The sequence below is a fragment of the Cryptomeria japonica genome, chromosome 5 (assembly GCF_030272615.1).
Source record: "Cryptomeria japonica chromosome 5, Sugi_1.0, whole genome shotgun sequence".
Taxonomy (NCBI): Eukaryota; Viridiplantae; Streptophyta; class Pinopsida; order Cupressales; family Cupressaceae; genus Cryptomeria; species Cryptomeria japonica.
Genome location: NC_081409.1, coordinates 351,927,686 through 351,999,774, shown reverse-complemented (window position 1 = coordinate 351,999,774; position 72,089 = coordinate 351,927,686). Strand labels below are relative to the sequence as shown.

General features: G+C 37.0%; 1 protein-coding gene across 1 annotated transcript; it reads right to left on the bottom strand.

The window, feature by feature from the left end:
* Positions 1-24,822: 24,822 nt before the first annotated feature.
* On the bottom strand, positions 24,823-31,183 carry LOC131034169 (ribonuclease 3). The gene is made up of 4 exons (XM_057965563.2): positions 30,985-31,183; positions 30,744-30,899; positions 25,259-25,454; positions 24,823-25,168 (listed from the first exon to the last, which is right to left on the bottom strand). The coding sequence occupies exons 1-4, from the start codon at positions 31,111-31,113 to the stop codon at positions 24,921-24,923; spliced, it is 729 nt and encodes a 242-aa protein (XP_057821546.1). The 5' UTR covers positions 31,114-31,183; the 3' UTR covers positions 24,823-24,920.
* Positions 31,184-72,089: the final 40,906 nt, after the last annotated feature.

The window sequence follows — 72,089 nt, the reverse complement described above, 5'->3', positions numbered from 1 at the left end:
CAACACAATTGGTTTTGACAAATCTAACTTGAAACTATTCTTTTTCATTTTCTTTTCTTTAGAGGAGGAGGCTTTCACTAGTTGAACTAATACAATGGCTTGGGAGGCTTGTTCACCCTCGGTAGGTTGCTCAGTAGAGGCAACACTTTTGTCAATTTCTTTAGCCTCAGATGTAGCCTTCGGTGAATCCTTGCTCGCGGTCTCAGTTGTAACATTGTCAGTACTTGAAGGGGCTTGAGAAGTCTGCTCCCCGGTGGCCTGAGAAGTAGCTTCTCCTTTTGTAGACTGGTGACCCTCTTTTCCTTGTTCAGTATCCTGAGGTGTCTTGGTTGAAACATGTTGACTTACCGGAGGATAGGACTTGACTTGTTCCAAAACTGACTCACTTGATACCAATTTGGCATAAGCATTCCCTTCTATCATTTCCTATTCCTGTACCGCGGTATCCATGGCATCCCCATCAGGTTGTATAGTTTCAACGGGATCTTGCTTGATGATATCAACTATTTCAACTTCACTTTGCTCATCAGCACTCTTGATTCAAAAAATTTCTTGCCATTTTTCTTTTGTCTCTTTCTCTACATCAAGATAAAGGCCATTCATCAGTTTCAAGGCTCTTTGCTTGACTAGGAAGTTTGTCTGGTAGTTTTTAAGATGTTCACTTATCTCATCTACCGACATGTCTGGAAAGAGATGTACCAAACTTCTTTCTCTCATCTTCTTTTCCGAGTCTATAGCATATTTCCACCTGTTATCAATGTGTAAGTACAATGCTTTTGGAAGAGAATTAGTTACTTCCAATGGGACTAATCGGAATTTAAGAAGTGTACATACAACTGGCTCTTCTATTTGCCTCTTTTCTTCTTCTGTTCGAGAGTCATATTTGACATACCTAAATGACCCAAATCCACCATATTGTTTCAAATTGGCACAAAAATTATCAACACTATGTACATCTTCCTTTTGCTTTTGACAATCTGAAATTTTTTTTGTCTTCAGATTCGGTGTCACTTGACTCTTTATTTAAAATGAGTCTCCGAGTAGACTTCTTATAAGTTTTTGTTACCTTAGGCATTGCAACATTTTTCTGCTTCTTACTCGGTGATACTGCAGATGATTTAGTATTGGGGCACTTCACTGGAGGAGTAGGTGATACCTGTGATGTATCCTGTTTCTTCCTTTTCAAAATTTTGCCTCTTGGCAACTTGGTTCTCAATGTAATTGCTGCTTCTTGGGCTTCAGATTCCTCCTCAGTGATGACTTGATCGCTCTTGATAGGAGTGGAGGAAGAACCTTCTCCAAATTTCTCCATTAATGCTTTAATCATTTTGGTTTCTTTCCTTGTAGCCTTTGGTACTACAATACTCATTTTGACTTTTTCTTTAACTTCTTCATATGTACCGTATCTGATCTCGGTAGCATGCCTTGGCAATGCAAGAAAGGCATCTATCTGCTGCTGTGTAATGTTAAAATCAATCTCATAACCCATAGGCAGCAAAGATTGAGTTCTCGGTTCTACTGCATTGACATAGTAGTAGTCAGTGTCCACTTCAAAACATATATTGTCCTTATATTTTTCCACTAACTGGGGTGGTATCCTGTACCTATTATGCATCTTTTCCTGAAACTTGCTAAAATAATCATCCATAATCTCATTGAAGTTATCACCTAGCTGTTTGATGAAGTCATTGATTTGATGGGTGATTGGTCGGTGTAGCTCCCACACTACATTACCGACTAATGGAAAGAATTTCTCAAAATAGAAAAACATGCATACCAAAAGTGATCCAAACTTCAGTGTGTTTGCCGAGTTGCTCTTCTTCGGCTTCCTTATGGTGTTGAGAATAATGCCTAAAGGACAAAGGAATGTGTTAGAAAGAATGTAATGGTTGGACATAATCAATAGTGGATGAGTAAGGGAATGAGCTCACTCATCAAAAAGGGAGTTTGTTTGGGAAGCTATACATGTGATGCTTAGCATTAAAACCTCAAATTGAATTGCAAACATATATGTCAGTGACAAACAAGTATTTTGGAAACCAAATGAACCATTAGACCTAATTCACCTTGTGGAGTACTTCTCTAGCAATCTCCCTATCAGATTTCCTTAAATAATTCATTATCAAGTGGTGGATCAAATTATGTGATATTTAATCAAGATTCAAGTGTAGTGCATTTTAGTCAAATTTCATTGACCCATATTTTGTGATGACTTATTCACAACTCATCTCTCATGAGTATTAATGGTCTACTTAGAACTTATTGCATCTAGCTAATCCTCTAGGGGGTGAAGTATTGCCAAGACTTCCTAGGAACTCTCCACAATCCTAGTACTATTTTGGTTCATGCACACTAAACCATGGAAATTTTCCCAAGTTGAATCCCTTTTTTCTTGCTACCCTATTTGTTGAAAACTAAGAAAGTATTATGTCTTATCAAGCAAGTGGTGTTTTTTTATAGTGTGTCAAATTATGTGATTTTTCAAGATTCAACTAAATGGTTTTTAGTCAATCTCATTGGATCACATTTCATAAGTATTGGTTCACAAGATCTCATCTCTAATAAGAATGAATGGTCCACTTATCACTTATTGCATCTAGGTGATGCTAACAAGGGTGACCAACAAGACATCCTAGTAGGTCACCCATCCAAGTGTTACTCCAACTCAACCATGCAACACAATGGAGTTTCCAATAAATCAAGCATACTTAGCTTGGTATCTCATTTATAGAACACTCAATAGGTGTTATGTATTATGAACAATTCATTATACTCTCCTTAGCTCATTAACTATAAAGTATGTGATGTTTTCATAGTTTTTCACAGCATATAATATTTTAGGATAAAACTATGTATTTTTTTAAATCTATCTCATTAAACCATGTTTTGTGAGTAGTAGTTCACAAGAAACCATCTCTCATGAGAATTAATGGTCTACCTAGTACTTATTACATCTAATTGATGTTGATAGGAGTGAAGCAATAAAACTTACTTGGATTTCAACCATCCTAATATAACTTTGACTCAAGTATACTTAACCATGGTGTTTCCCAAGAGATTAAGCATAATTAGTTTTCTATCTGATTCGCAAAACTTTCTTCAACAAACAATGTTTATTTCCATTCATTCATTATAGAACTCCTTAACACATTCATTATCAAATAGGTGGTGTTTTACCATAGTATGTCAAATTGTGTGACATATTATTAAGATTATTTTGGTTCAATCTTATTTCCCAATATTTCATGAATAGTGATTCAAAAAAACCAATATATCTCATGAGCATGAATGACCAATTAATGCTTATTTGATCTAGGTGATGCTCAAAAGGGTGAAATATCATATAATTCAAGGAGGCCACCCATCTAAATACTACAACACAAGTATGCTTAACCATAGAATTTCCTCCAAGATCAAGCCTACTTAGCTTGCTACCCAATTTGCAAAACCCTCAACAAGTGGTGTGCATTAACATGAACCAAACATTATAGATCTACCTATCTCACTCATTATCAAGTAGGAGATTTTTGATAGAAAAAACTAAGTTCTTGCAATGGAACTAAATGTTGATAGAAAAAAAACCTTGATAGGAGTCTAAGGTTTAATATTTTGTTATATGCAATTAACTTTGATATGATGCACTAAAAAGGGAGAACTTGTATTTCCAATAAGTATAAACCAGATAATTTAAAAAGGGTGGTTTATACTTATTTGAAATACAAGTTCTCCCTTTTTAGTGCATCATATCAAAGTTAACTGCATATAACAAAATATTAAACCTTACACTCCTATCAAGGTTTTTTTTCTATCAACATTTAGTTCCATTGCAAGAACTTAGTTTTTTCTATAAAAAAATCTCCTACTTGATAATGAATGAGGTAAGTAGATCTATAATATTTGGTTCATGTTAATGCACACTACTTGTTGAGGGTTTTGTAAATATATATTGTAATATCAAAAATCATACCTTGTATAATTTAGCGCAACAAATGGCACCTTCCTCCACATCATCGGAGGTCGTGTACCACTTCTTTTGTCTTTTTGCCCACCTAGATCACTTTGTCAAGTCCAGATTGGAATCTTACCAACTTTGTTGACTTGGTCATCCTCAGGACGCTAGTACGACGTAGAGACGTCCATGTGATGCGTTAGCATCCCGCAAATCTGACAGTTTGCAGGTAGTCATTTGAGTGTTACATTTGCACCTGGAAGAAATCATAACACCTCTACATGCATCCACCAATGTCAATTTTCCTTTTAGAGCCTATATCTCTCCAATTTGAAGGCATTTTGGAGGATTCTTGATCATTTTTCTTGCAGGTTGAAGCTTTTGGTAATCTTCTTGGGAAATATTCACAGGTTTTCACGAGACCACCATTGTTGCAGTCTCTCGAACATCTCATAGTGTTGTCTTCACAAGTCTTGGAAGGGGAGTTCACTTACTTTCCTTGATTTGTTTACATATTCATAATCTTTCATTTCAATCTATTATCATATTCCTTTCATCTTTATCATTTCATTTCATTTTTGCTATTATCTGGGTTGTCCATGGAGGTGGAAACACCAAAACGGGGGTCTGACTGAGGCAAACTCCAAAACACAACCCCCAACATTTTCCTTCTTGCTCGTGTGCAGGTTTATAGTCGTGGAAAGGCAATCATCTTGCAGGAGGCTTTAATCATGCCAGGCCAGTTGTAAGCTTTCCTCATCTTTTCTCACTTTATTTTAGTACTTTGTATTTTGTACTATTGATTTAGTTTATTATTGTATCACTCGTGTAGTAGTTTTATCATACTTGTCACTTTCGTACGACTTTTGTGTTTTGTTTGTATAGGAGGACAACACGTCGCACTGGTGTCCCAGTTCCCCATGCTCATCCTGAGGATAGACACTCAACAGAGTTGTCCGAGAGTCTCATTTGCAGTTTGTTAGCTTAGCTTTTCATTTTTATCCCCTGGCTCACCCTTAGCGCCAGTTAAGTGAGGTAGAGCAAAGCTAGGTTTGTTCCTTGAGGTCCATCACCTTGAGGGTAACAAATCTCATCCTCTACATTTTGGTGCACTTGAGTGAAGCCAAATTTCCTTTTTTGTATCGTGCATTTACCTTTTAGTTCATTTCATACATTTAATATCTAAAATCTAAAATCTAAATAATTTTTTTCTTAAAAACAACCAGCATAGTTTGCATTTCCATTTTAGCATTTGCATCTGTTGTTCTTTATCTTTCCATTTAGCAAGCTTTAGACCAAACCCTTCGCGTCCCTATAGTATGATCTCATCATCATGAGGCTTTTCTATGAGCTTTACGATCCAAACTGCAACAGGAGTTGTAGTCAGGAGGACTCTATACAGAGTTTCCCTCCTGATCATTATAATCCTCCTCTACCCAACACGGTAATAAAAAATCCTCTGCCTGACCCAAACAAGCCTTTCCCCTCTTATACTCTCCAAATACCTTTCATGGTAGGCTCGTCAACTACTAGTTCTCAAAATAACTCCCCAATGAACTCTCTGTCGCCTTCTCCTCTTATCGTTGACTACGACTCCACTATCACTATTGACTCTGATCGGATTCAGTCTCTAGAGGAGAACCTAAGAGATTTTGAAGGGTTTCTTAATCATGAAAATATCCTCCCTTAGGCTAGGAATGTAGTTAACACTCTAAGAGACATGCTCATCTCAGATAAGAAAGGTTTAGAGATGCTAAGGGCATTGTCCATGATTGTTAAAAACCATTTACCCTTGGTAGATGCACCCCCTCAAGATAACTAATTTGACGCCTCTAGTTCTTAGATCGACATTGACATACTAGGGTTGAGTGTGCATATGGTGGATTCTACTATTACTAGCATCAATGCATCATCCACTCCCTTAGGTTACACAATTATGTCTAGTAGCTCAGCCTTTGCCTCTATTGTAGCTCATATCTCTACGATTAGCACTAGTACTACATGTGTCGGTGGCACTGATTCTCTTAGAGGTGTTGGTGGAGGTGGCGGCCCATCTGGTGCACCTCTATCTCTTCCACCTTCTAATCTTGTCTTGAACACCATCTTACAAAACATGGGGCAGCTACATTTACAGCTTACAAACCTAGCCTCCACTTCTATTCAATCATCTTTGCTTGCATATTATAGGAAGAGTCCCCTTGACATGACTATCCTAAACACCATCCTTTCGACTACAGTTGAACCATTGAAGTTTGACAGGTTCAACGGTGATGGGTACCCTAATGTGCACATTGACTCTTTTTATGACTATGTGTAGTGATTACCACAACTTGGACTTTGTGTTTCTTAAACTATTCTCGCAGTCCCTTGATGGAACCATGTTAGAGTGGTACAACTCCTTGCCAAATCATTCCATTCGCACCTTTGATTAGCTTATGGACCCTTTCCTTAAATAGTTTCAAGCTAATATTGGCAGCAGGGTCACTATCGCTAACCTTGTTCATTGTAAGAAAAAACCCAACGAAAAGGTCACAGACTTTATCTCGAGATGTTAGTCAATCTCTATCAGGAACCCCTTTTCCCTATCGGATAGCGATTTGTAGAGGATGTTCATTAGCAACCTGCAGCCGACATTGAGGGACAAGTTGTCTCTTAATCGTTACCAAAACTTTGCCAATATGTGTTCCGCACTCACGAGCTACCAACACACCATGTCGTAGTTCAGAGACTCTATTTTGAACACTCGTGGTGGTTCTTTCACAGGCATGTCCACAGAAGGGTCTAGGAAGAAAAAAGTCATAGCTAATGTTGTGGTTGTTCCTCCAATGAATTCTATGCAAGGATCACGATAGGATAGAGTCTTCACTAAATTGAATGACTCTTAAGCATAATGTAGTGATTGATAAAAGATAATCCGATTACCCTTCTCGAGGTTAGACCATTGTCCGATAACAAACCTTGTCCATGTTGGTATGATGGGTCAAAAAAAATTCATTACCATTGTGTACCTAGTCATGGCACTGAGCGATGTTATCGTCTGAGTAAGAATATTGTCCAAGATCACATTGACAATGGTGTGATTAAGGTTAGTAAGTAGAAGCACAAGTCAAACAAATCTATTGATAAGAACAACACTGATTTGCAGATCTACACTGATCCATTTCTCCTGCATTCGACTAATTTTATTTCTACATCAAATCCTCCCTCGGATGATGGTCCATTTGTAAACATGGCCACCATCACTCCTATTTGCTCGCTCCTAACTAGAAGGGGAAGGTGTCTGACACGTCATTATCATTCACCCCTCTGGATTCCCTGTATTGTGGAGAGTCTGCTCCTCTATACATATTTGCTAAATTGAACGATCAAATTGTCATGGGTGTGATCATTGACCCATCATGCAGAGTCGATGTCATTATGGAGGAGACTCTATTCATGAACAGCTGTCATAGGCCTACATATGATGAATGTCAAGAAACACTGAGGATGCATGACGGTTTCTTTGTCCCTCCTTTGGGTAGCATTACCTTGATGGTCCTCGGACTCAAGGCTATGTCTTCTACATTTGTGAGCATTCCTGAATCGGAACTATTTTGGGTTAAACTAGGCATTCCCTGGTTGATTGCTATGGATGTGGTTCCTTCAGTGACTCATAAATGTTTGAAGTTCCCCCATAAGGGTTTGGTCCATGTCATCCAGGACACTGGATACCGACCCCTCATAGCTCGGGGATATTTTTCGTTAAATCATTTATGGCCGAATTTGTTGGGGCCCATTCTTCCATGTGGTGACTTGATGTACCACGCATATTATCAGTATAAGATAGGGTAGTTGGCCCCTAAATCATCTCAGCCTAGTTATTCATTGCCTCTTCTTGCATCAACTTCTCCTCCACCTATTCCTATGTTGGAGTGAGTAGTGCCTCATGTCCCCTCATCATCGGGGGCTAAGGCTAAGGCTGTTTCTTTGAATAGACCTCCCCATCTGGCTAGGGCTACACAGCCTCTGGTGGTGTCTTCTATTCATGTGACTACACCTAGTGCAGACAAGGGAAAGGCACCTACACTGTCAAAGTCTATGGCCCACCCTCCCTTCAAGCTCCCAATCATAGCCGACATCCCTTGGCCCTCTCGAAATGAGAAAGGGAAGCGATCCTCTCATGTTTGTTAGTCACTGCTTGCTCTTGTTTTACAGTCTATGTAAGCATCCTTTACTCCTCCCGCTGCTCCTCAAGAAAAGTGAGGTGGGGTTCCTATTGTTGTGAACGTAGTACCTATCTCGAATGCACCTCCTGTTCCATCAGCTAGGCCTTCTCCTATTCCTAACAAGGTTCTGGATGCCTCTCCTATGGAGCATGATGCTCCTGAGTCCTCTCAAGATTTAGTTGGCAGGGCCCTCATCTCCATCATAATCAATGTGTTCGTGAGCATAAGCACTATCGATGAGCCATGGCCCAAGAGCGTGATGCTTCTCTGCAATTTGTTGGTGCATCTACAACACCTAGTTTTGTTGCATCAGCTCTTGTTTTGTCGACTACTCCTATTTCTGTATCATCTTCAGTTTCACTCTCAATTGCTTTAGGGTCTATTGATGAACCTCCCCCTAAACGGGTGTAGGTTTTCATCGCTCCTTCTTCGTCTTCGAAGTAGCCCCTCCTTACCGGAATTAACTCTGTTTTCTCGATCTATTGATATGTTGCATACGCAAGTGGTGTCTCGCACAACTTTGTCTACTCCCCCTCTATCACAACCATTCCAACATCAAAGTTTTCCTCGGGTCCTTCAGCCTACTATGGTTGATAGGAGACTTGTTTCTCCTGTTTGACCCAAATGCAAACTCGACCAGAGCCTTGTTCTATAGTTTCAAAGGTGGAAATCCTCACAAGTATGTTCCTCGTCCCTTTCTCTGCCTCTTTTAGTGTATGTCGCTTTGCCTATTTCTATGTGTGTAGTTGATAAGGCTCCACCTTCTCATGATTTTTTCATTGCCCCTCTTCTGGAGGCTGACAATCCAATTCTTGTTTCATCACCTTCGACTAAGTCACCTAATCTTCCTCTACAGAGGCTTGCATGTTTGGCTCCTTAGAGGACATCTTGGTGTTGTCCATGATATTTTCACAATTGTTAACCCTTATCTCCACCAAGCTTGTGGATGCAGATGGTATCATTGCTTTGTCCCTCGCCCTCACTACTGGTGAGGTTCCCGGTGAAGCTCTTGCAGTAGTCCCTCTCCGATATTGTCCTCCTTCTCCCTATGATCTAGGTTGGGATGACTATTATCTCCTGAGGGATGACCTTTAGGATATTTATCTTTTATCTCCATCTTTTCACATTTGAGCTTGATTGTGTTCCCCCATGTTTTCTTTATATGTTTGTTCCCTTGTGGCAGACCTAGGTTACTCTGTAGGTTCTTGGATATGAGAGATTGATTGTCTTTATCTATTGTGCTCTCCCGGAGGACCCAAGTTGCTCCATAGGTTCTTGAATACGGGAGATTTTTCTATCGTACATCTTATATTTGTCTCTATGTTTCTTCTATCAGTCATATCTTGCTTTTTGATATTCAGGAATGATGCAGAGTGTTGGGGGCATCTTTGGCCTTCTTTCATGTTGATTCAATAAAAGATTCTTTGTCTTCATGTGCTCTTCTTTAGATCCGAGAACTTTGGCACTATGACGATAATACCCATTTCCCAATTGTATTGCATATTCTCACTGCTATGGGTTCTGATGCCAAACTATTGAATCCCCCTTGTCCTCTTCCATTCATCATTGATGTTCTAGACATTTATGTGTCACTAGCTAATGGTGGCATTTCATAGAAACATCTTTCTATATTGGCGTGCCACAACTACTCTTCGCTTTAGAATAACATGCCTTTCAGGTATATCATTCCAAGGAGGGGCATCATATTTGCATTTTTGCATAATCTGCATTTGTTATTTAACCTCTTTCATTTTTTATGTTTCTTGTCGATCACTTTTTCATGTTTGCCTAGGTGGGGGCCAAACCACTTGATCTTTTTCTTTATCATGTTTTCCTGGGTGGAGGCAAAACCACTTGATCTTTTTCTTTATCATGCTTTCCTCGATGGGGGCTAAACCACTTGATCTTGATCTTTATCATGTTTTGCCTTTGTAGGGGCCAATCTAATACCTATAATATCTATCTTTGATCACCCAATCACATGGCTACCTAGCGTATCGCTACCCATGCCAACAAAAATCTCGCCCTATCACATGGTTATCCATACTGGCATGATCTCACAAACATCATCACCCTATCTATGGCTATCTAGCATAACACACTTTGTTATCCATACTGGCGTATCTCGTATCACAGTTGTTGCTTATCTTGTATCTTTTTGTAACAAGGGGATTTCCTCCAAAGCGAGGTTCATTTCTATTATGATATCTTATCTATCATATATCTTAAATCTATCATCTAACATGTTAGTCTGTAGCTAGTATGTTTGCAATTTATCAGTTAGCATTATCTATTAAAAACTTTAGCTTCATCTCATTGGGGGCAACCTCGTTTGATCAACGAAATTATGCCTCCCCATCATGACTCTTTTCTTTATCTTCCTCTACTTTATCTTTTCATCTCTCAGCAAAGACATGCTTGCTAAAGTGGGGGAAAAATGTAATATCAAAAATCACACCTTGTACAATTCAGTGCAACAAATGGTGCCTTCCTCCACATCATTGGAGGTCGTGTACTGTCGCTTTTGTCATTTTTCCCACCTAGATCACTTGGTCAGCTCTAGACTAGAATATTACAAATTTTGTTGACTTGTCATCCTCGAGATGCTAGCGCAACGCAGAGACATTCGTGCGACGTACTAGTGTCTCACAAATTTGCCAGGTCACAGGTGGTCATTTGAGCATTATGCCTATGCCTAGAAGGAATCATAATGCCTTTGCATGTGGCCACTGATGTTGGTTTTCCATCCAGGACCTATATCTCTCCCGTTTGAAGGCATTTTGGAGGATTCTTGATCATTTTTCTTGCAGGTTGAAGATTTTGGTAATATTCTTGGGCAATATTCACAAGTTTTCATGAGACCACCATTGTTGCAGTCTCTCAAACAACTCATAGTGTTGTCTTCACAGGTCTTGGAAAGGGAGCTCACTTACGTTCCTTAATTTGTTTGCATATGGGCAAGTGCAAGGTAATGAGTCACAAATTCGTGGAAGTTCATGCATTGGAAAACGCGCTCTTATAAACGGGGGCCCGTTTATGCTTCGGGCTCCTGAGCCGAAAGGTAACGGGGGTCCGAAGCAAAAAAAAATGGGCCCCCATTTTGTTTAAAAGCAGGGCCTTCTTTTAAACAAAATGGGGGCCCTTTTTTAGAAACGGGGGCCCATTTTTTAAAAACGGGCCCCCGTTTCTAAATCGCATTTTTCCCTTTTTCTCCACAAGCCACCCTTGTTTGAAAATGGGGGCCCGTTTTGTGGAAGTTGATTCCACAACCCGCCACTTGGCTCGGGATTAGGGCCAGGATAGGCCTGGGATGGCCACACCTAAGACATGGACCTACAAATTCAAATCTCCATGAATGAAAGAACAAATATGAACTTCAGAAATAGTTTACGCGCCTCTAATCAGAGAATTTTTATATGAAATTAAAACCCATTTCAGGTTATACTGTCTAGATTCTAAATATGTAAATTTATTTAAAAATTGATTATTTTAACTATTTTTCATTTAATTTATACTAAATCGGGTCCATAAATTTGAAATATTAACTAATTTTGTTAATTTAATAACTTTTTTATTTTAAAAAATTTTAGAAAAAAAATTATATGTCATCAATCTACACAAAATTCTTTTGTATTTAAAAAATTAAAAAAAAAAAAAATGTTAAGTTTACATCAAATTATGTGGGTCGTACATGTCAAATTTTTAAAAAGATAATTACGGCCATTCAAAAATTAATAAAAAAAAAAATATTAGAAAAAAAAATACAGAAAAATATGCTCATCAATCTTCAGTGTGTTACAAACCATTTCCCAAAACGGTTTGAGAAAATAATTTTAATTGTGTCAAAAAGTGTGGGTCATACACATGCATGGTATGGTCCTGAAACAAGCATTTTTAAAACATAGTTTTCAGAACTCCATTCAAAAAGTTATTTTTTATTATGTGGGTATTAAAATAAATTACATATTTGGAAAGTACACTCAGAGGGCTATCTTTTATATTACTGACTTTTTCCAAGATTCAATCTCTAAGTGTTTAAAAATTTAAGCTCAGATGAGACAAAATCTGAAAATCAGGGAAAACACTTCCACTTTTTGGCCAAAAAGTGGACTCATCTTCTTGCACTGACCCATATTCATAATATTTCATTTCAATCTATTATCATATTTCTTTCATCTTTATCATTTCATTTTATCATTTCTATTATTTGGGTTATCCGTGGAGGTGGAAACACCAAAATGGGGGTTTGATTGAGGCAGAGTCCAAAACACAACCCCCAACATTTTCCTTCTTTCTTGTGTGCGATTTTATAGTTGTGGAAAGGTAATCATCTTCTGGGAGGCTTCAATCGTGGACCATTTGTAAGCTTCCCATCTTTTACCACTTTATTTTAGTACTTTGTAATCTTTACTGTTGATTTAGTTTGTTATTATATCACTCGTGTAGTAGTTTTATCATATATGTCGCTTTTGTATGGATTCTATGTTTCATCCATATAGGACTACAATGCATCGCACGAGTGTCCTACTTTTGCACGCTCGTCTCGAGGATAGAGACTCAACATAGTCGTTCAGGAGTCTCATTTGTAGTTTGTTAGCCTAGCCTTTCATTTTTATCCTCTGGCTCACCCTTAGTGCCAATTAAGTGAGGTAGAGAAAAGGTAGGTTTGTTCCTTGAGGCCTGATGTAGAGTGGGCAACTAGAAGGTAAGAAGACCCAAAACCACCCCTCTATGCCTTGACTAAGGCCTATCACAACCCCACAACTAGGGGTCTACACACACCAATGCAACTAGTCACCTACTGCACTTCCTAAGGAGGGTTTGGACTGTTCAACAACTAAGATCACTCACCCTAGCCTTCCAACCAAGTTTGGAAGTCTCCTTTTTGCACCCGGGTCAAGAAACCCCTATCTAGGCCTAATTCTAGTAGCCCTGCCAGACTGGTATTTCCCAAATCATTCAAAATTATCACAAAACAATCCAGGAACAAATTAAATATTTAAATACCCTTTTGGGCTTTACATCCAATTCCAAGAGATTGAGGTTTGACTCTGCTTTAGCACCCCTAAGCACCTACTGAGTTTGCAGACCGAATAGGCCTAATTAGGTTTGTTTTCGAAAAAAACTAGAAGATGGGGTTGCAGAACCAAACTCACCACTTGGACACATTCCCTAGGCCTCTAATAGACCAAATCCACAATTAGACCAGTCACCAAATACTCCCTAGGTGATTGTTTGTTCATTCCTCCTTGTAGGCTAGACTAAACACATTGTCTTGTTTAGCCTAGGTTTTTGTGGTAACCACACCAACCCTCACTCCCAGATTCCACCCTTTTGAAGTCTCAGTGTACACACCCCTAACTTTCATTTTCTGAGAGGTCGTTGAATTCCACAAAGGAATTTGCAAGTTAGGGCTACATCTTTGGTGAAACCCTGTGAACCGAGGTTTTGAATGACAGATTTTGGTAAACTGCTCACAACTCGCTCCAAACCCTATCAATTGGAGTCATACCAATTGCATTAGAACTTTCACTCACACCACAAACCAAACAATTCAAAATTCCATGCAAGTAAATCCTTTATCAGATCATACACTACGGAAAACAATGGAAATTGGGTAAAATTTGAGTTTTCTTTTATTCAAACCACCAAATCTTTACATGCTTCCTCCAACACCAACATGGATGATCTTAGAGGAACAAATAGGCCTTTCCCCAATGGCTACAACTGTTTTCCAAATGGTTATGGCCGTTGGAACCTTTTTTCCAAATCGATGGAAAATGTTGCTTAGCAACTTTTGCAACTTTTGACAATTTTGCATTTTTGACACTTTTGACATGCCAACGTCCCTAATGTAATTTTTAGACCTATCCTAGGCCTAAAACAACTCAAGACAACTTATCAACATGCCTCCTACACTACATGAACCCAATGGCCTAATTTGGTCTCTAGGTTTATAAACGACCTTAGAGCCAATTGGCCTTACAAATGGGTTCTTTATTACATCCAAAGGATCCAAACTGATCCAACACATCATCCTAGGGTCTAAGACCACCTATCCAACATTCAAACAACAAATGAAAACCAAAAACCAAGAGGGTTCCCTGCACCATACTCCCGGGGCTAGGAAAAAACTCAAGTCTCTTGAGTTGGCAAATCTAGAACCTTGCATCCAATCTTCTCCAAAGCATGCGTTGTCATCTAGGTTGCATCTTCTAAGGGTTTGTCCTTCCATTGGACCAAGTACTCATAGTAGGTATGCCTCCTTTTTTTCCTACTCACCCTCTTGTCAAGTACATGCTCAACTTCAATCTTAGGCTGCTTAGGGAGATCTTGCAACATATGTTCCTTGTTGGAGTCATCTTGACATGCATCACACACATTAGTAACAGGACCTTTATATGCATATATATCTGAAACATTGAAAGTGTTAGAGAGACCAATATCTGGTGGGAGATCAATCTTGTAGTCATTGTTGCCACACTTTTGAATGATTTTGAAAGGACTTGTCTTCTTCATCATAAACTTGGTGTATTTCTCCTTAGGGAGTCTCTCCTTCTTGAGATGAATCATCTCCATATCTCCAACCTTAAACTACAAATCTCTCCTTTTCCTATCTACTGCGTGTGTGTACTTGTCTAAGGTTTGTTCTAACCTATCCTTTACTTGTTGATGTATTTCTCTCATCACTTCTGCAAAGTCCTCTACTTGTGCACTTCTTTTGTCCAAATCCTTCACATCTCTCAACTCCAATTCACCTCTAGGGTGTGACCCATACACTATTTCAAAGGGACTATGACTAGTGCTCCTATTCATTGAGTCATTATAAGAAAATTCTACTTGAGGAAGTATTGAATCCCATGTGGCTCCTTGATCCTTAGTGAAACACCTCAATAGGTTTCCAAGTTACCTATTGATGACCTTGGTTTGTCCATCAGATTGGGGATGATAAGCTGAGGTAAATGACAAATTGGTACCTAGCCTCCTCCAAAGAGTTCACCAAAAATGCCCAATAAACTTAGAATCTCTGTCTGAGATGATTGATAGCAGAAAACGATCTAGCCTTACAACCTTCTTAAAGAATATATTTGTTATGTGAGATACATAATGTGTGGTTTTACAAGGTAGAAAGTGAGCCATTTTTGAAAACCTGTCAACAACTACATAGATGTTGTCATAACCTAGTTTAGTCTTGGGGAGTCCTAATACAAATTCCATGCTGATTGAATCCCATGGCTTGTTTGGTATGGATAAAGGAGTATACAAACCTACATTTGAATTGCTACCCTTGTCCATTTGACAAATCATACAACCTTCCACATACTTTATGATCTCAGTCTGCATCTTAGGCTAGAAGTAGAATCTTGTAACCAACTCAAGGGTCTTGTCAATCCTAAAATCACCTGCCAATCGCCCACAATGCTTCTCTTTCACAATGTTCTCTCTCATGGAGCCTTTAGGGATGCAAAGTTTACTTCCCTTGAAAAGTATACCTTCCTACAAAATAAAGTCTAAGAACTCCTTATGGTACTTGTCACCCATTTCCTTACATACTTGGTATGCTTCTTTGAAATCCTCATCTCCTTGGTACATGTCCTTCATGGAAGTGATTCCTATGCTCTCCAACTGAATCTCCTTCATTGTCAAGTTCCTCCTGCTAAGGGCATCAACTACCTTATTTGCTACTCCTTTCTTATGCTTGATGGTGAAAGTGAATGCTTGAAGGTATTCCATCCACTTCATATGCCAGTGATTCAACTTGTCCTACCTATTCAAGAAACTCAGAGCATGATTATCAATGTAGACTACAAACTCTTTTGGCAACAAATAATGCCTCCATTTCCTCAAAGATTGAACCATCGCATGCATCTCTAAGTCATAGGTTGAGTACTTTTGTTTGGCTTCATTCAATTTTTCACTAAAGAAGGCTATTGGTCTACCATCTTGACTCAAGACTCCTCCTATTGCCTTGTTACTTGCATCATATTATATGGTGAAAAACTTATGGAAATCAGGTAGAACTAATATAGGTTGATCTGCTACCCTTCTTTTCAAATACTCAAAGGACTTATCTGCTTCACTGGTCCATACAAACTAACATTTTCTACCTCCCTTTATAGTGTCAATCATAGGTGCACATACACCACTAAAATTCTTAATAAATTTCCTATAGAAGCTTGCAAGACCATGGAAACTCTTTACCTCAATTGCATTTCTAGGTGTAGGCCAATTGAGGATTGCTTCCACCTTGGATGGGTCCATCTTGAGGATGCCCTTGGAGATTACAAAACCAAGAAATACTAACTCCTCCTACAAGAAAACATATTTTTCTAAATTGATCTTCAACTACTCTTCATTCAAACTTTTCAACACCAAATCCAAATGTATTATATGCTCATCCCTATTCTTTCTAAAAATCAAGATATCATCTAAGTACACAATAGTAAAATGATTGATAAAGGATTTGAAGACTTCATTCATGAGTCTCATGAATGTACTAGGAGCATTTGAGAGGCCAAATGGCATAACCATCCATTCATAAAGTCCTTCATTTGTTTTGAAGGTTGTCTTCCACTCATCTCCCTCTCTTATCCTAATTTGATGATAGCCACTCTTCAAATCCACCTCAGAATAGTACTTGGCTCCTACTAGACAGTCCATCAAATCTTCTATTTGAGGCATAGGGAACCTATACTTGATTGTGATCTTCTTGATGGCTCTTGAATCTGTACATAATCTCCATGTCCCTTCCTTCTTTGGGGCCAATACTGCAGAGACAACACAAGGGCTAATACTCTTCCTTATGAATCCTTTCTCTAACAACTCATGTACTTGCCTTGCAAGTTCTTCATTCTCATCAAGGTCAATTTATATGCTGCTTTGTTGGGCAATGTAGAGCCTGGTATGAGGTCAGTACAATGACCTACATCTCTAAAAGGTGGCAGGGTCTCAAGTTTGCTTCCTACAACTATACCCTTGTATCTTTCCAACAACTCTTTCACCTCTCTAGGACTTGCAGTCCTCTCTTGCACCTTGTCTTCTTCTTTCTTCCTTTCTTCTTCTCTTGGCTTCACCACTATGGAAAGCATGGGGTATCCTTCTCTTTGATTGTCTACATAAACTCCTCACTACCTACTAACATGACACTAGTCACAACACGATTGTCCTTACCATCATCCAGTAGTGGGGTCATGGTGTATTGCATACCATCTTTGGTCAACTTGTAGACATTTTTCTTCCCATCATGCCTTTAGTCTACATCATATTTCCATGGTCTCCCAAGGAGTAAATGGAAAGCATACATCTCTGCAACATCACACAAAATCTTGTCTCTATATTCACCTATTTGAAAGTCAACCCAAACTTGTTCACTTACCAAAACTTGTTGCTCTTTTCTCAACCAGGGGACTTTGTAGGGGCGGGGATGAGGAAGTTTCTCCGATCCAAGTTTGCTAACCATCTTTGTTGAAGCAAGATTATCAGTTGACCCCGGGTCCACAATGACTTTACATACCTTTCCACTTACCTTGCAAGTAGTTCTAAACAATAACTTCCTCTGTGGTGGCTCCTTGACGGTTGGTGCCTTCAAGAGGGTCCTTTTGAACATTAGACACTCCCCTTGCTCCAGATTTGCATGTCTTGAAGGTGATTTCACACTTTGGGTGTCCTCCTCTTGTTCCAAATGAACTCTTCTTTCTCCACCTTGATTGTTAGAACCTTGCTTTTCTAGACATCTGAAAGATTGGTGGCCAACTTGATTACATGTGAAGCATCTTACGGTGAACACATTGGTTCCTCTACCTCCAAATCTACCTCATCTATTTGGTCTTCTTCCTCTAAAACTACCCATGTGACTTGGTTCTCCTTCTGATTCCTGATTACTTGACTCTCCTTGTGGTTTAGGAGATGTTCCTCTTCCACCAACTCTGCCTCTCCCTCTACCTTGTTGGTCTCCCTTTCTTCTGAACTTTTCTTCAATTCTTAATGCCATTTGATAACATTTATGAATTGTCTCGGGATTGTAGAGACTTAGTTCATCTTGAATGGCATATTTGAGGCCATTCATGTATCTTTCCAACTTTTGCTTCGACACCTTTTCTCTTAAGGATAGTTTGTGAAACTCCTTAGTGTATCCACTCACATCCAAATCCTTTTGTCTCAGGCTATGCAACTTCTTGTGCATTTTCACTTCATAATCCTCAGGTACAAATTGCTTTTTCACCTCTGCAACCATCCTCTTTCATGATGAGATGGGGTTATTCCCTTCTTCTACTCTCTCATTTTGCAAGAAGTTCCACCAACTAAGGGCAGATCATTTCATCTTAGACTTAGCAGTCTTCATCTTTTGGTTCTCAGGAACATCCACACTAAAAGTGGTTCTCTAAGGTCTCTAGCCAATCCATGACTTCCTCTAGGTTCATCTTCCGAGTGAACATAGGTAGGATTTCTTTTTCATCTCGACTACCTACTCTCTCAAGGGCTTCAAGGAAACTTCTCTGATCTGTAGGTATCCTCTCTCTTGCCTGCAAAAGGGCATCTTCATCATTCCCTTCTTCTTCTTCTTCATCAGAGTCTCCTTGCTTCTTGTCCATCTTACCCTTCAACTTATCCAATTCTTTTCTCATATCTTTGTTTGTTGTTGTTTGCTCTCTTACCAACTTGGCCAGTTCAACGTTGGTCATGTTTCTCCCATCACTAGTGTCTTCTCCTTCTGACATCTTATCAATATTCTTATTCCACCCTCAAGAACCTTTATGGCTTTGATATCACCTGATGCAAAGTGGGCAACTAGAAGGTAAGAAGAGCCAAAACCACCCCTCTATGCCTTGACTAAGGCCTATCACAACCCCACAGCTAGGGTTCTACACACACCAATGCAACCACTCACCTACTGCACTTCCTAAGGAGGGTTTGGATTATTAAACAACTAAGATCACTCACCCTAGCCTTCCAACCAAGTTTGGAAGTCTCCTTTTTGCACCCGACTCAAGAAACCACTATCTAGGCCTAATCCTAGTAGCCCTACGAGACAGGTATTTCCCAAATAATTCAAAATTCTCCCAAAACACTCCAGGAAAAAAAAACAGATTTGAATACCCTTTTGGGCTTTACATCCAATCCCAAGAGATTGAGGTTTGACTATGTTCTAGCACCCCTAAGAACCTACTGAGTTTGCAGACCTAATAGGCCTAATTAGGTCCATTTTCCAAAGCAACTACTTGAAGATGGGGTTGCAGAACCAAAATCACCACTTGGACACATTCCCTAGGCCTCTAATAGACCAAATCCACCATTAGAATGGTCACCAAATACTCCCTAGGTAACTATTTGTTCATTCCTCCTTGTAGGCTAGACTGGACACATTGTCTTGTTTAGCCTAGGTTTTGGTGGCAACCATACCAACCCTCACTCCCAGATTCCACCCTTTTGAAGTCTCAGTGTACACACCCCTAACTTGCATTTTCTGAGAGGTTGTTGAATTCCATAAAGTCATTTGCAAGTTAGGGCCACATCTTTAGTGAAACCCTGTGAACTGAGGTTTTGAATGACAGTTTTTGGTAAACTGCTCACAACTCACTCCAAACCCTATCAATTGGAGTCAGACCACTTGCATTAGAACCTGCACTCACACCACAATCCAACCAATTCAAAATTCCATGCAAGTAAATCCTCTGTCAGATCGTACAATACAGAAAACAATGGAAACTGGTAAAATCTGAGTTTTCTTGTTATTCAAACCACCAAATATTTACATGCTTCCTCCCACGCCAACATGGATGATCTAAGAAGCACAAATAGGCCTTTCCCCAATGGCTACAACTATTTTCCATTGGGTTATGGCCATTGGAACCTCTTTTCCAAATCGGTGGAAAATGTTGCTTAGCAACTTTTGACAATTTTGCATTTTTGACACTTTTGACATGCCAACGTCCCTAATGGACTTTTTAGACCTATCCTAGGCCTAAAAAAACTCAAGAGAACTTATCAACATATCTCCTACACTACATGAACCCCATGTCCTAATTTGGTCTCTAGGTTTATAAATGACCTTAGAGCCAATTGGCCTTACAAATGAGTTCTTTATTACATCCAAAGGATGCAAACTGGTCCAACACATCATCCTATGGTCTAAGACCACCTATCCAACACTCAAACAACAAATGAAAACCAAAAACGAAGAGGGTGCCCTGCACCATAGTCACCTTGAGGGACACACACACACACACACACACACACACACACACACACACACACACACACACACACACACATATATACATACATATATACATATACATATACATATATACATATATACATACATGTATATATATACAGTGTGTGTGTATATATATGTGTATGTATGTATGTATGTATGTACATGAATATATACATGTATAAACATGTACATGTGTGTGTGTGTACACACACACACACATATGTACATGTGCATGTACATATGTACATGTGCATGTACATATGTACATGTGCATATATATATATATATATATATATATATATATATATATATATATATACCCATAACATCATATATTCATACTCTTTAATGTATTATACATGTATTATAATTTATTCTTCATGCTTAACTCTCACTTGTCATCTTCCTCATTCTTACATATGTTTAATATATATATATATGTATATACATATTTGTATATATATATATATATATATATCTATATATATATATATATATATATATATATATATATATATATATATATATATATATATATTCATATACATATACATATACATATATACATATATATATACACACACACACACACACATATATATACATATGTATGTATGTATGTATACCCATAACATCATATATTCATACTCTTTAATGTATTATACATGTATTATAATTTATTCTTCATTCTTAACTCCCACTTGTCCTCTTCCTCATTCTTACATATGTTTAATTCATATGATTTCACGCTACTATCTCTCATTTTTTAATTCTTATATAGCCTCTTAATTCTTTTCATCGTGTATTTTCATCATATCCTTTCATACGTAATAACACTAAGTTATCTTAGTCCCATGAATTTACCTTTTCCCCTTATGATATTTTGCACTTTTATAGCCTACTAAGGCATGTTAGAGGTGTTTAAGGCTATTTAAATAGTACTATAATGGATATATATGGATCTAAAAATGATCCAAATTGCATTATAGTTCTCATAGACCTCTATATCCTACCAACAACCATGCTTAATTGTGACAAGTGATGATGAACCTAGGATGAAGGTACTATAGAGTCATAAAAGAGTGGCTCTTAACATTAGCCAATGCACAAAGGACCTGAAGATGTGATGGAAAAGTAGTTTTCTTAATAAATAAAAATTGATCACACTAGATATATAAAACTAACCAAGATAATGATTCCTATAGCATAGTCAAAGTGCAAGTATAGACCTAGTATGAGCATAGAAGGCATGCCTTCTCTAAGAGTGTTGGACTCCTTGCAAGGTGAATTCATTCATATTTGACTCCTTGCATCTATTTCTTATATATTTGTAATGACACTTTGTACCTCCTCTCTAGCATCATACCCTTGTGTCACTGATGTGTGTGCCCAATGGGTGTGTATTGTGTGTGTCAAATTGGTGATTGTGCCTGATGAGTGTGTCTTACTTTTGTCATTAATATTTATGCGCAATTAGGATATTTTATTTGTGACCAATGAGTGGTGTATTCTTGGATCCATCTCGATATGTTGATTGAGTGCCTTTGTAATTATGTGTATGTTGTGTGTTTGCTTTATGCATGGCATGTGTATAAATCTTCTTTCAATGTGTTTAGTGTGAGTGTGTGTTGTGGCTTGTGCAACTATATCCTAGCATGACAGGAGTGGACCTAAGGGATTCATGAAGTTGGATGGTGTGGAAACCATTATTAGGGTTTGAGGACATTGAGAAGAGTTTCAGAATCATGATCAAGTTGGAAAGTGGTTCTCATTTCATTTATTTCATCATTGCAATAAATATGTTAATTGAACCTCTTTAATTGGATGCAATAATATGTGAATTGAAGAGCATTTGAGTTCTCTTTTGTAATGTAATATGTTAATTGAACCTCTTTAAGTGGATGCAATAATATGACAGTTTGGATGCCATTACGTGTTTGGATGTTAGAGTTGAATATGTCAATTGATTATATTTTATGGTGGTTTGGATGCCCTTATGTGTTTCAACATTAGAGTAGAATTAGTTGAATATATTTCATTCCCTTTAAATTTATTGTTAGGTGGGTTAAAATGAGCATAGAGGACACTTCAATTTGGGTTTTAAAATGAATGCAAAATTAGAAAACACTCTAATTGAAGTGTTCTCTTTCCCTAATTAAATTTAGTTCCTTTAATACTATATTGATAAAGAAGCTAAGTTAATAACACAATATAATATTATTAGATGTTCGAATGAGAATTACAAACAGGTTCATCATATTCTATAGAGTTTGAGTGATGTAACCAACAATTAAAAAATATGAAATGTGTCCAAGCTGAATGTATGGTAGGTGATTAAGTCACTACAATGACTTTATTACAAAAGATAAATTTATATTTTAGCACACATCCAAAGAGAAGCACAAAGTTAAAACTTGAAAGTAGAGTTGTGCAATTAATAAGATTGAATCTTCACCTTGCAAGATAAATTTACACCTACAAAATGACTCAAAATCACTAATTCAATCCGAAAACAATGATGGGTCCAAATAGACAAGAAAGGACAAATATCCAAATTATCAATTTTTTAGCATCAAATTATCAATGTATGCAACATTAGTTATAGAGCTAAGTATTATTATCCTTCACATTATATTTCTTAATTTATTATTTCATTCTAATATTGTTACTCCCATAATTTTTAATTAATTAAGTTGATTTATGCTTTAACATTTGTATTTTTTAATTAGCCAAAAATAAATAAAGGGATTTAAAAAAAACACATATACCTCCTAATGAATTCAAAAAAGTTTAACATTAATGAAAAGGGAAAAAAAAAATTAAACAAATCTAACTAAAAGATATTAAATAGAATGTATCTTTTTTAAGACTTCACAAATAGTTTTCATGTTGTTTCATTTTATTTTTTAATTTATAAAAGGTTTCGTAGGAATAACTTTATGGAGGCCCTCGCTATCTTGTATACAATTGAAAGAGGTTGTAATCTTTGTTGGAAAAGGATTATTTGTGAATCTGATTCACATGTGATGGTGAATATGTTTAATGAGAAACACTTGGATGATGCTAATTGACATTTAGCTGTGGTTATTCAATGGATTTTAAGATTGAATAGGTCCTTAGAATCCGTTGTTTTTTGTCATATTCTTAAAGTATGTAATAGCGTAGCATATTGCTTGTGAAAATGAGAATGTAATGGAATGCAAGGTTGGAATATTGCAAAAAGGAGACATTTGCCTTTAAATTTTTCTCATATGTTAGAGCAATTAGTTGGTGAGAACAGGAATGGATATTTCATTGTTCTTTGTTGGGCTGTTGGTCATTCTTAGTTTTTAAGCTCTTTTGTGCTCAATAAATTTTGACCCTTTTGTTTAAAGATTCAATTTTTTTTTTAAGGATAATTAAATAAGATTTGATATTGTGAATGATTTTATATATTAATTCTCCTCCCTCTAATAACAACTTGACTAAATAAACACTTCTGATTTAAATACATTGCATCTCATTTATAAGAAAAATTAGTCCAGGAGGATAAGAATGATTTATTCTTTGTTCTTTGCTGGACTATAGACCTTTCTTACTTTATATTCTTCATTTCTGATTAATAAATTTTTACCTCTTTTGAAAACAAAACAAAAAACAGTAACAAATGAAATTAATATTAATTGAAAAAATAAGAAAAAAACAGAAAATGTTGAAATAATGAAATAAAATACATCCTACGATGAACACTTCTATTAATTATTCTTTTACCTTCAAAATTTTTGGTACAACTTATCTTTGGTATTGCATTTTCGGCCTTCCCAGTTGTCTCCAAAAACTTATCTCAATCATATTCTTTTCACTGAAGAAAATACCAACCAACTCCTAAACATAACCAAAAAGAAATTTAACAATTGCTTCATCTGATATAGAACCAACAAAAGATATATGAAAACTTATTTTACAATTGCATCAAATCATATACAAGTTTTATTCGACTCTTCAAAGTGTTTCCCAATCATGAGCAAAATAAAGTGGTTGCTATGGTTATATCAGAACCCATTCTTTTCAATTCAATCTCTAAATATGCCACTTGCAAATAACTTACCCTAGAGAATTTCACTTTATCAAAAACAATTTTAGGAATCAGTAAGATTTTTAATAAATATCGATTGCTGTAAGCGTAAGTAATCAATGTGCTACTGCTCATTGCTTTTCAAATGAAGGGAAAGAGGAATAATTGTATACCTTTTTGAAAAGCAAAAGTCCTGCAACTTTTTTTATTTTTAAGGGCTAATGGCTACTTCTTACATGGTTCATCTTCTGGCAGACATTTTTTTGTGTTTTGTTTTGTTCATTAATTATTATTATCAATGGTCTGGTTCATATTTCATGATTTCTCGTCTGAATGAGAAAAATATACCAAAAAAATTATGATTTGAAATATTTTCATAGATTATTAGAAGATATAATTTAAAAGCACTTTCAATCATTATCATAGACTGTAAAAAGAGTTAAGGAGCTTCAGGCATTCTAATCTTATTACATGAGTGAAATGAATTACAGCTTAGCTGCTACTTAGCCCCATCCTAAAAGGAGGAAATATAATTTTGGGAGAACATCTGTTGTGGGGCTCGGTGGGACAGGGAATCACAGTGGAAGCATCATACTTATTGATGCACACAAACACGTCCAATAACTGTTCCCTTCCTTCCAAATCTCTATTGCATCTTATCTCTGGAACAGCACCAATGGCCTCTCCTATTGTCTCCAATATCTCATCTGAACTGTACTCTTCCCCATTGGGCAAAATCCCTGCAAATCTCAGAACAAAAGAAAGGTTCTAACAATTGCTTACCACTACATAAATAAACACCCAAAAATGCATATGAAAACAGTCCTTACCTGTAGCTTCCAGAACACCCAGAATATCCATTTGTTTCTTGAGAGCGAGTGTAGAGTTGAAGTAGTCATGCTCCTTAAGATTAAGGGCACAGCTTCCATGGCGTTCCCATTCATGAGCCCAAAACTTATGCCCATTGTTACTAGGGCACTGTAATGAAGCCCATTCTTTTTCTAACTCACCCTCTAAATCTGCAACCTGCAAATAAGTTGCATTTACAGTGTATTTCACTCTGTTAAAACAATTTTCAGAATGAATGACAAATATTGGTTGTTGTAAGGGATCAAAATTGAAAAGCTTAAATAGCTCACAGATTGTTAACTCTTTAGGTGAAAAGCCAATCCCACATAGACCAACCTTTCAAAAGGGAAAGAAAATTAAACAATTGAACATTGTGACTGTTTAGGTGGGGATTGAAAAGCTTTAATAACTGAGAGATTGGGAAAGAAAATTAAACAATGCACATTGTGACTGTTTAGGTGGGGATTGAAAAGCTTAAATATCTGAGAGATTGTAGACATCAAGTTTCTACGATCTATGAGAATTGATCTATAGTGTTTCCGGATCAGATTGTTTAAGAATTTTTGGCATCAATGTTTTGGATCACACTATAGATCAACTGGGAGATTGTTAACTCTTTAAGTGAAAAGCCAGCTCCACATAAACCAACCTTTCAAAAGAGAAAGAAAATTAAACAATGTTCAAAATTAAGCAATTAACTTTGTGACCTGTTGCCCCCCATATTTGGCCTACCTAAAATTTGAACTTCAAATCAGTCTCAATGTCGAGTAAAGGTCCAACGAGTGTTTATGCGTAAGTAATGAGCGCGTTGTCCAAGGTCATTACTAGTCAAAATATGAAAAATGGAAGAATTTTGAGAATTACCACAAATCGAGGGAAATTAGTTGACACCCAAGATCTAAGCATCATTTTGTGTCATGTGGCCAATTTTCCCCTGAACCCAGTTGGTAATTTGTCATATATTAAACTTTCAATTTTTGATGTCTGTTACCCCAAAATGATTAAAATATCTCATTCTAGGATTCCTCATGAGGTGTAAATAATTGTGTGGACCTATTTCCCTTCCATTGACGCATGTTTCGAATTTCAGGACCTAACTCCCTACCGTTTGAAAGTTATGCCATTTTTCTCCAGCCAAAGTGATATATTTAAAATATTTAAATTATTTATTAAATGATAATTTAATATTTTAAATTATTTCAATATGTTTGGTCATTTGCGATAAGAAAATCGTCTTCAGACATCGGTGGCGTTCTTCCTTGATTCATTCTCAATGAAAAATGGTTTCCAAGGTGTAAAGGATAGCTCGTTGAAGCACAAGGTTAGAAATGCTCGCTTTTTGAGCATTCTTAACCTCATTTCTTAACCCTTTGCCAAGAAGGTTAGAAATGCTCACTTTTTGAGTATTTCTAATCCGTATTTCTAACCTTTCACAAAAAGGTTAGGAATGCTCACTTTTTGAGCATTTCTAACCTCATTTCTTAACCTTGCGGGTCCCACTTTGTCAAGAAGATTAGAAATGCTCAAAAAATGAGCATTCTTAACCTTTTTCATAAGAGTTTTAAAAACAAAAAGAACTTCAAGTAGCACGTTATGAACATTCATCAATGCACTGAAAATAGATGGTTTCACCAGATGTTGAAAATGCAGCTGCTCTGGAGGCATGAAAGCAAAATGGAAGCTATGAAAGGAATGTTGACATTCACCACCATGCCGTGAAATGCAGATATGTGGAAGGTTTAGATAAGGAGAACAAGGAGTTCTGTGAGTTGTTTGACTGAATGCTAAGTGAAGGGAAAATTGTGGAAAACTCAGCCACGGTATGGGCAGTATTTGATAGAATGCTTTAAATATCAGTGGTCTCTTTACATGCTTAAAAAAATCGCAGAACACACCTTCATCCATGCGTAAAAGATAGAGGATTTCTGTCAGATGTTGAAGTTGCAACGGCTCTGGTGAATATGACTGCAAATCGTGGATAATGCAAGCACGCAAACCGCTTGACAGAATTACATAGTAAACAAGCATGTACACCGTGGTTGAAATAATGCAGAATATGGAAGTTTTGTCGTGGCAATTACAGTTTTACTCCCTCTTTGCTCGATAATCATAATTGAATGTCTTCAAACTGTCACGATATATGGATTTATTGTGGTTTTAATGCGTTCAATACAATGATAAATGGTGATGAAAGGATAACCAAGTTTACTTTCTACAAATGGTATCTATTTCTCATCGCAATACAGATGTGTTTTTGATGGTGATGTGGACTATTTAGATGGTGTCCGATGAAACACAATTATGGTGCAGATGTTTACCAAAAGAATTCATTGATATTGCTTTGGAAACCTTCGAACAAATGAAATTGTAGGCATTGAAGTTAAATTTTGTATCTCTTGCCAACTTTTCCTGCCCACGTGTGTATGTAGATTGGAGTTTTAAAACAGTGTATGAATATCACCAAAGCATTATAGAAGTTGGGACTTCTATCAGACATTTGGTTGGAAATGCAAATGTGGAATCGCAGACATTTGTTAGACAGGGTATTTCTAATATATGTCATTGGATTTGTTGAAAAGCCTCTGGAATCTTTCAAATAAATGACTCTGGCATGCGCGAAACTCAGTCCACGGCCTACGCCATCTCAGCTTTACATGTCCATCATAGCGTAATTTGTTTTACATAATGCATCAAGGAAAGGTGGAGCAGAGACAAGTCGCTGGAACTGTTTGAAAGAATGCCTCAATGGAATGTGACCTCATGAAATGCAATGCTTACAAAATATGTAGAAGATGGATTTGTTGAAAAGGCTATAGAAACTTTCAAACAAATACAATAAACAAATATAAAACTGCATGCAAAAACCTCTGCCAGTATCCTATCCTTACGTGTGCTAGAATGGGAGTTTTGGATCAGGGTGTAGACATCAAGACATGCAGAATAATATATTCCAGTTGGGAATGCTTTACTAAAAAGCAAAATGTGGATGGGAAGACAAGGGATGTGAGCTATTTCATATAATGCGTTGAAAATAATGTCATCTCATCGAATGAATAATTGTTGGATATACACCAAATTGAATTGTTCAAAAAACTTTAGAAGCCTTCAGGAAAGGGGCAGTTGCACAGCGCTCAATTGTTCTATGGACTCTTCAAAGAAATTCAGAGATATCTATTAAAGCGTGAAGGATGAGGAGTTATTTTCAATTGAAAGCTTGCGAAGGAAAACTATTGACGGAAGGAAAGAATGTTAATTAGATGCAGTTGGAATATGTTTCCTTGAAGGTTAATTTGTTTATGAATGAATTATTCTTGGATTAGACAAAGATTCAATGTCATCTCTACAAGATAAATTATTTGATCTCTTTCTTAAAGTTTTAAGTTTCTAGTTACTTTATTTTGTAAAAGTGATTTATGTCACTTAATGTAACCAAAAGTCAGAAAATAGACCTTATTTTGAAAAAGTTATGCAAAACAAAAATATACAAGGTTTATCATATTTCAAAAAAGTAGTTAGGAAGTACTTATTGAGGTAGTTATAAGTGGTTACCAAGAGGAGAGCCTATAAATGCAAGGAATTATCATTGTTAAAAGGGAGACTCTGACAGAAGGGAAAAACTCTGCAGAATTTTGTAGAGAAACTAAGCGAGATGTTTTGATAGTCATACCTTTGTACTAAGGGGTTTTTGAACTTGTATATTTTCAAAAAGAATAATGAAGAATGCATTGAGTTCGTGTGTCTTGAATGTATTCATGAGTTATTGTTGCTAATTTCTCGTATGTTGAATTAGTAATCCCTTTATGTATTGGTGAAATCCATTGATGAAACACATCATTTCATGGTATCTTGACTTGCATGTGCTGGTACAACCTATCTCTTTGTGTGTCGAGGTTTATTGTACTTATTTCATCATTGTTACATGACTAACCTTTTTGGTGGTAACCCCTTTTGTGATTGTTATCATTTATGGAATCCTACTTAGCGTTCGTATGTCTTCTAGTAGGGTTTCTGTTATTAATCTTGTTTAAGTTATATGTTTTCTCCTTTATGTACTTTTAGGTTAAAAGTACACGAAAAACCCTAAACACCCCTATCATACGAGGGAGCTGCCCCTCTCAAATGCAGAGGAAGATCGTGTTTCACAGAACGATGTTTCACAAAATGATCTCTCCAACTATTGAAATATTTGTCATTGCTTATTGGACAAACAAGGTCAGTTTCAGGTAAACGACCGCAGTGACAAATCTGTTTACCAACATGACCTTAAATAACAATATGCTTAAATAACTGAGAGATTGTTAACTCTTTAGGTGAAAAGCCAGCTCCACATAAACCAACCTTTCAAAAGGAAAGAAAATTAAACAATGTTCAAAATTAAGCAATTAACATTGTGACTGTTTAGGTGGGGAGGCACCACACAAACCACAGTTGTTTACCTTAGATCCCCTTTTAAGGAAGGGGGAAAAAGAATTACTTTTGAAAAAACAAAAATCCATCAATCCCATCAACTGGCAAAGACATTTTTTTTTATTTGATGTTTTGTAAAGTCCCCATTGAATCACAAAATTTGCAGGAAATTTTGCAAAGAAATCATTTATTATCATCAATTTGTTATGGGACTTTCTACCCACAATATAAGAATAATTGAAGTAGCTTGAATGTTTTCTGAATTAGGTTATTTGAATTTCTTTTTCTTTATTAATATTTTAGATCGCATTTCATAATTCATCATTAAGACGAATGAACAATAAAAGAGAGATCAGACTTCATAATCCATTATTAGGATGAACAAACAATAAAAGAGAAATGAAGTATGATTTTAAATTTAAAGAAAAACTCACCTAATTTAATTCAGAAAACCATCAAGATGAACAAGCAATAAAAGAAAAATGAAATATGATCCGATATATTGATAAAAAAAAAATTTACATAATCTAAGTCAAAAAATCAGTATGAACTGTGAAAAAAATTCTTTAAAGAAATAAGTTTAATTGTACATGTAAATCTACAGGAAAACCTTAAACTGTAATATTTGTTGGATATATGAAACCCAACGGACATTCTTTGACCTCTCTTTGCTGGGAGATGGATATAGTTATGAAATGTAGTCATTTGGTATTTTTATTGCTGAAGTAATTCTATGCTGCTGTATGTATAGACAAAACCGATATTAATACAGAGATTTCCCCTGCTCCTTGTGGATGTAACCCATTTGATGAACCATGCAACTCTGGTATTTCAGAGTCTCAATTTACTTATGTCTTTCATTCTTCTGATTCTGTTAATTGTTTTATTCCCACTTCATATTTAACAATTACAAGGGTTTAAGCTAAAACAGTCCTTACTATTGTAGTAGAGCTAGAACTTCATACTTTATCACTATTACGGATGATCTTGGTTCACTGTGAATTCAACAAATACCATATTTTTTGTTTACCCTACAAACAAAAAGAGGCAAATAAATACCTGTGAGAAATCGAAATGGGAATGGGGGGAACAATATTGAGGCCAGGATCCGTCCTCCATGTTGGGCCAGAGGCCATGAATATGGAAATCGGAAGAGGGTATTCCGATCTTAGGAAAACAGCATTTTCTATGCGTGTCACAGTATGATCCTGGCCACTGCAACAACCACAGAAAAGAAAACCTGAGACAGAGACAGAGCAACAGATTGCACCCTTTTATTTTATTTGGATGGAATACCCACCTCCTGAACAAAGTAATAGAAATCGAAGGTCTTTGCAGTTGCTTTGAGCACATCAATGGAGATAAGTTGCAGGAGCAGCAGCATCCATGCATAGAAAACTGGGCGTAGAGAACAGAGCCGAGTAACCATTTTGGCAAAAGTGAAACTCTGATCTCTTTTTTTAATACTAATGACTTATTTTTTATTAGCTCTCAATGCAACGACAAGTTGTGCTCGTTTGTCTTGTAGCAGTCTGAACTGCATCACATCAACGGCCCATATTGCGGATTAGGTGCTTTGCAGTGGAATATGCGGATTAGGTGCTTTGCAGTGGGGTACATGGAATAATGACTTAATATTAAATGTTAGGATTTTTGAGTTTAGATTGATAATTGATAATCATATTAAATAATAAAATAATATTTAACTTTTAATTTGATGAGAAAATATTGTTGTAAATGTTACAAATCAATTTGTTATTGTATTCAGTTTCAGTGGGAAAAAAATCAAACTGTGTGTTTGAAGAGGGTATTTACAAATCTTATCTTCTTGGTTTTGTGGTGGAGAAGATGGCTGGCATCCTGGACTATTAAAGATACTTTACTTTTTAACTTTTTTTTTAATGGAGTTTAACTGAATGTTTGGATCTTTAATAACAAAATGTATATATCTTGCAACTTTTTTTATTAGGTTTTGCATTCATTTATAGTTTCTTTTTTAGCATGTGTTTTTTAAACTTTATTTAACTTTTGTTCACACCTTGTCTAATATTGTTAATCTTTGTTTAGGCTTCTTAATATTTGTGTTTTCCCCTTTTAGGTGTTTAGTCTCTCGTATAAGTTGTGTTTATCCTTAACCAATTTATCTTCGTTCAACTACTAGTTAAATTGTGTGTCCCCCTTTCATGTGCTATTAACCCTTGTTTACATTTTCCTTCTCTTAAATTGATCTCCTTCCCACACATATTTGAGCCCTTTCATTTTGTATAGTCACTTATCTAAAATCCTTTTAAAAACTTATTGATACCTTACTCGTTCCTCTCTTTTCTCACCATTGTAGTCCATTCCTCAAATGCTCACTATAGACGTATAAATCTGACCACTTTCCTAAGTGAATATTTAATATTCATTTTAAACCTCATTCTTCCTATTAATTAAATAAATAATTAAGTTCACCTGAGCCTTTTCTAGCCTTTGATTAAATAAATCACTTTATTTAATTAATTATTCTTTCTCCCCTTTTAATTTAAATTTACATTTAATTAAATTGATCCTTGCAAATAAATAAATCTAATTTATTTATTTAAATCCCCCACTTGTATTTGTGCAAGCTACATCTATTTGATTGAAATAAAGTAATTTTATTTTAATTAAAATTATTTTTCCTCCACTTGCATTTTCCTACATCTCCCACTTGCCTCCTTAACCCCCTTCTAGATTCTTCTAATCACTTCCAATTTAGCCTAATTCATCCCCTAATTATTGTCACAATCCTAAGCAAAGAGAAGTCACTTCTCAAAGCCTCCAAAGTCTTTGAAAACCATTAAAGGCTTTAAGTCCTCAACAAGTTAAGCCTCCAAAGTCTTTCAAACCATTTAAGACTCTTACATATCCATTAATGGTTAGCTCAACCTTCTTGCATGATTAGAGACTTTCTCTCTAACTCAGCCCTCATCTAACCCAAGGATCTCATCAAGCATTCATGGCTTTAACCTTGGTTATTTTTTTAACCCTTGCACAAGAGTTTACCCCTTGGGTAAAAGCTTTATCCATTGGATAACTCTAACCTAGCCTTAACCTTTACCTCCTAAGGTAACCTTCATGTCTTCTCAAGCATTTAGTGCTTATTTCATCTCCTCTCAAGCAACCTCTTGTTGACAATTGTCACCATTTCATTGGTGAGAATTGTGAACATGGATTGATTAACTTTCAATCCTGGCCCTTGTTAAGATTATCCAATCTTGACCATCCATTGCCCTATTTTTCCTATAAATAGAGCTCTCATTCTCTCATTGGCATATAGAAGTCTTTGTGTATCAAACTTATAGTCATTTTGCTAGTGAGATCCAAGTTTTCATGCATCAAACTTATAGTCTAATTACTAAGCATTTTATCCTCTCTTTGTTAAATCATCACAATAGTATTTAGAAGCATTCTAATATCATAGAATATCCATGCTAGACTAGTATATCATTGCTAGGATAATTAGTTCATCTTATCATCATCTTTATGCTAGCTTAATCTATTAATGCATAGATAGCTTCGGTAAGATAAATGATTGAATGAGAGATAAATGAAGTCTCTCATTCAATCATTTATCATATCGATTATTAAAATGAATATCTTCATGACCTCAGTTGATAAGCATTCTTTATTTATACATAATTGTTTATTATCATAGAATTTTGATTTGATAATCTATTATACTAGTTGCATTCACCGATTAGCAAATCGAGATAACCATTGCAAAACCGATTTGATGATTATCGGTAAACTAAACATCAATTAGTATTGATGATTGTGCTTTGTTATTGGGGAGATGTAATAAACTCACATTGATTGATATCAGGTGTTAAGGAAAACATTTGAAGCATTAATATAACCATACACCGATCGGTATAACTTTGATGGTTATCAAATATAATATGCATCGCTTGGTTAATAAACACCGGGCACTATTGTTATAGCGAATGGGCATGATCAAGTGATGTCTTGATCGGCCATGTCTAAGAGACATGGTCGATCAAGGCATCGCTTGACCGTACCCAACCCACTATATATGTAAAATGGTATGTGTCGAGTATTTGTGTGGTGTACCTGTTATACCTACAAACACAATGCACTCAATAAATCATTACAAGCATGGTTAGAAGATTTAAATCAAAGAAAGACAAAACCAAAGCTAATTGACTTATTGCCTCCTAGTAAATGCGAGTATGAATTTTGCTCTCAGATCTTAGTATGCAAATTCCAATGACTTGACTACACTTAGATGGAGGGTTTGAATGATTAAGATGCCTGATCTAGCAAGATAGCATGATTAAGCTATATGAATGATTGATCTAGCATGATTGAAGCTAAGATTTAAGCTAAAATGAGCATGATAACATTGCTAAGAAATGATAAACTGGAAGCTAGATGCCTATAGTAACAATGATTAAGCTACGAATGAGATGGGATCTATATTGCTCAAAATGAGGTCTATTTATAGGATTTTCCAAGACTAGGGGTGAGTTGGCATGAATCAATGGTTAAATTGGAGGAGGTTGGCAAAGGGGGTTGGATTAAAGGGAAACTTAGTGACAAGTGTCACAAAGGTTCTAGAAGATGTTGGATGAAAGGGGACAAGGTGGTAGGTAGAATGGGTTAGGTTTAGGAATGGTTAGGTTTGGGAGTGGTTAGGTTTAGGAGTGGTAGAAGCTAGGAGAATTTGAATTTAGAAATTCAAATAATATGAAAATGACTAATTAATCTCAACAACTCATAAATGATTTGTTTTAATTAATTAGGATTTAAAAGAAATGATTATGGATGAGGGAATTAATTAATTAAAGGGGTGAAATGAACCTATTTAATAAATCCTTAGATTTATTAATAAGTAGATGAATGAGAGATTTAATCAAATTGTTTAGTGAATTCAATTAAATTAGGGAGGAGAGATTAATTAAATAATTGCTTATTTAATTAATTATCTTCAGACCATTTTTAGGTGTATACAGTATGTGTGATAATGGACATTGAAATTGATAAATGCTCCTCTCACCTGCCACAAAGAAGAAGATAGTTAGATTCATTTATTAATTCAGTAATATATATAAAGATCATTATAAATATAATATAACTTGCATATTGAATGTAAATTGAACATCATTTACATGGTATCGGAGCTATAGTTAAATCGAACCTAAGGCTGTTCAATTTTACGTAAAATTCAAATCAAGTATCTATTCAACATCACAATCCTATCAATGGATAGCGCTATCAGATTTGAAGACAGACTCGCAGGAGGTGACGACTTCTCCGCATGGAAATTCAGAATTCAAATGATTCTAAAAGAAAACAAAATTGAATCATTTGTAAAGACTGAAACTAAAGAACCTGAGACTGAACCTGACAAAGTGATTTGGAAAGAAGGAAATGATAAGGCTATCAAAATCACAATTGATGGGTAAGGAACAACATAATGCCCTTTATAAAGAAACATGAAACAACCTTCAACATGTTCAAAGCACTTGAAGACGCTTTTGAAATATCGAATGCCAGTAGGATCTTGGCTCTAAAAAGAGAGATAAATCACATAGCCATGATAAAAGGAGAATCATTCAATGCCTACTTCATGTGAATATCTACCTTAAGGGATGAACTGGAAACCCTTGGATATGAGATCCAAAGCAAAGAATTAACCCTCATTGCTTTAGATGGGTTGCCTAGCATCTGGGAAACATTCGTCCAAGGCATCAGTGCAAGGGATAACTTCCCAAAATTTGATAGGCTAAAGGCTGACTGTCTCCAAGAGGAATCAAGGCAAAATAAGAAAGGGATCAAACAGAAGAATATAAATGAAGATCTTCAAGTTCTAAATATGAACTCAAACAAGAAAGGCAAGCAGAAGCAATTTAGGAAAAGAAAAGGTCATCACGGCAAGAACTCCTTCAAGAAGGACCTCTCTCAAATTTAGTGTTACAGAAGTGACAAATTTGGGCACTGTGTTGCCAAATGTCCAGAAAGAGCTAAACAAGCCACATTTTCCAAAACAGGAAAATCCAAAAGGGAAGAGGACTTTGAGAAGTATGTACTCTATTCATCTCTCACAAATCAAGCATCAAACAAAGTGAACTCTTGGGTAATCGACAGTGGCTCATCCAGACACATCACAGGATTCAGAGAAGTACTAGACTCCATGAAAGAGGAGAATGATGAGGAGGTAACCATCGGAGATGACTCTACACACCCTATCAAAGGAGTTGGAAACTGCACCATCAAACTAAAGACAGGTGTATCATTACAACTCAGAGGAGTGTTATATGTTCCAGGCATTAAGAGGAATCTAGTTTCAATATCAGCACTGGAGGACAACGGATACAAAGTGACCTTCATGGACAACAAAGTATTGGCTTGGCCAAAGAACTCATCCATCAAGAAAGCTAAAATAATTAGTCAAAGACAAGGCTACTTGTATGAGCTATGCACATAGCACAACTTAGCCCTAATTCATGAAACTACATATGCCAATGATATCTGGCATAGAAGACTAGGCCACCTAAATTTTAGAGCTTTATCATCAATGGGAGACCTTGTCACAAGCCTACCTAAGCTAAAGCAATATCATTTAGGGGCATGCACAGGATGTGCCCTAGGTAAAAATACTAAGGGTGCTTTTCAGAGTAGTACTAGGAAAACAAGTAAAATTTTAGAGTTAGTTCATTCTGATGTATGTGGACCTATGTCTGTAAATTCATTGGGGAGATTTCTATATTATGTAATATTTGTTGATGACTACTCTAGGAAAACCTGGATCTACTTTTTGAAATGTAAAGAATCAGAAGAGATCCTTAATAGGTTTAAAGAATATAAATCACTAATAGAGAACTACTCAGGAAACAAAATTAAAACCCTAAGAATTGATAATGGGGGGGAATACACATCAGAATTATTTAAAGAGTTGTGTAAAAATTCAGGGATTAAGAGGGAATTAACAACACCTTACAACCCTCAATAAAATGGGATAGCAGAAAGAAAAAATAGGACAATCGTTGAAGCTGCCAAAGCTGTGATTCTTGATCAGAATCTAAATATCAATCTTTGGGCAAAAGCAACTAGCATTGTTGTATATATTCAAAATAGATGTCCTCACTCTCATCTTGAAGATAAAACCCCTGAGGAAGTCTTTACTAAATCAAAAACAGATATAAGCCACCTTAGGATTTTGGATGCCCTGTCTATATTCATGTACCTAAGGAGATAAGATTAAAATTAGAGCCTTTTGGGAAAAAGGGGAACCTTTGTAGGATATAATGAGACCTCCAAAGCCTACAAGATATATATACCTGGTCAAAAGAATATTGAACTAAGTAGGGATGTGATCTTTGAAGAAAACTTAGCTTTCAAAAGAGCTCAAAGCTCTCTAGATCCTGAAGTCTATAGCCCCACCCCTAGCTTAGATAAAGATCCTACTCCTGAGCTTTAGAGGGAGAATCCTGAGGAAACTATGAGTGAAACTCAAAGTCCCCCTAGAGAAAACCTCAAGAAAAGACCACTATGGGCCACCAAAACTGTAGAAGAAGCTCATAAGTTTGTTGCTCCTTTAGGAACCTTCAAAGAAATCAAAAGGCCTAATAAATTCACTAGCTATGTTGCCCTTATGAATGATCTCTCTAAAGCTGAACCAAATAATGTATCAGATGCACTTGAACATCAAATATGGAAGGATACCGTGTCTGAAGAGTATCAGTCCATTGTGAAAAATGATGTTTGGGAGATTGTTCCTAGGCCAACTAAGAAATTTGTAGTTTCATCTAAATGGATTTTCAAGATCAAACATGCTGCAGACGGTAGTATTGAAAAACACAAGGCCAAATTTGTAGCTAGAGGGTTCTCACAAAGGGAAGGAATAGATTATGAAGAAACTTTTGCTCCTGTTGCTAGGTATACATCAATAAGAGTTGTATTAGCCATTGCAACAGTAATGGGGTGGAAGGTACACCAAATGCATGTTAAGACAACTTTTCTAAATGGTGGGATCTCAGAAGAAGTCTACCTAGAGAAACCTGAAGGTTTTGAAATTCATGATGCAGAGTCTCATGTGTGTAGACTCAAGAAAGCTCTCTATGGGCTCAAACAAGCTCCAAGGGCCTGGTATGAAAGAATTGACACCTATCTCTCAGGACTAGGCTTCTCCAAAAATGATGCAGATCCTAATCTCTACTACAAAAGAAATAAAGGTAATATGCTAATATTGATTTTATATGTTGATGACTTATTAATCATAGGAAATGATCTCCTTATAGATCAATGCAAGAAAGATCTATCCAAAGAATTTGATATGAAGGACTTAGGACTCCTTCATTACTTCCTAGGATTAGAAGTATGGCAGAATTCTAACAACATTATACTAAACCAAGGAAAGTACACCTTGAATATTTTGAAGAGATTCAGAATGCTAAATTGTAGACCCATGACCTCTCCTATGGAAACCAATTTACATAAACTTAAAGAAGCACCAGCAGAGTCACAACCCACTGATCCTACTCAATACAGACAGATGATTGGGTCCCTAATGTACTTGGTAAATACAAGACCAGATATCTGTTATGCAGTTAATGCTCTAAGTCAGTTTATGTGTGAACCAAAGGAGATACACCTGGTTGTTGTGAAACACATTATGAGATACCTACAAGGTACCCTGAACCTTGGTCTCAAATATGAAAAAATTGATATAGACCTACATGGATTTACAGATTCAGATTGGGCTGGAAGTGTGACTGACAAGAAAAGCACTTCAGGGTGTTTCTTCAGTTTAGGTTCAGCTATGATATCTTAGATCAGCAGGAAGCAGTCTTCTGTAGCTCAAAGATCCACCAAGGCAGAATACATTGTAGCTTCTATGGCTGCCTAAGAAGCAGTATGGCTTAGGAAGTTGCTTGTGGGGTTGTTTGGAGAACCTATGAAACCCACTATTATACACTGTGACAACCAGAGCTGCATAAAACTTTCAGTAAATCCAGTGTTTCATGACAGATCCAAACATATTGAGATTCCATACCACTATGTGCAAGATATGGTTGACAGGACTGCAATCCAATTAGAATATGTTTGTACAGGAGATCAAACTGTAGATATTCTAACCAAACCTCTTTCCAGAGTGAAGGTTGATCACTTCAAAAAAGGTTTAGGTATGATAGAAAGGTAAATTACTTTGTAATCTATATTTGCATATCTATAAGATGTTTAATGCATAAACTTCTTTGTCATGATAGGACAATTTTTGGATTTTATCCCCTGGGTTCATATCTAAGAGGTGACGATCTCTCAAGTTAATGACCACTTGTATGAAGACATTATAAGATGATGATCTCATAATGTCCAAACCAGTTATCATGTTGGATCTCTGGTGGATCATGGATGAAGCCATGATTGTGTTGTGGTAAAACATTCATATGAAGTGTTAGTGCACTTACCATAACTTGGATAAAGGTGAGAATTGAATATTTTCTCATATGATTATCCTTAAGTATTGCGTGCTTAGGAAATACTGATATCACGTGCTAAGGTGATATCCTATCATCACAAGACTAATGTGATAGACATTTTGTATCACGTGGTTAGGTGATAATTCATATCTTGTGAATAGATGATATGGTCCCCTAGAAAATTAAAAGAATGATAACTATCATTTGAATTATGATGCTTGATACACTACTCTTATTTATCTTACCTAGCTAAGAGGGAGTGTTAATGCATAGATAGCTTTGGTAAGATAAATGATTGAATGAGAGATAAATGAAGTCTCTCATTAAATCATTTATCATATCGATTATTAAAATGAATATCATCATGCCCTCAATTGATAAGCATTCCTTATTTATACATAATTGTTTATTATCATGAAATTCTGATTTGATAATCTATTATACTAGTTGCATTCACCGATTAGCAAATCGGGATAACCATTGCAAAACCGATTTGATGATTATTGGTAAACTGAACATCAATTACTATTGATGATTATGCTTTGTTATTGGGGAGATGTAATAAACTCACACCGATTGATATCGGGTGTCAAGGAAAACATTTGAATCATTAATATAATCATACACCGATCGGTATAACTTCGATGGTTATCGAATATAATATGCATCGCTTGGTTAATAAACACCGGGCATTATTGTTATAGTGAATGGGCATGATCAAGTGATGTCTTGATCGACCATGTCCAAAAGACATGGTTGGTCAAGGCATTGCTTGACCGTACCTAGCCCACTATATATGTAAAATGGTATGTGTGAGAATGAACATCAAAATTGATAAATGCTCCTCTCACCTACCACAAAGAAGAAGATAGTCAGATTAATATATTAATTCAATAATATATATAAAGATCATTATAAATAGAATATAACTTGCATATTGAATGTAAATTGAACATCATTTACATAATCATCATAGATTCAATAGCATACATATCTAGGAATGCATTCATGCATAATAATCAAACATCACTCGTTCTTGGAGTTGTCATTCCTAAGTCACTTTGCTCAGTGATCTGAGAGAAAAGGCATTGACTTTAGGGATCTTGTGAGATAGAGAACCATGGGACACCCCTTGGGAAGTTGAGCTATTTTGATATAGTTCCTATAACTTGCACCAAGAGTCTCATTGGTGTGTGAGCCTTTTGAATCAAACTTTTACGTTTTTGTCCCCCTCATTTCCCATACACATTTTTGGCGCCCACCATGGGGCACATCCCCATAAATCATATCATTTTTTATGTAGGATCAAGATTACATGCACGTGGGAATGTTGTTTTAGTGCGTCGAGAACTTTCATTAGCGCATCCGAAGTAAACAATAGCGCGTTTGGCATATTGTTTAGCGCATCAAACCCTGGTCCAAGCGCATTAGAACTCTCTGTTGGTGCATACTACTTCAGATTTATTTCCTACACGTCGGGATAATAGTGCAACACATTCGGTAATCAGGGTAGCACTTAGGGAGCATTCTGTAGTGCTTTTGTGCATAAGCTCAATGTATGACTATGTTAGAAATAAGAAAAACATAATTTGTAATAGAAGTACAGATTAGGCTTGGATAAGCTCACCTCAGAGTTAAAAATTTTCACTAACTGTTTGTTGCAAGTTACTAATCTTTGTTTGCAGGTTGAAGGAGTTTACTTAGGAATTTAATTATTTTTGTTTCTAACTTTTTTGGTTAGTTTAAAAATAGTTCATTTTCCTACTGGTTAAAAAGAACTACAAACTCACTTCCTTTTTGCTAGTTAAAAAGAACTACAAACTCACTTCCTTTTTGCTGGTTAAAAAGAACTACAAACTCACTTCCTTTGGCTAGCTAAAAAGAACAACAAACTTGCTTTTGAATTTGCAAAGGGTAAAAGGAATCACATTTTTCATTTTGCAAAGGATAAAAAAAGATCCTCACTTATTATTTTGTGCAAAGCAAAGGAGTTTTTCATTTTGCAATTTTCCTTTTGTTGACCAAACATCACGATTTATTTTGCTGACCAGGATTTCACTTTCTTAGATAGAAAACATTTTTCTATGAAGAGTTAAAAAAAACACCATGCTTTTTGGAGCAACATCTCCAGATAGAAAGTTAGAAAATCATTGTTTTGAAGGTTAAAAACAACACTTGTTTGCTTTGTCTCGAAAGTGGAAGGTATATGCTCTCCCCTTAACTGGGTAACCAAAAAAGCCAAACCACTCTTAAAAGCTTTCTTTACTTCAAGCATTTTAAATCCTTTAGCAGGCCTGCCCTCCTGAGTTTCTCTTAGAGCACCATTAATGGTCGGTGAGAGGGGAACGACATAAGTGGGAAATGACTTTATCGCCAAGTGTTCCAACCCACTATAATCAAATGTGGAGGTTGACGAAAGTCCCCTTCAACGGTTTTGCTCAGTGATTAGCCTTCCCCTAGTATCTTTAAGATACGTAAATCCTTTTTTCTAAAGGTTGGGAAGCCTCCCAAAGGAGCTTATCATTGAAGGCTGAACAAAAGCCTGATTAAAAACCTTAGCACTAGAAACTTTGAACCGAGTTAGTAACCAGACATTTTCAACATCATAGTGCAAGGGTGGGGAAGAATCCGCCCCCATGGTCACTCACCTTATATCTCCCAAGATAACTACTCAATTGTGAAGCAATTCACTTTGAGTTAATTTCTGGCAAAAGGCAAAAAAACGGGCGCCCCCTAGGGGGTGACAAGGCTATTTGAGCTGACGGAGTATCGAGACTAGTGGGTTATGATGTTGTTAATGACCCTTGAATAAAGAGTCTTCTTGATTTGTCTTATTTGTTATCTAAACTAGTGAAAACATCAGGGATTTGAACACATCCTCACAAAACATACACTACTAGTTTAGCATTGGCAAAAATTGTTATCTCTTCTATGTGTCATGTTTTCAAGTTCTTTTTCAAAAAATAATCCATCAAAATTCCAAGTGTTAAAATTCAAAACAACAAAAATAAATAAATCAATACAGTTAGCGCATAGGAGCAACATCCTAGCGTGTAGCAACCATTCATTAGCACATTTGAACCAAACCTTAGCGCTTTTATCAGTCAACTTAGCGCATAACCAGTATCATACTGGTGAAATTTCTAATAGCACTTTCCAGCATCAGTTTAGCGCACTTAGACATCAGCGTAGTACATTCAAGACATATCATAGCACTTTCAATCCAAACAACAACGTGTAATCGAGACATATTAGTATATAACCCATCCAGAGCAGTCATTTTCAAACAGTCTAAACTAGCGTGTAGGAGAGGTAGCACAACACATAGAGAGCTTTCTGTAGTGCATATTGAACATTCTTTAGTGCATTCAGTCTCTTTCTTAGTGCATGATCAAAACTAGGAAAAATAGAGAGCAAATCAGGCACCTTGAGAAAATTTTATCGATAGTTTTACATACCCTTTCAGGCCTTTTAACAAAATCAGTGGTCAAACTTCGAATTTGATCATCAGTAAGAAAATTTACAATCAACAAAATGCTCTTAGAACAAGTTTTTTAAATCATCAACTAGATTGAGATAAGACTTCATCCAACAAAATCAAGAAGTATCAGAAATAATGATCAAAGTTTCACCATCCAACAGATTTTATCAAAAACACATACCTAGTTTAATACTTAAGTTCTCAAATCAATTTTCCATATCGGGAGACTTTATCCATATCATTTGACACACTTTGTCATGGAGGCAAATCTAACTAAACCTCTACTTGATAAAGTAAACTTGAGTATTCAAATGAAGTATCCAAATTAAACATCAACGTCAACCTTTGATCATTTGTGTATGACCACTCCTCATATTTTGAGAAGAACAAGTCTTCGTCACAAAACTAAGTTCAAGAAGAGACAACTTAGTTCTAAGGCACTTGCGAGAAGGAATAATTTTCTCTATATCAATCATCAACTCTTTGCATCACATCGCACATTCTTGTGTCACATGTGATTGTATATCCAAGGCAAAACAAACGAGTTTGACAAGGAACCTTTGAGAAGTAGGGCTTAGATTCAGAAAGTGACATTCAACAAACACCTAAATCATGGAGGAAGGATCAACCCTTCTTTATTCCCATAGTTTTGTATCACATATAACGAAGCTCGACCTGAACTGCCAACACCACCCAAAACTCCCATAGAAGACGAAGAATTCATCAAAGTAAAAATTTACTAAATGACCATTGTCACTCGATCTTAGAGAAACAAACAAAAAGAATCACAAATAGAATCAAGTATGGGTCATGCATTATCCAACACTTTTGATGAGTATGCCAATATGGGCGAAACAAAGATCACCGAAGAACTTCTCCAAGAGTGCCAAGAAAACATAGCATTCCAAAAACTCATGGAAAGACTTATTGAAGCAGATAAGGAAAAATAAATGCTAACTAGCAAAGGAGTTAAACTTCCTGAAGATTTCGATACCGAAAAGTTAAGGAATGTATATGAGATAATTTTAAGAACAAGGTCTAGAAATTATGCCTATCAAGACCAACAAAGAGAAGAAGAAACACATGACCCGAAAAGCATACACAAGCAAGAAAACACCCATGAACACAACCATGCTTGCAATCGGGACAATCTTAATGAAAGAGAGTAAGCTCTCCTTCGAAGTACAAATGCACCCATGGTCAGTCTTACACAATAAATCCAAACACTACAAAGACAAATGCAGGACATGCAACAAGGAACTATAGTACGGTACTCCTTGGATGAAATTTGTCCTTATCCTTTTGACAGGAGATTGAACATGGTACCTTTTCCCCCAAATTCAGATATACCAAAGTATGACAAGTATGATGGTAAAAGTGATCCCCGTGATCATGTTTGGGAATTTTGTACCATGAGCCTAGAGTTTTCTCATGATGACACTTACTTGATGAGACTATTCCCAAGAATTTGGGGAGGGAAAACAATGGAGTGGTTGTCTAAACTTACACCTCCCATTAGATCATTTGATGAGTTGGTAAACAAATTTATCATGCAATACTCCTATAACATTCGACACACAATCACCATGTTGGATGTGTGTAACACCAAACAAAAGAACAATGAAACATTCATGGTGTTTCTTCAGCAGTGGAGACACATGGTTTCAAGATATCCTCGAGACGTGCCTGAAAAGGAAAAGATGGAGATCTTTATCAATAATCTAAATAGTTGGATGAGTTATCAACTCAAACTCCAATGCATACCATATTTTTCCAAGTTGATAGAAAATAGAATCCAAGTGGAGGAAGCCTGCATCAAGAAAGGAACATTGAAGTTGTTTAAGGAAGGAGTTAACTTGTCAAACACTAACCCCTTTAACAATCAAAACAATAACAACACTTTAGACAATTTATCCAGATTTTGGACAAGGAATAAAAACATTGTTAATGATGGGGTAGTTGATTCCAATAATGTGAAATCCAAACAACTGGTGTTAGCTTTATCAAGTAACCAGCCATCCAACAAAAATAAAAAAAGTGTTAATCAAGGCACTAACACTTATCTGCAAAATACCAATCAAGGAACTTCAACATCAAACACCAACAACAATAACCAAGGCAACAACAATAACTAAGGCAACAACACTAACCGAGGGAATAATGAAAACTAGAGAGGAAACACCAACGCTTTCCCGTATAGATGCATCTACACACCATTAGGACAAACCTTAGAATCAACATTTTGAGAACTCTTGGCAAATAAGATTATCACATTTCCAGCCATGAACAACTTTGAACCCCAAGTCAAACCACCTTGGTGGAATGACTCGCATTTCTGTTATTTTTATTGAAACAAAGGACATCACACAAATGATTGCATGAGGCTTAAGAACATCATTCAAGACATGATCGATAGAGGCAATTTAATAGTTGATAGTCATAAAATGATTGGTGACCATGACACCTTTAAAAATCCTCTTCTGAATTACAACAAGGGAGGAGCTTCAACATCAAATGATACCAGAGGAGCTCGTATAAATCACCTATACAATAACACCATCAATCACATATCAACAGATGACAACCAAGTAAATGTCATAAAAATCAAGGACAAACAAGAACATGCATTGCTCCATGTGACAACCAGAGCACAAAAATACATCTTGAAAGGGAACACATCAACATCCACAACTATCCCCAAGACTCAATACAACCTGGTTGATCAACTATGGAGAACTCCCACTCAGACATCCATACTTGAGTTTCTCAAACTCTCACCAAAACACAAAGATATCTTAGAACAAGCACTTGTCAAAACAAACGTTCCAAAAGATCTGGACATTGATAGATTCCAAGACATGGTGTCTCATAACCTTACCTTTTCTGAACACGATGATGTCTCCTTGAATCATCCGCATAACACTCCGCTCCATATCAAAGTCTTAGTCTATAAACATCGAGTAAAAAGAGTGTTAATAGATGGAGGAGTTGGTCTCAATATCTGTGCTTTAAAGTTTATCCATACATTGGGCTTCTCTAAGCAGTCTATTGATGCAAACAAGAAGATCACCATCAAGGCCTATGATGGTGAAGAAAGATCATCAAAAGGAATAGTAATAGTACCTATTTAGGTAGGACCCATACAATAGGACACTATGTGCCAAGTCTTGGACATAGACTTAACATACAATATTCTATTGGGTCGTCCTTGGATACATGAAATGCAAGCAGTGCCTTCAACATACCATCAGTGTATCAAGTTCTCGTACAATGGACAGGAAATTTCCATATCGATAGATAATAACCCTTTTCAGCATTGCAATGCTATGGGGGCAACTCAAAACAACCTGGTTCCACACAACAGGGAGGCCCAAGCTTCCTCAACATCCAATCATCATCAAGAAGAACTCAAGTTTTTATCCATATAATTCAAACAAAAGATGAAAATCAAAGATCAAGGTATGGGGGAGTACTCTTTTGAACCCTTATGTCTATCAAAATTGGTAACATCACCAAAATCTTATGGGCAAACTTGTGCATCAACACATCAAGTAACACAAACCATCACCAAGTTTGATGGTAAGTTTATCCAATTGGGCACACTAGCCAATGAATAAGAAGAGAAAGACATCCTTAGTTGGATATACAAGGATGGAGATGAAGTTAGAGCTGCTACCATAGAGGTGGTCATACCAACACAACAATATGAAAAAGGATTCTGGATCATGCAATAGAGTAGGATATAAGGGCAAAGGACCTATCGGCAAGCATCAAGAAGGCATTACAAAACATTTGTAGCTTCCTTCACAATTTGCAAGAGACAAAATAGGATTGGGATATGGACAATAGGTAATGCCTCAACAGAAGCAAAATAAATATCAAAAACCTCAGTGGAGAGAAAAGATGAAATATAATGAAAACTCATGGCAAGAGGCACTACACCAAGTAGCAGAAATGGCAAGGAAAGAGCAAGAAAATTAGGAAAAAGAGAAACAACAAGAGGAACTGGCCATTCAAAGAGAAGAAGCCTCTTATAAGAAAGTGCATCATGTGCAAGAACCTGATCAAATTAAGGTAGAGCCACCACCTGACGAAATTACTACTCACTGAAGGGAAACAATGTATGAACATATGCAAAGGGTATAGGAAGGCTCCGATTCCAAATCAGAAAAAACTACAACACTGCTATAAATTGTTAGAGATATTTTCTCACCATACAACATACTTGTTAGAAGCAACAAGATACTCTAGGATAGTAATTCTGAAATTGATTCTAATGAATATGAATGGGATAGTTGTTCACATATTACTGAGGACATTGAGGTAGATACCATCCACTCATACACACCCCTTTCTCAGGAGGGACAAGGCGTAGATTCTCGACCACTTGAATTTGGACCATGACATATCTACAAGGCTAGTGAGAACAAGTAGCAGCAATACAAATAAGGATACATCAAAGATAATACCATCGGAGACCTTGAAAATATCATAGACCTAACCAATATCCCAAACAACTATAACAAGGCCTATATCATGACACTTACTGCAACCGATCTCAACCCACCAAATGACTCCTTACCACTCGTATGTCCTGATCTCATAGATTGGGAAGAACCTGACCATCATGATCTACCAATATTCCCAGATGATGAATCCATTGTCCAGTATCTATGTTCAGTCAACTCAGAAACATACTCTACCAGCGAACAAAATAACAATATCTGCAATCAGGGGAGTGCCAAGTCTCTCAATCGCAAAAATTAAAGAAATAAAGGATCTAATGCTAAAAACTAGTCAGTGACAGTATTAGATCACAAAAAGTAAAAATAAAGAAAGCATTTGTAGGTGAAAACCTATTTGAGGCACCTAAAGATGGGAGACTTGACACTCTTCCTAAACATTATCAAGAGAGGTCACCCATATTGATTGAGCCAACTCAATCAATAAACTTTGGTACTGAAGCAGCAGTCAAAACCATACACCTAGCAGAATCATTAATAGAAGAAGAACAACCAGATTTTATCAAATTCTTTAAGGAAAAGCAAATCAATTTTGCTTGGTCTTATGCTGATATGCCCAGAATAGATGTGAACCTGATCATGCATCATTTATCCATCACTCCAGGAGCTAAGCTGGTCAAACATAAATGAAGAAAGATGAATCCACATGTGGCATTATTGGTCAAAGTAGAACTAAAGAAGTTATTAGACGTCGGATTCATCTGACCTATAGACTATACAACATGGATTTCACACATTGTACTAGTTTCAAAACCTGATGGAAGCATCAGAATATGCACAGATTTTAGAGATGTCAACAAAGCATGTCCAAAGGATGACTTTTATTTTCCAAGCATCAACATAATTATGGATCTAACAGCAGGCCACACAATGTTATCATTAATGGATAGTTTCTCTATCTATAATCAAATCAAGATTGCCCCAGAGGATCAAGATAAATCTGCGTTCACTTGTCCATAGGGAATGTATTGTTGGAACGTCATGCCTTTCAGCTTGAAAAATGCGGGAGGAACTTATCAAAGAGCCATGAAGACAATCTTCCACGATATGATGCATACCTTCATGGAGGACTATGTGGATGATTTACTAGATAAATCATTCACCCGGGCAAAACATCTGGGCATATTAGATAAAATCTTTCAAATATTGGAGCAAATCAAGGTCAGACTAAACCCTAAGAAGTGTGTCTTGGGGGTCACATTAGGCAAACTATTAGGCTACATCATGTCAAAAAAGGGCATTGAAGTAGATCCAACGAAGGTATAGGCCATCATGGAGATGCCACCTCCTAGGAACATCAACCAACTCAGATCTTTGTAGGGACGACTGTAGTTTATCAAGCGATTCATAGCCCAACTAGCAGATAAATGTCTACCATTCAATCATCTGCTACATAAGAATATACCTTTCAGATGTGAAGACAAGTGTACGGAGTCATTTTACCAGCTCAAACAATATCTGATGAATCTGCTAGTTTTGGTACCACAAATAGCAGGCAAGGCGCTCATTCTCTACATATCAACAACTGAAGTATCATTGGGGGAATTGCTAGCACAAGAAGATCCGAAAAGGTAAGGAATGATCTATATATTACATTAATAGAACTTTAAATGGATATGAGCTAAATTATACATTCAGTGAGAAGGCTTTCTTAACGGTCGTGTTCACCTCTCAAAAGTTTTGCCACTACATGCTAACTCACACAATCAAGTTGGTAGGAAAGATTGATCCTCTCAAGTATTTACTCAGCAAGGCACCTCTTACAAGATAATTGGCTAAGTGGGTGATGATTCTCAGTGAGTTTGATATCGAGTACACAAAATATCGGGCTATCAAAGGATAGGTAATTACAGATCAACTGGCTGAAGCACCATTACCCGATCAACAACCACTATAGGTGGAATTTCCAGACATGAATGTACTCACTGTCACACCCAAACAATGGACCTTATACTTTGATGGATCCTATACACAACATGGATCGGGTGTTGGAATCTTGCTCGTCACTCCAGAAGGGCACACAATTTCATGATCTTATAGACTGATGTTTCCATGCACCAACAATATCGCTGAATATGAAGCTCTGGTAACAGGAATCAAAATGGCAGTGGAATGGAGAATCACAGAATTGAGAGTCTATGGGGATTCTCAATTAGTCATCAATCCGATCAATGATGAATATTAGACAAAGGATGATAATTTAATGTCCTATAAGATAATGGTGGATGATTTCAAACAATACTTTCTACATATCACCTTTGAGTAAATACCAAGATTGGACAACAGAGCTACCGATGCAATGGCCACTATTGCTTCACTGCTTCAAATTCCAGAGAAATAGAGTCGTTACAAGTTCCTGGAAGAGAAATTATTTTCCCCAGCCTATGTCAATTTTGATGAATACTAAGATGGGGGGTGAATTAGTATACCAAAAAATACTGTAAACAAACTTTTAAACAGTTTAGCAGATAACCGATACAATAGATTCACTAATAAACCAGTTAAGATAAATGCAAACCAAATAGCAAACAAAGCATTCACCCACAAGAGCACAATCACCATAACACAAGATGTTTGATGTAGAAACCCAAATAGGAAAAAAACACAGTGAGCAAAAACTCATAAGTAACTATTTGTAGAATAGAAACCAGACCGGTTAAGGTCATACAATGTTCTTCACTAGAACAGATCCTGTTAGGAATCTAGATCTTTGTTAGGAGATAAGTCCTATTAAAGACTACCTTGTTAAAGGATTTTAGATCCACAGTTGTGAACCACCTTGTTAGAGGATTTACAAAGGCTTTGTTGGGCCTACTCGGTTAAGGGTTTCAGACTTGTCAAAGATATTAGCAATCAACAAGTGAATGATCTAGATAATAGCACAATATGCTTAGTTAGATCCTTGACAGCTCATTGTTAATGCATTTGAGCATTACTTCAGTTTTCAATATCTCCACATTCTATCTCTTCACATAGACCTAATCTACTCTTCAATGATTGCACATAACCTTTTCTATCACACATACAAACCCTAGACATGATGTCCTTGTAAAGGAATCTGATTTCATGTCTATCCAATAGGATTAGACTACAAGTTCCTAGGTTCAATGCATCTAGAAACATTTGGTAACATAACACAAAATCACTGCCAAAGTGTCGATGGATGATAATGCATCACACATTACAGTAATGTAACTCATCACAAAGTAATACCGGTTTATACAATATATCGATTACTAGCTGTCAAAAAATGAAGACTGGTAGATCATAGTGTTTCAATCAAAAGTGAACTACTGCTTGGTTCCTTCATACCACTTGAGCTACTCGGTCAATCTATGACTGGTAAACATCTTCTGCAAAATATCGATAGTCTAAAGACTATACATTCAATAATACACAATACCGGTTGGAGCAATTACTAGTTGAGCATAACTCATACATCAAGAAAGTGTGTGTCCATCAATGATAATCAAAACATCATCAAAATGCCTAAAATATCCCCCTTGATGGCAACACTTAGGAAAAATTTGGTATCTAAGAGTTTTTACAATAAAAATGGTATAATCAAAATTACTCCCCCTAAGTATATACACTATCCCTTTTGCAGAAATTACAATGTACACTACTTCCCAAACTGGTAACATGAAAGTATACATGAAATGGGAATATTCACCAAAATATTAATGTACACTACTCATCCTTTGCCAACAATGACAAAGTAATGCAAAATAACCCCTTTTTTCTTATATAATAAAATAGAGTAGATGTTCATGACAATAAGGAATGAAATTTCTCAAAAATAGATTTAAAGTCCTACATAAAAGTTTTCATGGCCAATGTCCATGACTCAAGTAATGAGGTAGCAACCTCACTTTCAGTCTTCACCTGGAATACCAGTTCTTCCATTGCATCAATGGTACTCATCTCTTGAGTTACCCTGATAGCTTCCAGGTTGAGAAAACATTTCTAAAGAATCTGCAGTCTTGGCAATAGGAGCAGTTGAAGCTCATGCAAATCTTTAGTTTGGTTGCTGATCTCTGAGTCCATCTTAGTAGTTTGATGCTAATAATGATGAAGGGTTTGTCCATATGTAGTGAATGAATCGTATGCCATCTTGAAATTGCTGATATATGCCTATAACTCTGATTGGAGTTTAGCTTTCTAGTTAAGCACATCATCACAAAATAGATAGGGTTAGCAAATTTTACATAACAGTAATTTACCTTCACCCATAGCAACACTGATATCATTATGTTGTTTTAGTAGTTATGTCCGTAGTTCATTCATTTGCTTGACTAAGGCAACATTGAGTTCCTTTTCATGGTTCTTCTTTGTAGTTGCTTCAGCAACATCTTCCAAGAATTGTACCTGGTCCTCCACTATGGTACAAAGAAGTTTGAGCTTGGATAGAGAGGAATCGGTACTAGGGAGGTTGGTACCAGGAATTAGACTGGTAAGGGTGTCAATCGCAATTTGTATGACATCCTGTTCTTTCTTTCTTCGCAATTCCTCCAATCTCTCCTATGCAAGTTTGATGCCTCGTAGCAGCTCAAATTCATCTACTGATTGAAGATCAATAGGACTGGTGGTATCAAACTATTTGGTTTGATCCACGGTTGCCTTAGGAGTCTCTGCTTGTTTTTTCTTCTTTGCTTCCTTCTCCTCTTCTGGTTTTTTCCTATCCTCTTCTTTCTTCTTTTGCTCCTCTTCTTATTTCTTCTCCATTTCTTCTTTCTTCTTGTCCTCTTCCTTCTTTTTCTTCTCTTCGTCCTTCTTCTTTTCTTCTTCCTTCCTCTTGTCTTCTTCTTTCTTCTTCTCTTCTTCCTTCCTCTTCTCCTCTTCTTTCCTCTTCTCCTCTTCTTTCCTCTTCTCTAACTCTTTTCTCTTATCTTCCTCTTTCTTTTTCTCTTCCTCTTTTCTCTTGTTTTCTTCCTGCCTTGCTTTTTCTTCTTGCTCTTTCTCCGTTTGTTCTTTGTCAAGAGTGACATCCTCAATATCTAATGCATCCACATCAATAGGATCAATTTGTTCTATCACTCTTTCACCTTCACTGTCAAATACTTCATCCGGTTTGCCTGATGATAGGTCAGGTTCTTGTTCAGCCTTCTTATTGGCTTTAGATACTTGGTGTATTCTGACAACAACTTTGACATGTATATGTGTATCATGTTCCACTTCATAAGCTTTACCTTCTAGTAGCCTGAGTCTTATCCTTCTCATGAAGAAGATGCCTTTGTTCTTATCCATTATTTCAAATAACTCAGAATTTGAGGCATCGAGAAAGTATTGTGCAAAAATTTTCTCCCTGATCTTCTGTTCCTTTTCAATGGCAATGCACCATTTATTATCTACAGAATTATACAAAGAATCTGGTGCAATCAATCTAATCTTAGATGACGACCGATCATTAGCACATAAATATTTGATGACTTCCTATTCTACTTCTTCTTTCTCAGTAGTAGTAAAATCATCAAAATATTCCTTTAAATCATCAAGCACTTTCCTCTTAATATTGTTTAGAGTCCTCTGACCATGTGTCATTGACTTATAAGAGGAAATAACTATATTTACTGGTACTGAACTTGTAGGTACATTACCAGTAGACTTCACCTTCTTGCTTGATTTCCTTGTCTTCTTTGTTTGAATTTTCGGTTTAGAGTCCTCTTACTTCGGTGAGTTGGTTTTGGTTTTCCGCTTCCTCTCAAATACCTTCTCAGGTTTCTTCTTAGCTGGTGACTGCTTGGTCACTTTTGGACTGGCAGAGGTAATCGGTGTAGATACTGATGGCATTGCTTGTCCTTTTTCTATTTTGGTTCTTCAACCGGTGTGACCCTCTCCAAGTAGGTACCGGTTCTCTTTTTCTTTGCATTTAGTGGAGAGGCAAGTAAGGTAGAGGCATACCCGATCAACACGTCATTCATCACTTCATACCCCATCGTGCCAACTACTTCCTTTCTCGGTTCCACCGCTTCCATTATGCAATCATCTATCCTTATTGTGAAGTAAATGTCATCTTCATACTTCTTCACAATATCATCAGATATCCTCATTCTCTAGCTCATCTTTGGCTTGAATTTATAAAAATATTTATTCAGAACCTTAGGATATGTAGTTCCCACTACTTGTAGACTTTCCTTAATTTGTCTGGAGACTAGTAGGTCAGTAGACCATTGCACATCACCTACTCTAGGGAAATAACCTTGAAAATAAAAGAATATGCCGACCAAAAGTTGGCCAAACTTGAACCTTAGAGAATTGTCCTGTTTGATGGACTTCAAATTCAATAAAAATTGCTTCTATAGATAGGTACATAGGTCAAATGTAGTATCTTCCTTGATCATCCTGTAAGAGGCATTTACCACAAGAGTAGGGACAAAATTCATTCAGCTGGCATAAAACATCTGGTAACCAATCACCATGCAAGCATATTTTACCAGATCATCAAAGATGGTGTTGACGATCATCGCCTGTTGGTCACTCACAGAACCGGTGAGCTTTGTCATTTCAATTTTGGTGACCTTCCATAGAGCTGGTACCTCTCCAATATTGTAGAAACCGGTGACAACATAAATTGCTTCTGGTGTTATGTCGTGGGTCCACTCACAATACATCTTGTCATGATGCACTTTGCTAAGGATGATGCAGATATGTTCTTCTGTGAACTCTTCCAGAAAGTACACCGCATTGTGCAGTTTCATCTTCTCAAGGACACTATACTCAGGTTTGATCTTCTTTTCATCCCCACAGAATAAACTTAGCTGGGAATGAATCACTAGGGATCCTAGGTCTTCCAATTTACAGTCTATATACCCTGAAACATCTCCCTCAACTATAACTCTAGCGGGTATTTGAGATAGGGCATTATATTTCATTTTCTTTTGAAGAAATTTGGCTGAATCTATAGGTGCACTAGAACTAGAGTGCAATGCAGAAGCCATGATAAGAGAGAATTTTGAGAAATACCTTCACAATCCAAAATTTAGGGTTTTCCAATGTCGCCCACAATACACCACTTTGGTTGCTAGATTATCGCTTAGTGTTCTTCACTGATAGATTGAAAAAGATCTCTGGATTCCTCTACAAGATTTTTGAATTCACTTTGAATCGCTAGATGAATCGCTCTTTGTCGCTCTGCTCTTGAAAATTCTTCTCTTGAAAACATATAAGTGAAAATGACGATGAAAACCCTTCTAAACAAACTCTCACCTACCATAATAAACGCATCACTGTTAGGGCACAAACCCTAATTTTGCCTTTTACCGCTTCAAGTCTTCTGCCGACTGACAAGTAACATATATTAGCTAAGTTCTTTACCGATATAAACCGAGGGTTCAAAATATTTCACCGATATGTTCCCCCTAAGCTTTTTTGAAACTCAGTTTGTCGGTTCAGAGACTTCTACACTAGGTGCAGAAATAGGTTCATTCTGTGACTCTTCTTCTGATTTCTTTTTCCAAGTTTTATTCATTTCCATTTGAATGGTTTCAACATCAATATTCCCTTCTGGAGTGATCGGTATATCATCTGATAGGTTCTTTCTCAGTCTACAAGTTCTGGCAGTGTGTCTTGGTTTGTTGCAATGATAGCATACCATTCGAGGTGTTCTCCATGGTCTGTTATTCATACTTCCATTCTTCCTTTTGCATGTTGTAGCAGTGTGATCGCTACCATAACAGATCAAACAAGTTGTTCTCCAACTAGTAGCCACTTGATAACCACCTAACCGATGGTCATAGGTATTGTACTGGTTGGGATTTTGGTTCATATAGGGTTCCGGGATAACTTGTTGAGTCCTTGGAGGATATCTCCCAGTGTTGTGCAAAATTGACCTGCATTCAAATGCTCTATGCCCAAACTTGTTGCATGCATAACAGTTTTTATTGATTCTATTGGATCTAGGCATATTGTTTTGCAAATATGGAAAATTGTTATAAGCCTTGCTTCTACATACATTGGCAATATGTCCTTCTTTGAGACAATTAGAGCAAATAGGTTTAATTTTTTGCTTACCTTTATCCTTGGATGTTAGTTGCTTCTTTGATGCTTCAGCTTTTGTTCCAGAAGTCTCGCCTTCCTCATATCTAGAGAAACCAAGTCCAATGGTATTCTTTACTAGTTTTGCGGATTCTATCTTTTACTCTAGCTTAGGAGTACTTTGATTAAATTTGGAAAGTATCTCCTTTGACTCAGTAAGTTCCTTGGAAATAGAAGCATTGGATTCCATCAAGGTTGCATTCTCAGAAATAGCCATGTTTAGTTCACCTTGCATTTCTTCTTTTTCCACTTTACTCTCTTGGAGATGAGTGGTAAGGCTATTGATTTCTTGCTTCAGCTTGGAGATCTCATGATCTTTATCTTTTACCAAATCTTCAGCTTTCCTTCTATTCTCAAGCTCTTGACACATTTTGATAGTCAGTCCCTCCAACTCCCTTCTTAGGTTGGCATTAGATTCATTTAGTTTTTCAACTTCTTCAACTAGGGCATCCATGTCAGCTTCATCAGAAGAGCTATTTTCAGTAAGTTCCATTAGTTTCTCAGCATGCTCTCTTCTTTTGCCCAAAGAGGCTTTATACTTGACTTTGAGTTCATCATAGGCAGTGAGATGATGAGTAAGTTCCCTCACACTGTATTCCCCCATATCTCCTTCCAAGTGGTTAGACTTATAGAAAGGTTGGCTCTGATACTAATTGATGGATACTAAGAGGGGGGGTGAGTTAGTATACCAAAAAATACTGTAAACAAACTTTTAAATAGTTTAGCAGATAATCGATACAATAGATTCACTAATAAACTGGTTAAGGTAAATGCAAACCAAATAGAAAACAAATCATTCACCCACAAGAGCAAAATCACCATAACACAAGATGTTTGACGTGGAAACCCAAATGGGAAAAAACCATGGTGAGCAGAAACTCACAAGTAACTATCTATAGAATAGAAACCAGACCGGTTAAGGTCATACAATGTTCTTCACCAGAATAGATCCTGTTAGGAATCTAGATCTCTGTTAGGAGATAAGTCTTGTTAAAGACTACCTTGTTAAAGGATTTTAGATCCACAGTTGTGAACCACCCTGTTAGAGGATTTACAAAGGCTTTGTTGGGCCTACCCGGTTAAGGGTTTCAGATTTGTCGAAGATATTAGTAATCAACAAGTGAATGATCTAGATAATAGCACAATATGCTTAGTTAGATCCTTGACAACTCATTATTAATGCATTTCACCATTACTTCAGTCTTCAATATCTCCACATTCTATCTCTTCACACAGACCTAATAAACTCTTCAATGATTGCACATAACCTTTTCTATCACACACACAAACCCTAGACATGATGTCCTTATAAAGGAATCTGATCTCATGTCGGTCCAATAGGATTAGACTACAAGTTCCTAGGTTCAGTGCATTTGGTAACATGATACAAAATCACCGCCAAAGTGTCGGTGGATGATAACTCATCACAAAGTAATACCAGTTAATACAATATACTGATTACCGGTTGTCAAAAAAGAAGACTGGTAGATCGTAGTGTTTCAATCAAAAGTGAACTACCACTTGGTTCCTTCATACCGCTTGAGCTCCTCGGTCAATCTGTGACCAGTAAATATCTTCTGCAAAATACCGATAGTCTAAAGATTATACATTCAATAATACACAATACCGGTTGGAGCAATTACTGGTTGAGCATAACTCATACATCAAGAAAGTGTGTGTCCATCAATGACAATCAAAACATCATCAAAATGCCAACAAATTCCGCATCCCAAGTCATCTATGCCTTAACTGGTTCAGACTCACCTCTATACAGGACAATCTATGTTTATCTTAAGAACAATAGCCTTCCACTCAACCTATCTTGCAACCAAAAATGTAGCTTCATCTAGCAAGCCACTCGTTATACCTTAACCGCTGACACCCTTTACCATCGAGGGCTAGATGGTACTCTTCTTTGATGCCTCGATTGTAACAAATCTGACTTTGCCTTACATGAGTTACATGAGGGTATCTGTGGTATGCATTCAAGTGGTTCTGCTCTCACCAAGAAACTTCTTAAAATGGGATATTACTAGTTGACAATGGAGAAAGAGTCTTATGAATTTGCAAAGAAATGTCCTAAGTGCCAAATTCATGACAATCTTATCCATGCACCAGCATAGGAGCTACAACCGTTCATTACATCTTGGCCTTTCTATCAGTGGGGACTTGTTTTAGTAGGGAAAATTCATCCTTCTTCTTCAAATGGACACAAGTTCATTATCACTACAACAAAGTATTTCACAAAGTGGATTGAAGTAGTCCCGATGACCATTGTAATTGGAAAACAGATCGCCTCATTTATTCTTAATTATCTCATTTGTAGATATGGCATTCCCAGTTCCATCATCACCGAGAATAGGCGTTCTTTGAAAAATCAAGATGTGTGAGTATGTGAAAGATTAAAAATCCAACATCGCTTCTGTACACCTTACTACCCATAGAGAAATGGTCAAGCAGAAGCATCCAATAAAACAATCCTGAAAATCCTCAAGAAAACAGTAAATGATGCGGGCAAGGATTGGCATGTACAACTCAATCCGATGCTTTGGACATACAGGACTTGTATCCAGACACCTACAGGGGCTACACTATATTCATTAGTGTATGGATCAGAAGCAATTTTTCCTCTGGAGGCAGAAATTCCATCTCTTAGAGTATCTTTGAAGGGCCTCATACCAGATGAGGAATATCAGGTCAACAGGTTGCATGAACTAGAGATTCTGGTTGAAAAATGACAACATACCTATGACCATCTCAAGGTATACTAGCAGCAAATGTGTAGGAGCTATAATCACAAATTCATCCCTAGGGCTTTCAAAGTCGGTGATCTCGTGCTAAAGGAAAATCCAAGAAATCAATAGGATCGAGAAAAGAAGGAGAAGTTTGAACCTAATTGGTTGGGTCCTTTTGTCATCCTATCAGCCTATGGATCAGGGGCATATCAGTTAACAACTTCAGAAGGAGACGTGCTCGATGAACCAACCAACAATATCCATCTAAAGAAATTCTTCACTTGAGTTGTCCAATGCATGGAAAAAAGCAAGAAAAAATAAAAATCAGAAAAAGCAAAAAAATCAAAAAATCAGAAAAATACAAAAACCACCAAAAAATAAGAAAAAGTGCAATAAAAACAAGTAGTGAAAACCTGGCAACGATATTTGTGAGAGAACGCATCCTCTATCTATCAGTACTTATATCTTTTGATCCATCTAGTCTCAGCTAACAACCAACGCCCAACACTTATTCACACAACATTATCCCAGACATACTTAGCATAGTCATTGTCCTTGATTATCCAAAAACACTTATCCATATCATATCTTGCCATGGCTTGGTAATCAATGTGTATATCCACATAGACAAATATTTGTGACCAGGGGCAACATTCCTCTCACTTTAAGCATTCCAACAACAAACAAATAAGGATCACAACATGCTAAGGAAACAATGCCAACAATTGCTCATCAGGCTACAAAACAAGACCATTATCCAACTGAAAAATTTAACACACACGTGATGGATGATTTTCGAATTATGATTTATTTACATATGGCATTAAGCTTTGACTATTTTTTATCTTAATTTTTGAATCATTAGATCTCCTGAGCTACTCGAGGATGCATTGAGCTAGACAAGCAATGAGAGAATCTGATATTTTTCTTTTGGTTTTCTGTCTGTGAGGCAATCATTCGTACGGTGTAAATTTGTCTTGAATGATGATTGGAAGCATATCATTGAAGATATTTTCCACTTTGCACATACAAATGGTTAACTCTTGTTTGTTTTATGCAAGCAACACTTAGGTCATCTTGGTTCAATTATACCTCGATGCTTGTGCCACCTTGCAATATCAAAACATCCATGTAAGTTTTACTCAGGTCATTATGGTTCAATTATACTATGTTTCTTGTATAAACTTCCAACATATCAAAAGCTCAATGATGACAAACAAAAAAATAGAGCACAAACAAGTGACTAAACATGAATGACAATGACAAAATTAAAGTGATCATTTAGTTGCACATCATTTTAATATTACATTTAGTTGCATATCATTCTTAAAACATGCATTAGTTGCATATCATTATAAAACTTTCATTTAATTGCATATCATCTTAATCTTGCATCATTATCATTATCATACATGTCATTTTCAAGATACATCTCACAACATTATCATTATCATACATCTCATTTTCGAGATACATCTCACATCATTACCATTACCATACATCTCATTTTCAAGATACATCTCACATCATTATCATTATCATACATCTCATTTTCAAGATATATCTCACATCATTATCATTATCATACATCTCATTTTCTAGATACATCTCATAAATCATAGTAACCAATACAATACATCATCGCATTCTCATCTCAGCATGAATCATACATCATCATCAAAATCAAGAGCATTATTATCTAAGCATCACATAATCATCATATCAATACATATCATTAATAACACATGTGGATCAGAGAAAATCAGTGCCATATATATCTCAAAATGGTCAAAATGTACAAGGGATATCATGTCTGTCAAAATACAACAAAATGATCAAAATACAACAAAGACAAGTCTCTCAGATATGACTATTTCCCAAGGCTGACAGTCTCATAGTAGATGTCCTAGCATCTGGATCTCCACTAGGTGGATCACGTCGAGTAGACCCTGTAACACCTATTCTCTCTGTCCTTGTATGATTGCGACTAGATCGACTGGCTGCCACTGTTTCATAGCTAGGAGCTCTATGACCTCTAGGGACCACCTCCTCGTATAGACGCCTGTAATACTCAGCCTCCTTGGTCGAGTACTGTATCTCTCTCAATGTGTCCCGAACTGGGGCACTAGTTGTCGCTCTCTCCAACCTATCCACAAGATCCTTTACCTGACCTCGACGCTCTCTCTCTGTATCCCACTTTGTAATAATCTACGTAATCTGATACTACTGTGATAGCACCTATGCCTGTAGCCCCTGCACTGTGACCTGTAGCACTCTGATCTGTGAATCCTATTGATGGGTGGGTACCCTAATCTGAACGGGTACCTATGTCATGGTCCCATCCATACCTATCCCTATTTGAGGCGCCGGTAGAGGTAGCACATAAGATCCCCTCCTCTAGGTAGGTTGCCTAACATCCTCTATCCCACCCACCATAGCTAACACTGCACCTACTGTACCAACCCCGCCAGCACCAAGAACCAGCCCTTGTCCTCTATCTAATCCACCAACTCCTCCATCTCCCCCTTGTCCTATATCTACTCCACCACCCCCTCTCCCACATAATCTACCACCTCCTCCACCACCTTCTCCATCATATCCATCTCCCTCTCTGACCTCCTCTCCCTCCTCATCTCTCCGTCTAGCTTCCCCTCGCCTCTGTGGCTGCTCATCCTCCTCATCATCAAAGGTAGGTAGCATCTCTGCTGGATCAGATATACATGCCACTGCATGTGCCACAAAGTAAGCTACAAAATCCTTTGTCATCTCAGCATCCACAACCCCAGCCCCATAATCCCAGATCTCTCCTGCCAACATCATATACTCCTCAACTGCTGCTATGATATCCAATGTGGGTCCCCACTCTAGTACATCCTATTGCTAACGAGCATATAAACATGCTCCCTATGGCATCCCCTGTTGTCTACCATACTGCCGCTGAACATGACTGTGCAAGAATCACTCAATAATAAAGGGCATCTGCCCAATCAGATACCTCGAAATATATACATAGGGCATCTCTAGCCCATCCTCTATCCACACCTCACAATCCATATACGATCTCCAAATGACCGTATCGATATCATTCAGTGCCCTCCACCAATGCTCTAGTTTTCCCAGCTTATGTTGGACAAATACACATGTATACCTAGAAACATAAGCTCGCCCAACTGGCTTATCCCTGTCTGCAAGTGATCTCGACACAGGAATGCACTCTCAGGTCCACTACTGTAATAATCTCACCCCAGTTGATAAACTAGTATATCCCAGATATACCACCTGGTGAAGCTCTTTGTAAAGATGGGCCAACATACAGGACCCCCATGCAAACCTACATCCCTGCATCACCATATCCTCTAACACTAGTCCCCATCCCACGACTAGTCCCTTCGACCTATGGTCAGGACACAAAAATCCACCAATGAACCCTGCTAGTACAAATGGCAGTTGAGTGTAACCAAAATCCAAAAACTCCTACCATGGGATCTTGTACCCACTAATTTGATCATCCTGGAAGATGTGATGGGGAGCCTCTATCCCACCCTCCTCAGTCTTCTCATACAATAATAGTGCCCCAACTATAGGAAGCCACAGAATCCAACAACAATCCTCTGGTGTGACTGTTATCTCACCCGTAGCCAAGTAAAAGGTGTTCATATCACTGTGCCACCTCTCTGCCAAAGCTATCAACAAACCCTGGTTAATGATATAACGAGGCATGTCTAGTAAAGAGGACAACCCACATCTCTCAATCACATCTCTGTCAGCCTGTGATAAGTCCAGAATCAATGACGATGGTCTTGAAAACCGCTCTTGAGACTGGAGCATGCTAAGCTCTTCCTGCAAAACAACAAGTATCCATCATCAGTTCCCAAATCTATCTGATATATCCAATCAAAGAAAAATCAACTTGAAACAACAAAGCATCTCAAGAACACAACTTTCAATCAAATACCCATATCAAAAAATCAAGCAAGGAACCATATCAAAACTCAAGACCCATATCAAAAGCAGCATCAAAGATCCATATCGCAAGAATCAAATTAGACCCATATCAAGAAATTACAAATCTGACCCATATTGAAAGCAACATCAAGACTCATATCGAAAATTAAGACCCATATCGAGAAATCAATCAAAGATCCATATTGCAAGTATCAAATCCGGACTCATAACGCAAGCAGTCAAATAAAAAATCCATATCGGACATCAAATCAGGACTCATAATGAAAGCAACATTAGGATCCATATTGAAAGCATCGAATCAGGAATCATATCAAAAATCAAGATTAGGGACTCATATCGGACATTAACTCAAAAGGCAAAAATCAAAGATCCATATCGAACTCAAAATCAGGATCCACATCTAAAATCAATCAACTTGGCACTCCTTATCAAAAGCAATTTGTCTTGACAATAGCAAACTCCAATCATCATATCAGAAATCGAACATTATCATAAAGCAGGACTCACATTTCTCAGGAACCATAACAGAACAATCAATAGACACATATCGACATCTATGACATTTATCTAATCTATTCAACTCACGATGCATTCTTCCATCCTTTTTCATCAACTTTGGACCCTACGCGCTAAACTAGGGCTCCTAAGCACTAAGCTTCTACTCATGTGCTATCCTTTTTCACCAATGTGCTAGAAATAACACTCTATGTGCTAAATCCCCCCATGCACTAACTGGTACTACCATTGTGCTACTCTGCTAACCGCATGCGCTGAACTACCCAATGCGCTACCTAATCTATCCTATGTGCCTTTATGCATACCCTATGAAATATAACTCTCTATGCGCTAACCTATCCTCCTTGTGCGCTACCAAATGCTACTTAGACTCTAAGCTACCTAGGTTAACCCTATGCGCTAACATGTCTATCGTATGCGCTCCGCAATTTAACCTACACGCTAACATGACTGAATTCAATGCAAAAAATCAAAAAACATGATCAAAATACACAAAATCAATAAAAAACGAGGAGAGATTTCGACCACTTACTGGTGGGCCATAGGTGGCAGGTCTCCGGTGTCGCCTGATGCGCTCAAATTGGTGGGAGGAGTATGGAATCGACATCATCTTCAGAGCTCCAAATGTCACAATCATAAAGAGACAAGTGTGCAAATGATTTATCCAAGTCACTTTTTACCTTTTTATAGGGTAAAATCAACAAGGTTAATAAGTGGGACATGTATTTTCCTTAGTTTTTCATTTTTAACCTTATCAACATCATTTTCGGGAGATCAATTAATAATGTGCATTCAACACAGTCAATATTCTCAAGTTGCAATTAATCAAAAAACGTTCATCAACTTGACAATTTTTTATTAAAATCTTGATTCATCTCCCGAGGGGGCATCATCAATATCGTTCATCAAATCTTGGGCATCATATCAACAATTCGACACACAACATCATATTGATAAATTTTGATAGCATATCCGACAAATTTTTCTTTGAATCAACATGTGCACACACGTCACTTCAAAGAGGGGCAAAATGTAGACGTATAAATCTAACCACTTTCCTAAGTGAATATTTAATATTCATTTTAAACCCCATTCTTCCTATTAATTAATTTCTTTATATTAATCTACTTGATTAAATAAATTACTCAATTTATTTAATTAAGTTCACCTAAGCCTTTTCTAGCCTTTGATTAAATAAATCACTTTATTTAATTAATTCTCCTTTCTCCCCTTTTAATTAAATTGATCCTTGCAAATAAATAAATCTAATTTATTTATTTAAATCCCCCACTTGTATTTATGCAATTTGCATCTATTTGATTGAAATAAAGTAATTTTATTTTAATTAAAATCCTTTTCCCCCACTTGCATTTTCCTACATCTCCCACTTGCCTCCTTAACCCCCTTCTAGATTCTTCTAATCACTTCCAATTTAGCCTAATCCATCTCCTAATTATTGTCACAATCCTAAGCAAAGAGAAGTCACTTCTCAAAGCCTCCAAAGTCTTTGAAAACCATTAAAAGCTTTATGTCCTCAACAAGTTAAGCCTCCAAAGTCTTCCAAACCATTTAAGGCTCTTATATAATCATTAATGGTTAACTCAACCTTCTTGCATGATTATAGACTTTCTCTCTAACTCAACCCTCATCTAACCCAAGGGTCTCATCAAGCATTCATGGCTTTAACCTTGGTTATTTCTTTAACCCTTGCACAAGAGTTTACCCCTTGGGTAAAAGCTTTATCCATTGGATAACCCTAACCTAACCTTAACCCTTACCTCCTAAAGTAACCTTCATGTCTTCTCAAGCATTTAATGCTTCTTTCATCTCCTCTCAAGCAACCTCTTTGGTGCAAGAGCACCTAGTTTTGAGTCTAGTTTCTTCATTTTGGTGTGTTTGTTCATAGGTTGGTTTGTAATGGTGAATAAGAGTCTTCTCTTAGGTCTTAATATGTTTTTGTAGTGTTTGGGAAGGTTGAATGTTCTTAGGACAATGCATTTGCTCAATTTTGGCTTGTAAGCCTAAAATGGCAAAATCTTGCATTTTGATGAAAAATGCCTTGAATAGCCTTGTTTGGAATTAGGAAATTTCCAATGTAATGGCTTTTAATCATCTTAGATGGTTTTGAGGGGAGAATCAATCATGTAAGGCAAAAATGCACTTTTTGGACAAAGTTGTCAAAGCTACTCAACAAGTTTTTGCAACGTTGAGCAACTTTTGCAGTTTTGTGCAAAGGGTTGGTTAGGGAACCGATGGAGAGTTTGTTAGGCCAAAAATGGCGTATAAAATCTTTGAGAACCAATGTAATGAGGTTGTTCAATGCCTGGAGTAGATTGGAATACATTTTGAGACCATTTTTGAAGTGTTACATTGCATTTTGTCAAGAATTAGAGCAACAATCCGTACTTAATGGATTGATTGCATTGATGTACCTTGCTTGTTGTTTTTTATATGTTATTATAGTGCTCAAGAAGCAATTTTATTAGTTTATTTTCAGGTTTGAATTGAGTTTCCAATTTTGTAAGCTCTTGGCCTAAGTGATGGTTTGAGAGGCCCAGACATGGTTCCAGCTTGAATTCCTTTGAGTTCTTCTCAATAACCCTTGGGACTCAAGCCATGGAACCTTTTTACAGTGTATATATCTTTTATTTTCCTTTGGAGGTCATTGAAAGGCCAATGAGCATCATTTACTAGGCAAGCTCAGTCATAGCTCGATTAGGAAATGAATGAGATTATACAAGTGTTTGCAGGAATGAGCAGGGTTGGAGTTGAAGAGTGTTTGGGATGAAAAGTGATGTGTGGCAGAACATATGTGTGAATTTGGAGGTGTGGAAGATCAAGGAAGACACCTAACCCTTGGAAAAAGACCAAAACAAGCCCAAAACCACCTAAAACAAGCATTTATCAGGTTTCATACCTGTACGGTCAAACTGAGTTTCCTAAATTCAAAAGTTGGAAAGTATTTCCAAAAGGGTATCCCGATCAGCAAAGAGATTGTGTGGGTGTTTGGAGAAATTGGGAGAAAATCCACAAAAAATAGTTAGGTAGGGCTAATTAGGGCTCTAGGGCTACTAGGCCTAGAAAATAGGAAACAGAAGGAGCAATGGGGAAAAGAATGAAACCCTCACTAAAAACTAATTGATTGGCCTTGAAAAACATCCCAAGTACCTACTACACCCTCTACAAGCACTTGTTAAGACTTTTAGAGTGTAAGGTTGGATTTACCCTGGTGAATCTCAACCATGCTTGAGCAACAAGAGAGCACACTTGGATTGGGAGCACTCCTAGAGAGATTATGTGTCTGAATTGACTAGAAGACTACATGAACAAAGTATGAAGCCCACAAGGATAACATCTGACTGCCCTTGAGCAAGTAAATAACTCTCTTTGAGTATTCCTCCCCATCATAGTGGTATCAGAGCTTCCAAGATTGGGGAAGAAGCCAACATATGATAGACACTGAATCAGTAGGAGAGAATAGTTTAACGATGGTGACCAATGTAGAGTTAGCAAAGAAGGTAGAAGACCAAGAAGAAGAAAATAGGCTCCTCAGAGAAATATTATTACAATTGGAGAGTAAACCAGATGCAGTTGAAGATAAAACAGAGAAACTGACAATCAAGGTCAATGAAGGGAAGGGAAAAGAAGTTGTAGAAGAGGATAAGACTCCTAAACCAGACCCTATTCTACCTAAAGAACCTTTCCTTAAAGAAATTAAAGCCTTAGGAGGAAAATCCCTAGAAGGAGTGCCACTTTGTTGTGGAAAAATAGAGTCCGAGGTAGTCCTGGATTGGATAGAGGGGTTGGAGAATCACTTTGAATGTGATGGAATCAGTGAGGCACAAAAGGTGAATGTGGCAAAGTCTAGATTGAGAGGGCAACATTGACTTGGTGGAAATTTATCCAAGAAGAGAGGTAAAAAGAGGGCAAGAACCCCATAGCTATGTGGAAGGGCATGTTAGCCAAGGTAAAAGAGGCATACATCCCTGAGGATTATGAGATCCAGTTGCACAAGAGGAGAAAAAATTTGAGGCAAAGAAACTTGGATGTGAGCAGCTATATTGAGGAATTTCAGCAGTTGTGTCTAAGGTCCAAGGTAGTAGAGGATGAGAACATCAAGGTAGCCAGATACTTAAATGGCTTGAGATAGAATATCCAAGAGGAATTAAGCTTGTTATGCCCCAACACCATGCACAAGTGCTATTAGTTGGCACTAAGAGTGGAAGAAAAGAGCAAGAAGAAACAAGAATAAAGCAACAGAGGCAGAGGTAGGGGAAGAGATGGCAGAGGTCAAAGAGGTAGTTTTGGTGGAAGAAGTGTAGACCAAAGATCCCAAGGGGAATCCAATTTGGTTGAGAAAAGTGGGGATTCCAATAGAAAGAGAAGCTATAGAGGAAGGGGATCTAGAAACTCTAGTAGATAAAGGTCTAATGGATCAGGAAGAGGGTCCTATTTTTCCACCATGAAGTGCTACAACTACCATCAAATTGGACACCCGACCTATAGATGTCTTGAGAAGTATTCTTCATCCCAACGAGGTGAGAGGAGAGTAAATTATGCTCAAGAGGATGCAACAAACATGAAAGCATCAGAAGTAAGCTTGGATTTAGAGGTTGGAGAGAACCTCATGATAAGGAGAGTTTTGATTAAAGAACCAGTTAAGGAGGAACCTAGCCAAAGGAGATCCTTGTTCAAAATAAAATGTAAGATAATGGGAAAGGTATGTAGAGTGGTAGTGAATTCAAGATCCACAAACAACATAGTGTCAGAGGAAGTGGTGAGTAAACTCAATTTGCCAAGAATCCCAAATAGTGATCCCTATAGAGATACATGGCTCAACAAGGGGAAGCATGTTCTTGTAAATAAAAAAACTTGGGTTGAGTTCACCATTGGAGGTTACAAAGACAAAATACTATACAATATCTTACCCATGGATTCTTGCCACCTACTCCTAGGTAGACCATGGCAGTTTGACAGAAAGGCAATACATCATGGAGAGAAGAATGCTTATACCTTCCAAAAAGATGGAACCACCTACAAAATCTAGTCCATAGGAGACCAAGTAGAGGGCAGATCCAAAGGTCCTAATGTGTTGTTGGTTGGTGAGAAGGAGTTCATGAACACACTCAAAGAGGGAGAAGGAGTGGGGTTTGCTATTGTTGTGAAGCCAAAAGAGGACAACAAGGAGAAGAAGGTGAGTATTCCTAAAGAAGTGCACCAGGTTCTAGATTAGTTTGAGGACATCATTAGTGATGGAACACTAGCTACATTGCCTCCTCAACATGCCATAAGTCATCAAATAGAATTTATACCCAGTGCTTCCTTACCCAATAAGGCAACTTATAAAATGATACTGGATCAAAACAAAGAGATAGCCAAGCAAATACAAGAACTCCTAGATAATGTTCTAATCAGGAAGAGCATCAGCACATGTGCAGTACCCACCGTTTCTCCAAAGAAGGGAGGTACTTGGAGACTTTGTATCGACTCTAGAGCCATAAACCGGATTACTATCAGATATAGATTCCCCATCCCAAGAATTGAAGATTTGATGGATTGTTTGGGGGTGCTGAATACTTCACTAAGATAGATCTTAAGAGTGGTTACCACCAAATCAAAATAAAGGAGGGTGATGAATGGAAGACAACCTTCAAGACTACAGAAGGACTTTATGAATGGCTTGTTATGCCATTTGGACTCACAAATTCCCCTAGCACATTCATGAGACTCATGCATGAAGTACTCAAGGACTGCATTGGTAAATTGGTTGTTTTTTACTTAGATGAGATCTTAATTTTTAGCAAGTTTAAAGATGAGTATCTTAGGCATATAGAAATTGTCTTGAGTAAACTATGTGATTTACAACTAACCATGAATTTGAAGAAATCTGAGTTTATGAAATAGGAATTGGTGTATCTTGGGTTTGTAGTCTCAAGAAGTGATTTGAAGATGGATACCTCTAAGGTGGAAGTAAATATCAGTTGGCCTACACCTAGGACAACAAGTGAAGTGAGAAGTTTCCATGGCTTGGCTCAGTTTTATAGAAAGTTCATCAGAGGGTTCAATGAAATATGTGTACCCATGCTTGAGACAATCAAGGGAGGTGTGAGAACTAAGTTTTTATGGACAAAGGAAGCACAAAGAGGCTTTGATCTCCTGAAGACAAAGGTACTCAGCTGGTACTTATCCTACCAAGCTTTGACAAACTCTTCAAAATTGAATGTAATGCAAGCAACATAGCGGTTGGAGCAGTTTTGAGTCAAGACAATAGACCGATTGCCTTCTTCAGTAAGAAACTCAATGATGCAAAGAAAGGGTATTCCTCCTATTATTTGGAATTGTATGCACTTTTCCAATCACTTAGGAAGTGGAGGTATTATTTGTTACCTAAGGAATTTGTGGTTTACACTGATAATCAAGCTCTTAGCTTCCTTAATTCACAAGAAAAGTTAAACCATAGGCATTTTAAATGGGTAGAGTATTTGCAGTCATATACCTTTACCATCAAACACAAGAAAGGACAATGTAACAAGGTAGCTGATCCATTGAGTAGGAGATTACTAACAGTGCAAGAAGTGTAGCTCAAAAGCATTGGAGTGGATAGCTTCAAGAATTTGTATGAGGAAGATGAAAATTTTGTTGCTACCTACAAGGTTTGCCAAGGATTTGGAAATCATTTCCACAGTGAGTATGAGGACTACACCTTGCAAGATGGCCCTTTGTTCAAAGGAGGGCAACTATATGTTCCTAGAAGGTCTATGAGGGAAAACATGATGCAAGAAAAGCATAATGAATTCTTGAGTGGACACTTTGGTTTGAACAAGGCTTTGGAACTTGTCCAAAGATTCTACTTTTGGCCTAAGATGCAAAGAGATATGAGAAGATATGTGGAGCAATGTGTGGTTTGTCAAAGACCAAAGGGTACATCTTCCAATGCTAGTCTTTATCAGCCTTTACCTATTCCCAACCGGCCATGGGAGTGTGTAAGTATGGACTTTGTGGTTGGTTTGCCAAAAACCAAATCAGGTTTTGATAACATCTATGTTGCAGTAGATAGATCTAGTAAGATGGCACATTTTATTCCATGCAAGGTCACTCATGATGCCAGTCACATTGCTCACTTTTTTTTCAAAGAGGTTATTAGGATTCATGGTATACCTATCAACATTGTGTCAGATAGGGATGCAAAGTTCATTGATCATTTTTGGAAGAGTTTGTGGCAAAGATTAGGTACTAATTTGTCTTTCAGTTCAGCCTATCATCCCCAAATAGATGGTCAAACTGAGGTGGTTAAAAAAACACTTGGGAATCTACTTAGATGCCTAACAAAAGAGTATGGTCAAGCTTGGGATCAAATCATCCATCAAGAAAAATTTGCTTATAATGATAGAGTGAATAGGTCCACTGGTAAAATCCCTTTTGAGGTGGTGTATGGTACTCATCCTAGAGGAGTTTTAGAACTCAAAGATGTGGGAAAGATGGGACAACAGAGTGGACATGCCTTGGACATGGCCCAATCAATGCAAGAGGTTCATGAGCAGGTTAGGACAACCCTATTGGACACTACTCAAAAGATCAAAGACAAGGTGGATAAGAAAAGGAAAGATATCCAATTTGTTGTTGGTGAAATGGTGATGGTTCATTTGAACAAAGCAAAACTTCAGAAAGGGGTCCCTAGTAATCTTCAGATGAGGAGGATAGGTCCTTGCAAAGTTTTGGCCAAGTATGGTAGCAATGCATACAAGGTAGACTTACCCGATGATATGGCTTTGTCACCCATTTTCAATGTGGCAGATTTGGTGCAGTATAAGGGAACACTTCCAGTAGAAGATAGTAGAGTTTCAAAGGTCTCTCAAGCACTTTTAGACATGCCCTTACCAGCTGCACCCATTCCCCAAGCCAAGAAGGTGGTAGATTCTAGAATTTTGAAGAAAACAAGGCATACCACCTACATGGAGAAATTGGTCAAGTGGCAGCACCTTCTAGAATCAAAGGCTACTTGGATACCTGAGGAATAATTCTCAAAGCATTGAATTCCATTTTCTTTGCTACCTCAAGGAGTCACTTGACTTCTTTTCTTTGGAGGAGTATGGTACAGGAGCACCTAGTTTTGAGTCCAATTTCTTCATTTGGTGTGTTTGTTCATAGGTTGGTTTGGAATGGTTAATACGAGTCTTATGTTAGGTCTTAATATGTTTTTGTAGTGCTTGGGTAGGTTGAATGTCCTTAGGACAATGCATTTGCTCAATTTTGGCTTGTAAGCCCTTGTAAGCCTAAAATGGAAAAATCTTGCATTTTGATGAAAAATGCCTTGAATAGCCTTGTTTGGCATTAGGAAATGTCAATGTAATGGTATTGTAGTGTTCAAGAAGCAATTTGATTAGTTTATTTGTAGGTTTGAATTGAGTTTCCAATTTTGTAAGCTCTCGGCCTGAGTAAGTGTTTGAGAGGCCCATACATGGTTCCAGCTTGAAGTCCTTTGAGTTCTTCTCAATAACCCTTGGGACTCGAGACATGGAACCTTTTTACAATGTATATATCTTTTATTTTCCTTTGGAGGTCATTGAAAGGCCAATGAGCATCATTTCCTAGGCAATCTTAGTCATAGCTCGGTTAGGAAATGAATGAGATTATGCAAGTGTTTGCAGGAATGAGTAGGGTTGGAGTTACAAAGTGTTTGGGATGAACAAGTGATATGTGGCATAATATATGTGTGAATTTGGAGGTGTGGCAGATCAAGGAAGACACCTAACCCTTGGAAAAAGACCAAAACAAGCCCAAAACCACCTAAAACAAGTATTTCTCGGGTTCCGTACCTGTACGGTCAGACTGAGTTTCCTAAATTTAGAAGTTGGAAAGTATTTCCAAAAGGGTATCTTGATCAGCAAAGATATTGTATGGGTCTTTGGAGAAATTGGGTCCACAAAAACCGGTTAGGTAGGGCTAATTGGGGTTCTAGGGCTACTAGGCCTAGAAAATAGGAAAAGGAAGGAGCGATGGGGAAAAGAATGAAACCCTCACTCAAAACCAATTGATTGACCTTGAAAAACATGCCAAGTACGTACTACACCCTCTGCAAGTACTTGTTAAGAGTTTTAGAGTGTAAGGTTGGATTTACCCTAGTGAATCTCAATCATGCTTGAGTAATAAGAGAGCACACCTGGATTGGGAGCACTCCTAGAGAGCTTAGGTGTCTAAATTGACTAGAAGACTATATGAACAAAGTATGAAGCCCACAAGGATAACATCTGACTTCCCTTGAGAAAGGAAATAGCTCTCTTTGAGTATTCCTCCCCATCACTCTTGTTGACAATTGTCACCATTTCATTGGTGAGAATTGTGAACATGGATTGATTAACTTTCAATCCTGGCCCTTGTTAAGATTATCCAATCTTGACCATCCATTGCCCTATTTTTCCTATAAATAGATCTCTCATTCTCTCATTTGCATATAGAAGTCTTTGTGTATCAAACTTATAGTCATTTTGCTAGTGAGATCCAAGTCTTCATGCATCAAACTTATAGTCTAATTACTAAGAATTTTAGCCTCTCTTTGTTAAATCATCACAATAGTATTTAGAAGCATTCTAATATCATAGAATATCCATGTTATACTAGTATATCATTGCTAGGATAATTATCTAATCTTATAATCATCTTTATGCTAGCTTAATAATCATAGA

Excerpts from the sequence above, each read along its gene's own strand:
- LOC131034169 (XM_057965563.2), bottom strand. The coding sequence starts at position 31,113 with ATGGTTACTCGGCTCTGTTCTCTACGCCCAGTTTTCTATGCATGGATG. Across the intron at positions 30,900-30,984 it reads TCTATTACTTTGTTCAGGAG|TGGCCAGGATCATACTGTGA; the intron begins GTGGGTATTCCA and ends TGGTTGTTGCAG. Across the intron at positions 25,455-30,743 it reads CCCATTTCGATTTCTCACAG|GTTGCAGATTTAGAGGGTGA; the intron begins GTATTTATTTGC and ends ACTTATTTGCAG.